Raw genomic sequence first — 72,089 nt, 5'->3', positions numbered from 1 at the left:
CCGCCGCACGCCTCCTCGCCTCTTGCGCCGGCCGGTGCCGCCCCGCCGCGGCCGCCCGCCGCCTTGCCTCCGCCGCGCCGCCGTCCGGCGACCCCGCCTCCGCCCGCGGCCTCCACTCCGGCGACCCGCGCCGTCCTCTCCTCCATCGCCGCCGCCGGCTCCAGATCCGGTCGGCGCCTCTTCCCCCGGCCTTCTCCGGCCACCGCCGCACCCTCTCCGGCGAGCAGCTCGGCGCCCGAGCTCGGGCCAGATCGGGATCCTGGGTAGTTGACTTTTTCCCGAACCCCCCCCCCCCCCCCCCGAATCTCCAAGTCATTTTCTGATATGTTATATGCCCATGTTCAACAGTGCATAACTCCTTGCATGTAGCTCCGTTTCACGCGTGTAATATGTCAAATTGTTTGTCTCATGATGCTCTACATTTTGTTCAATTGCACCATGTTCATTAGAGGTCATCTTGATGCCCAAATCTCTGTTGCAAGGGGGCTAGTTGCTGTTATCTGCTGGTTCTTAACAGAACTTGGAGATTTGTCATTTTTCTATCATTTAATCTGTGCATCTTATGGGCATGAGCTCTACATGTGTTTTGTTGCATGCCATGCCATCTTTCCAAGGGTGTATGCCATGTATTTTTGTGATCTCTGTGGTGACTAGCACAAGCATGCAAACTAGGCCCCGTAATGTTTCTGATTTCAGGGACTTGGTGATTTCTCCAAGTCTTTGTCTGCTGTTATTTTGTTGCCACGTAAACTTGATGCTACAGAGAGATCCATGGATATTTTGGAGATGTTCAGTAAGGATGTTTTGTAGCTATTGTTGTAATTGATCCATTCCTGCCCTTGTTTGCAATTATGGAGTGCCATAGCATGACTCAATCTTGCTCTACTTTTGCTATAAAATATTTCTGGCAGATTCTTAACATGATATGCAATTTTGCCAAGCTTATTGTAGTTGATCCATACATGCTATGCATTTGTTCTTGCCATGGATAGCTTCATAAACATGCCATCTTGCTGTAGGTATGCTTCTTTTGTCATTTATTGCTTTGTGCTGAGTGCATCAAGCTCACCAACATGCCTTCATATTATTATTTCTGCCATGCTCTGTTTTCTGCTAAGTCTGAAACCTGATAACGAAACTTGCTATGTTTACATGCTTGCCATCATATCTTCTGGTACTTTTTGGCTTATGGTCAGTAAGGGACTTTTGTCATGTGCATTTAGTATAACACTTCCATGAATTGTTTTGCTATTTTAAGTTCCTGTAGCATGTTGATTTCGTGCTCTGAACATTGCTACCTGATGCTGTTTTCTGCCATGTCCAGTTTTTCACCAAGTCTGTGAACCTGTTATCTTTTGCACTTTTGCCATGCTTGTTTGAGCTTGATATGTTATGAACTAGCCATAGCTCAGTGTTCATCTTTTGTCAAGCATCTCCTCTAGATTACTACCATGTGCTTTGTTGCTATGTTGGGGTGCCGTAGCATTGTTATTTGTTGCATTTTAAGTGCTATCTTGCTGTTTATCGCAGATTCGTGTCATTCTTGTTTTGCTTGCCATTTGCAAACCGTGCATCCGTTTCCGGTGATCTTTATATCGATTTCGACCGAAATCATCTCATCTTTCCAGTGGCATGCTTGGTTTGCCAAGTTACTGCCTTGTTCATCATTTTCCTTCCGGGGCACGCATATGCATCGCATATCATATCTTGCATATCATACATGTTTTGCATCATGTTGCTTGTGCTTTTCTCGTGATTGATTGTGGTTCCGTTGCTTGTGTTCTTGTCTTGGGTAGAGCCGGGAGACGAGTTCGTGAATGAGGAACCTGTTGAGTACGCTTACGAGGATCAAGCTCTCGACAACTCTGAGAACCTTGCAGGCAAGATGACCACCCCTCGAAATCACTTCTATCTTTGCTTTGCTAGTTGTTCGCTCTATTGCCATGATGCGCTACCTATCACTTGCTATATCATGTCTCCCCTATTGCCATGTCAGCCTCTAACCATCCTTTCCTAGCAAACCGTTGTTTGGCTATGTGACCGCTTTTGCTCAGCCCTTCTTATAGCGTTGCTAGTTGCAGGTGAAGTTGAAGTTTGTTCCATGTCGGAACATGGATATGTTGGGATATCACAATATCTCTTATTTAATTAATGCATCTATATATTTTGGTAAAGGGTGGAAGGCTCGGCCTTATGCCTAGTGTTTTGTTCCACTCTTGCCGCCCTAGTTTCTGTCATACCGGTATTATGTTCCTTGAGTTTGCGTTCCTTACGCGGTTGGGTGATTTATGGGACCCCCTTGACAGTTCGCCTTGAATAAAACTCCTCCAGCAAGGCCCAACCTTGGTTTTACCATTTGCCACCTAAGCCTTTTTCCCCCGGGTTTTCTAGAGCCAGAGGGTCATCTTTATTTTAAACCCCCGGGCCAGTGTTCCTCTGAGTGCTGGTCTAAACTAGAGCCCTTTGCAGCGCCACCTTGGGGAAACTCGAGGATTGGTTTTAGTTGTACGGACTGCTCATCCGGTGTGCCCTGAGAACGAGATATGTGCAGCTTCTATCGGGATTTGTCGGCACATTCGGGCGGCTTTGCTGGTTTGTTTTACCATTGTCGAAATGTCTTGTAAACCGGGATTCCGAGACTGATCGGGTCTTTCCGGGAGAAGGTTTATCCTTCGTTGACCGTGAGAGCTTATGATGGGCTAAGTTCGGACACCCCTGCAGGGTATTATCTTTCGAAAGCCGTGCCCGCGGTTATGAGGCAGATGGGAATTTGTTAATGTCCAGTTGTAGAGAACTTGTCACTTGACCCAGTTAAAATACATCAATTGCGTGTGTAGCCGTGATGGTCACTTCTCGGCGGAGTCCGGGAAGTGAACACGGTCTGAGTTATGTATGACGTAAGTAGGAGTTCAGGATCACTTCTTGGTCATTGCTAGATGGCGACCGTTCCGTTGCTTCTCTTCTCGCTCTCTTTTGCGTATGTTAGCCACCATATATGCTTATTGCCACTGCAGCTCCACCTCATTACACCATCCTTTCCTATAAGCTTAAATAGTCTTGATCTCGCGGGTGTGAGATTGCTGAGTCCTCGTGACTCACATATTATACCAAAACAGTTGCAGGTGCCGACGATGCCAGTGCAGATGATGGGGTCGATCTCAAGTGGGAGTTCGACGAGGAACGTGGTCGTTACTATGTGTCTTTTCCTGATGATCAGTAGTGGAGCCCAGTTGGGACGATCGGGGATCTAGCATTTGGGGTTATCTTATTTTCATTTGGATCTTGACTGTAGTCCGTCTATGTGTGTATTTTGGATGATGTATGGATTATATTTATGTATTGTGTGAAGTGGCGATTGTAAGCCAACTCTTTATCCCATTCTTGTTCATTACATGGGATTGTGTGAAGCTGACCCTTCTTGCGACAAAACCACTATGCGGTTATGCCTCTAAGTCGTGCCTCGACACGTGGGAGATATAGCCGCATCGTGGGCGTTACAAGATGGTAATCAGAGCCATCCCCGACTTAGGAGCCCCCTGCTTGATCGAATCGCTGGCGTTGTTGAGTCTAGAACAAAAATGTTTTGAGTCTTAGGATTATATATATCGGAGAGTAGGATTCTTTTTACTCCTCAGTCCCTTCGTCGCTCTGGTGAGGTCTCCTGACGTAGAAGTTTTGACTATTCTCTCCTCAAATTTCACTAAAAAAATTTAGGATCACGTGGGTATCTTGGAATCGTTCCGATGGTTTTGTGACGAGAACATTGTTCTTGGTGCCTCCTGACATTTAGGGGTTGTGGCAGTGTCCCGGGGAGTTGAGCTCCGAGGTGTTGTCGTCACAATTTTAACGTTGCAATTCTGGAATACCTGAGTTTCGCCGACATCGAAATCTCTTTAATGCAGTTGTTGGTGAGATCACCTCGACGCCACCCAGTACTGGGGCGGGAGTTCGGGAGTATTGCCATAACTCGTATAACGGATGTTTTTTGAAGGTTGAGGTAAATGATTTCCGAAGGTTTCTTGGTTATGTGTTGACGGATGGATACAGCTGGATCTAGGGATTGTTAGTTTGGGTGATATATTTTGTGTCCCCTGTATCCCCAACACCAGATTGCATAACCAGAAAGTTTCGGGAGTTGATATGTGGGAATTCAAGTAGCCTTAGGATATCTTTCCGACAGACGCATGATATGAGATTGGGGTTCGACGTCTAGTGGTCCGCCTGTACACGGTTGGTTTTACAGTGGTCTCGTAGTGTCTTAAAGAGTCCTTGGCTATGCCGACTCGGGGACGCTTCGTATGTCATGTGCACAGCCTTGTACATGATGGTGCTGTACGATTGAGCCCGCTTGGGGATGCCCCGGAAGGCATCCCCTCTTTTGTATTCGTTTATCGGTAACTTTACTTGAGGTTATATTTTTATTCACCACATGATATGTGTTTTGCTTGGAGCGTCTTGTATGATTTGAGTCTTTGCTTTTTAGTTTGCAACAATCATCCTTTCTGTACACACCTATTGGAGAGACACACATGAATCGGAATTTATTAGAATACTCTATGTGCTTCACTTATATCTTTTGAGCTAGATAATTTTTCTCTAGTGCTTCGCTTATATCTTTTTAGAGCACGGTGGTGGTTTATTTTATAGAAATTATTGATATCTCATGCTTCACTTATATTATTTTGAGATTCCTATAAAACAGCATGGTAATTTGCTTTGGCTATAAAATTAGTCCTAATATGATGAACATCCAAGATGGGTATAATAAAAACTATCATATAAAGTACATCGAATACTATGAGAAGTTTGATACTTGATAATTGTTTTGAGATATGAAGATTGTGATATTAGAGTCATGCTAGTTGATTAGTTGTGAATTTGAGAAATACTTGTTCTAAAGTTTGTGATTCCCGTAGCATGCACGTATGGTGAACCGTTATGTGATGAAGTCGGAGCATGATTTATTTATTGATTGTCTTCCTTATGAGTGGCGGTCGGGGACGAGCGATGGTCTTTTGCTACCAATCTATCCCCCTAGGAGCATGCGCGTAGTACTTTGTTTCGATAACTAATAGATTTTTGCAATAAGTATGTGAGTTCTTTATGACTAATGTTGAGTCCATGGATTATACGCACTCTCACCCTTCCACCATTGCTAGCCTCTCTAATACCGCGCACCTTTTGCCGGTATTATACACCCATCATATATCTTCCTCAAAACAGCCACCATACCTACCTATTATGGCATTTCCATAGCCATTCCGAGATATATTGCCATGCAACTTTCCACCGTCCCGTTTATTATGACACGTTTCATCATTGTCATATTGCTTAGCATGATCATGTAGTTGACATCGTATTTGTGGCAAAGCCACCTTTGTAATTCTTTCATACATGTCACTCTTGATTCATTGCATATCCCGGTACACCGCCGGAGGCATTCACATAGAGTCATATTTTGTTCTAAGTATTGAGTTGTAATTTTTGAGTTGTAAGTAAATAAAAGTATGATGATCATCATTATTAGAGCATCGTCCCAAGTGAGGAAAGGATGATGGAGACTGTGATTCCCCCAAAAGTCGGGATGAGACTCCGGATGAAAAAGAAAAAAAAGAGGCCATAAAAAAGAGAAAAAGGCCCAAATAAAAATTGAGAGAAAAGGAGAGAAGGGACAATGTTACTATCCTTTTACCACACCTGTGCTTCAAAGTAGCACCATGATCTTCATGATAGAGAGTCTCCTATGTTGTCACTTTCATATACTAGTGGGAATTTTACATTATAGAACTTGGCTTGTATATTCCAATGATGGGCTTCCTCAAAATGCCCTAGGTCTTCATGAGCAAGCAAGTTGGATGCACACCCACTAAGTTTCTTTTGTTGAGCTTTCATACACTTATAGCTCTAGTGCATCCGTTGCATGGCAATCCCTACTCACTCACATTGATATCTATTGATGGGCATCTCCATAGCCCGTTGATACGCCTAGTTGATGTGAGACTATCTTCTCCTTTTTGTCTTCTCCACAAACACCCTTCTATTCCACATATAGTGCTATGTCCATGGCTCACGCTCATGTATTGCGTGAAGATAGAAAAGGTTTGAGAACATCAAAAGTATGAAACAATTGCTTGGCTTGTCATCGGGGTTGTGCATGATTTAAATATTTTGTGTAATGAAGATAGAGCATAGCCAGACTATATGATTTTGTAGGGATAACTTTCTTTGGCCATGTTATTTTGAGAAGACATGATTGCTTTATTAGTATGCTTGAAGTATTATTATTTTTATGTCAATATTAAACTTTTGTCTTGAATCTTTCGTATCTGAACATTCATGCCACAATAAAGAAAATTACATTGAGAATTATGCTAGGTAGCATTCCACATCAAAAAATTTGTTTTTATCATTTACCTACTCGAGGACGAGCAAGAATTAAGCTTGGGGATGCTTGATACGTCTCCAACGTATCTATAATTTTTTATTATTCCATACTATTATATTATCTGTTTTGGATGTTTAATGGGCTTTATTATGCACTTTTATATCATTTTTGGGACTAACCTACTAACCGGAGGCCCAGTGCAAATTGCTGTTTTTTGCCTATTTAAGTGTTTCACAGAAAAGGAATATCAAACGGAATGAAACCTTCTGGAGAGTTATTTTTGGAACGAACGCAATCCAGAAGACTTGGAGTGGACGTCAAGGAAGCAACGAGGTGGCCACGAGGTAGGGAGGCGTGCCCAGGGGGTAGGCGCGCTCCCCACCCTCATGGGCCCCTCGTGGCTCCACCGACCTACTTCTTTCGCCTATATATACTCAGATACCCTGAAAACATCCGAGAGCACCACGAAACCCTATTTCCACCACCGCAACCTTCTGTGCCCGTGAGATCCATCTTGGGGCCTTTTCCGGCGCTCCGCCGGAGGGGGAATCGATCATGGAGGGCTGCTACATCAACACCCTAGCCTCCCCGATGATGTGTGAGTAGTTTACCACAGACCTTCGGGTCCATAGTTATTAGCTAGATGGCATCCTCTCTATCTTTGGATCTCAATACAAAGTTCTCCTTGATTCTCTTGGAGATCTATTCGATGTAATTCTTTTTGCGGTGTGTTTGTCGAGATCCGATGAATTGTGGGTTTATGATCAAGATTATCTATGAACAATATTTGGTTCTTCTCTAAATTCTTATATGTATGATTTGATATATTTGCAAGTCTCTTCGAATTATCAGTTTGGTTTGGCCTACTGGTATTGATCTTTCTTACAATGGGCGAAGTGCTTAGCTTTGGGTTCAATCTTGCGGTGTCCTTTCCCAGTGACAGCAGGGGCAGCAAGGCACGTATTGTATTGTTGCCATCGAGGATAAAAAGATGGGGTTTATATCATATTGCTTGAGTTTATCCCTCTACATCATGTCATCTTGCCTAATGCGTTACTCTGTTCTTATGAACTTAATACTCTAGATGCATGCTGGATAGCGGTCGATGTGTGGAGTAATAGTAGTAGATGCAGAATCATTTCGGTCTACTTGTCGCGGACGTGATGCCTATATTGTTGGGGAACGTAGCAGAACTTCAAAATTTTCTACGCATCACCAAGATCAATCTATGGAGTAATCTAGCAACGAGGGAAGGGGAGTGCATCTACATACCCTTGTAGATCGCGAGCGGAAGCGTTCAAGAGAACGGGGTTGATGGAGTCGTACTCGTCGTGATCCAAATCACCGATGATCCTAGCGCCGAACGGACGGCACCTCCGCGTTCAACACACGTACGGAGCAGCGACGTCTCCTCCTTCTTGATCCAGCAAGGGGGGAGGAGAGGTTGATGGAGATCCAGCAGCACGACGGCGTGGTGGTGGAAGTAGCGGGATTCCAACAGGGCTTCGCCAAGCGCTGCGGGAGGAGGGAGGTGTGTCACGGGAGGGAGAGGGAGGCGCCAGGGCTTAGGTGTTGCTGCCCTCCCTTCCCCCCACTATATATAGGGCCAAGGGAGAGGGGGGGCGCAGCCTTGGCCCTTCCTCCAAGGAAGGGTGCGGCCAGGGAGGAGTCCTTCCCCCCCCAAGGCACCTCGGAGGTGCCTTCCCCCTTTAGGACTCTCCTTTTTTTTCTTATCTCTTGGCGCATGGGCCTCTTGGGGCTGGTTCCCTTGGCCCATATAGGCCAAGGCGCACCCCCTACAGCCCATGTGGCCCCCCGGGGCTGGTGGACCCCCTTGGTGGACCCCCGGACCCCTTTCGGCACTCCCGGTACAATACCGATAAAGTGCGAAACTTTTCCGGCGACCAAAATAAGACTTCCCATATATAAATCTTTACCTCCGGACCATTCCGGAACTCCTCGTGACGTCCGAGATCTCATCCGGGACTCCGAACAACTTTCGGGTTACCACATACTAATATCTCTATAACCCTAGCGTCACCGAACCTTAAGTGTGTAGACCCTACGGGTTCGGGAGACACGCAGACATGACCGAGACGACTCTCCGGTCAATAACCAACAGCGGGATCTGGATACCCATGTTGGCTCCCACATGCTCCTCGATGATTTCATCGGATGAACCACGATTTCGGGGATTCATGCAATCCCGTATACAATTCCCTTTGTCTATCGGTATGTTACTTGCCCGAGATTCGATCGTTGGTATCCCTATACCTTGTTCAATCTCGTTACCGGCAAGTCTCTTTACTCGTTCCGTAACTCACATCATCCCGTGATCAACTCCTTGGTCACATTGTGCACATTATGATGATGTCCTACCGAGTGGGCCCAGAGATACCTCTCCGTTTACACGGAGTGACAAATCCCAGTCTCGATTCGTGCCAACCCAACAGACACTTTCGGAGATACCTGTAGTGTACCTTTATAGCCACCCAGTTACGTTGTGACGTTTGGTACACCCAAAGCATTCCTACGGTATCCGGGAGTTGCACAATCTCATGGTCTAAGGAACTGATACTTGACATTAGAAAAGCTCTGAACAAACGAACTACACGATCTTGTGCTAGGCTTAGGATTGGGTCTTGTCCATCACATCATTCTCCTAATGATGTGATCCCGTTATCAACGACATCCAATGTCCATGGTCAGGAAACCGTAACCATCTATTGATCAACGAGCTAGTCAACTAGAGGCTTACTAGGGACATGGTGTTGTCTATGTATCCACACATGTATCTGAGTTTCCTATCAATACAATTCTAGCATGGATAATAAACGATTAACATGAACAAGGAAATATAATAATAACCTATTTATTATTGCCTCTAGGGCATATTTCCAACAGTCTCCCACTTGCACTAGAATCAATAATCTAGTCCACATCACCATGTGATTAACACTCACAGGTCACATCACCATGTGACCAACATCAAAGAGTTTACTAGAGTCAACAATCTAGTTCACATCACTATGTGATTAACACTCAATGAGTTCTGGTTTGATCATGTTATGCTTGTGAGAGAGGTTATTAGTCAACGGGTCTGAACCTTTCAGATCCGTGTGTGCTTTACGAATATCTATGTCATCTTGTGGATGCTACCACGCGCTACTTGGAGCCATTTCGAATAGCTGCTCTACTATACGAATCCGGTCTACTACTCAGAGTCATACGGATTAGTGTCAAAGTTCGCACCGACGTAACCCTTTACGACGAACTCCTTTTCACCTCCATAATCGAGAAAATCCTTAGTCCACTAGATACTAAGGATAAGTTCGACCGCTGTCATGTGATCCATTCCCGGATCACTATTGTACCCCTTGACCAACTCATGGCAAGGCACACTTCATGTGCGGTACACAACATAGCATACTGTAGAGCCTACGTCTGAAGCATAGGGGACGACCTTCGTCCTTTCTCTCTCTTCTACTGTGGTCAGGTCTTGAGTCTTACTCAATACTCACACCTTGTAACACAGCCAAGAACTCCTTCTTTGCTGATCTATTTTGAACTCTTTCAAAATCATGTCAAGGTGTGCATTCTTTGAATGTATCATCAGGCGTCTTGATCTATCTCTATAGATCTTGATGCCCAATACGTAAGCAGCTTTATCCAGGTCTTCCTTTGAAAAACTCCTTTCAAACAACCCTTTATGCTTTCCAGAAATATTACATCATTTCGGATCAACAATATGTCATTCACATATACTTATCAGAAATGTTGTAGCACTCCCACTCACTTTATTGTAAATACAAGTTTCTAACAAACTTTGTATAAACCCAAAAACTTTGATCACTCCATCAAAGCGTATATTCTGACTCCGAGATGCTTGCTCTAGTCCATGGAAGGATCGCTGGAGCTAGCATACCTATTAGCATCCTTAGGATCGACAAAACCTTTCTGATTGTATCACATACAACCTTTCCTTACGAAAACTGGTAAGGAAACTTGTTTTGACATCCATCTGCCAAATTTCATAAATGCAGCTAATGCTAACGTGATTCCGACGGACTTAAGCATCGCTACAGATGAGAAAATCTCATCGTAGTCAACTCCTTGAACTTGTGGAAATACTCTTTGCCACAAGTCGAGCTTCATGGACGGTAACATTACCGTACACGTCCGTCTTCTTCTCAAAGATCCATTTATCTCGGATTTCATGGCTTCTAACCATTTGTCAGAATATGGGCCCACCATCGCTTCTCCATAGCTCGTAGGTTCAGTATTGTCCAACAACATGATATCCCAGACAGGATCACGTACCACTCTGAAGTAGCACGCATCCTCGTCGTCCTACGAGGTTTGGTGGTGACTTGATCCGAAGTTTCATGATCACTATCATAAGCTTCCACTTCAATTGGTATAGGTGCCACAGGAACAACTTCCTGTGCCCTGCTACACACTAGTTGAAGTGACGGTTCAATAACCTTATCAATTCTCCACCATCCTCCCACTCAATTCTTTCGAGAGAAACTTTTCCTCGAGAAAGGACTCGTTTCTAGAAGCAATTACTTTTGCTTCCAGATCTGAAATAGGAGGTATGCCCAACTGTTTTGGGTTTTCTATGAAGATGCATTTTCCGCTTTGGGTTCGAGCTTATCAGCTTGAAACTTTTTCACATAAGCATCGCAGCCCCAAACTTTTAAGAAACGACAACTTAGGTTTCTCTAAACGGTGTCGTCTCAACGGAATTGCGTGGTGCCCCTTTTAAAGTGAATGCGGTTGTCTCTAATGCCTAACCCATAAACGATAGTGGTAATTCGATAAGAGACATCATGGTATGCACCATACCAATGGGGTGCAGTTATGATGTTCGGACACACCATCACACTATGGTGTTCCAGGCGGTATTAATTGTGAAACACTTTCCACAATGTCTTAATTGTGTGCCAAACTCGTAACTCAGATACTCATCTCTATGATCATATCACAGACATTTTATCCTCTTGTCACGACGATCTTCAACTTCGCTCTGAAATTACTTGAACCTTTCAATAATTCAGACTTGTGTTTTATCAAGTAAATACACTCAGCATCTACTCAAATCATCTGTGAAGTAAGAACATAACGATATCCACTGCATGCCTCAGCACTCATTGGACTGCACACATCAAATGTATTACTTCCAACAAGTTGCTCTCTTGTTCCATCTTACTGAAACGAGGCCTTTCAGTCATCTTGCCCATGTGGTATGATTTGCATGTCTCAAGTGATTCAAAATCAAGTGAGTCCAAACGATCCATCTGCATGGAGTTTCTTCATGCATATATACCAATAGACATGGTTCGCATGTCTCAATCTTTTCAAAAACGAGTGAGTCCAAAGATCCATCTACATGGAGCTTCTTCATGCATTCTATACCAATATGACTCAAGTGGCAGTGCCACAAGTATGTGGTACTATCATTACTATCTTATATCTTTTGGCACGAACATGTGTATCACTGCGATCGAGATTCATTTTAGGTGCAAGACCATTGAAGGTATTATTCAAATAAACAGAGTAACCATTATTCTCCTTAAATGAATAACCGTATTGCGATAAACATAATCCAATCATGCTCAACGCAAACACCAAATCTCGATGGTAGAGGGAGCATGCGATGCTTGATCACATCAACCTTGGAAACACTTCCAACACATATCGTCATCTCACCTTTAGCTAGTCTCCGTTTATTCCGCACCTTTTATTTCGAGTTACTAACACTTAGCAACCGAACCGGTATCTAATACCCTGGTGCTGCTAGGAGTACTAGTAAAGTACACATTCATATAATGTATATCCAATATACTTCTATCAACCTTGCCTGCCTTCTCATCTACCAAGTATCTAGGGTAGTACTACTTCAGTGACCGTTCCCCTCATTACAGAAGCACTTAGTCTCGGGTTTGGGTTCAACCTTGGGATTCTTCACTAGAGCAGGAAATGACTTGCTGTTTCATGAAGTATCCCTTTTTGCCCTTGCCCTTCTAGAAACTAGTGGTTTTACTAACCATCAACAATTGATGCTCCTTCTTGATTTCTACTTTCGCGGTGTCAAACATCGTGAATAGCTCAAGGATCATCATAACTATCCCTGATATGTTATAGTTCATCACGAAGCTCTACTAGCTTGGTGGCGGTGACTATGGAGAACCATCACTATCTCATCTGGGAGATTAACTCCCACTCGATTCAAGCGATTGTGGTACTCAGACAATCTGAGCACATGCTCAACCATTGAGCTTTTCTCCCTTAGTTTGCAGGCTTAAGAAACTTGTCAGAGGTCTCATACCTCTTGACGTGGGCACTAGTCTGAAATCCCAATTTCAGTCTTCGGAACATCTCATATGTTCTGCGACGTTTCGAAACCGTCTTTGGTGCCACAATTCTAAACCGTTAGCATTACGCACTGAACTATCACGTAGTCATCAAAACGTGTATGTCAGATGTTTTGCAACATCTACAGACGACGCTGAGGTTCAGCACACCGAGCGGTGCATTAAGGACATAAGCCTTCTGTGCAGCAATGAGGACAATCCTCAGTTTACGGACCCAGTCCGCATATTTGCTACTACCAATTTTCAACTAAATTTTCTCTAGGAACATATCTTAAACAGTAGAACTAAAGCGTATGACATAATTTGCAAAGACCTTTTGACTATGTTCATGATAATGAAGTTCATCTAATTAATGAACTCCCACTCAGATAGACATCCCTCTAGTCATCTAAGTGATACATGATCCGAGTCAAACTAGGCCGTGTCCGATCATCACGTGAGACGGACTAGTCATCATCGGTGAACATCTCCATGTTGATCGTATCTCCTATACGACTCATGTTCGACCTTTCGGTCTCTTGTGTTCCGAGGCCATGTCTGTACATGCTAGGCTCGTCAAGTCAACCTAAGTGTTTCGCATGTGTTCCGAGGCCATGTCTGTACATGCTAGGCTCGTCAACACCCGTTGTATTCGAACGTTAGAATCTATCACACCCGATCATCACGTGGTGCTTCGAAACAACGAACCTTCGCAACGGTGCACAGTTAGGGGGAACACGTCTCTTGAAATTTTAGTGAGGGATCATCTTACTTACTATCATCGTTCTAAGCAAATAAGATGCATAACATGATAAACATCACATGCAATCAAATAGTGACATGATATGGCCAATATCATTTTTGCTCCTTTGATCTCCATCTTCGGGGCACCATGATCATCTTTGTCACCGGCATGACACCATGATCTCCATCATCATGATCTCCATCATCATGATCTCCATCATTGTGTCTTCATGAAGTTGTCACGCCAACGATTACTTCTACTTCTATGGCTAACGCGCTTAGCAATAAAGTAAAGTAATTTACATGGCGTTATTCAATGACACGCAGGTCATACAAAAAATAAAGACAACTCCTATGGCTCTTGCCGGTTGTCATTCTCATCGACATGCAAGTCGTGATTCCTATTACAAGAATATGATCAATCTCATACATCACATATATCATTCATCACATCTTCTGGCCATATCACGTCACATAGCACATGCTGCAAAAACAAGTTAGACGTCCTCTAATTGTTGTTGCAAGTTTTTACGTGGCTTGTATAGGTTTCTAGCAAGAACGTTTCTTACCTACGTAAAACCACAACGTGATATGCCAATTTCTATTTACCCTTCATAAGGACCCTTTTCATCGAATCCGTTCCGACTAAAGTGGGAGAGACAGACACCCGCTAGCCACCTTATGCAACTAGTGCATGTCAGTCGGTGGAACCTGTCTCACGTAAGCGTACGTGTAAGGTCGGTCCGGGCCGCTTCATCCCACAATGCCGCCGAAACAAGATAAGACTAGTAGCGGCAAGAAGAATTGGCAACATCGACGCCCACAACCACTTTGTGTTCTACTCGTGCATAGAAACTACGCATAGACCTAGCTCATGATGTCACTGTTGGGGAACGTAGCAGAAATTCAAAATTTTCTACGCATCACCAAGATCAATCTATGGAGTAATCTAGCAACGAGGGAAGGGGAGTGCATCTACATACCCTTGTAGATCGCGAGCGGAAGCGTTCAAGAGAACGGGGTTGATGGAGTCGTACTCGTCGTGATCCAAATCACCGATGATCCTAGCGCCGAACGGACGGCACCTCCGCGTTCAACACACGTACGGAGCAGCAACGTCTCCTCCTTCTTGATCCAGCAAGGGGGGAGGAGAGGTTGATGGAGATCCAGCAGCACGACGGCGTGGTGGTGGAAGTTGCGGGATTCCAACAGGGCTTCGCCAAGCGCTGCGGGAGGAGGGAGGTGTGTCACGGGAGGGAGAGGGAGGCGCCAGGGCTTAGGTGTTGCTGCCCTCCCTTCCCCCCACTATATATAGGGCCAAGGGAGAGGGGGGCGCAGCCTTGGCCCTTCCTCCAAGGAAAGGTGCGGCCAGGGAGGAGTCCTTCCCCCCCAAGGCACCTCGGAGGTGCCTTCCCCCTTTAGGACTCTCCTTTTTTTTCTTATCTCTTGGCACATGGGCCTCTTGGGGCTGGTGCCCTTGGCCCATATAGGCCAAGGCGCACCCCCTACAGCCCATGTGGCCCCCCGGGGCTGGTGGACCCCCTTGGTGGACCCCCGGACCCCTTTCGGCACTCCTGGTACAATACCGATAAAGTGTGAAACTTTTCCGGCGACCAAAATAAGACTTCCCATATATAAATCTTTACCTACGGACCATTCCAGAACTCCTCGTGACGTCCGGGATCTCATCCGGGACTCCGAACAACTTTCGGGTTACCGCATACTAATATCTCTATAACCCTAGCGTCACCGAACCTTAAGTGTGTAGACCCTACGGGTTCGGGAGACACACAGACATGACCGAGACGACTCTCCGGTCAATAACCAACAGCGGGATCTGGATACCCATGTTGGCTCCCACATGCTACTTGATGATTTCATCGGATGAACCACGATGTCGGGGATTCAATCAATCCCGTATACAATTCCGTTTGTCTATCGGTATGTTACTTGCCCGAGATTCGATCGTTGGTATCCCTATACCTTGTTCAATCTCGTTACCGGCAAGTCTCTTTACTCGTTCCGTAACTCAAATCATCCCGTGATCAACTCCTTGGTCACATTGTGCACATTATGATGATGTCCTACCGAGTGGGCCTAGAGATACCTCTCCGTTTACACGGAGTGACAAATCCCAGTCTCGATTCGTGCCAACCCAACAGACACTTTCGGAGATACCTGTAGTGTACCTTTATAGCCACCCAGTTACGTTGTGACGTTTGGTACACCCAAAGCATTCCTACGGTATCCGGGAGTTGCACAATCTCATGGTCTAAGGAACTGATACTTGACATTAGAAAAGCTCTGAACAAACGAACTACACGATCTTGTGCTAGGCTTAGGATTGGGTCTTGTCCATCACATCATTCTCCTAATGATGTGATCCCGTTATCAACGACATCCAATGTCCATGGTCAGGAAACCGTAACCATCTATTGATCAACGAGCTAGTCAACTAGAGGCTTACTAGGGACATGGTGTTATCTATGTATCCACACATGTATCTGAGTTTCCTATCAATACAATTCTAGCATGGATAATAAACGATTATCATGAACAAGGAAATATAATAATAACCTATTTATTATTGCCTCTAGGGCATATTTCCAACATATATACATGATCATGCCTAGATATTCTCATAACTATGCGCTTTTCTATCAATTGCTCGACAGTAATTTGTTCACCCACCGTAGATTATGCTATCTTGAGAGAAGCCACTAGTGAAACCTATGGCCCCGGGGTCTATTTTCTATCATATAAGTTTCCGATCTATTTTATTTTGCAATCTTTACTTTCCAATCTATATCATAAAAAGACCAAAAATATTTATCTTATTATCTCTATCAGATCTCACTTTTGCAAGTGGCCGTGAAGGGATTGACAACCCCTTTATCGCGTTGGTTGCAAGGTTCTTATTTGTTTGTGCAGGTACAAGGCGACTTGCGTGTAACCTCCTACTGGATTGATACCTTGGTTCTCAAAAACCGAGGGAAATACTTACGCTACTTTGCTGCATCACCCTATCATCTTCAAGGGAAAACCAACACATGCTCAAGAGGTAGCACATCACATACACATGAGCCATACTATTCACATCAAAGCCTGCAAAATAAAGTTATGCATAAAATTGCATTCTACCAGTTTGAGTGATCGTGTACGAAATACAAGCGCTATGCACACAGCGGTCCCATCTGTACTCCGATCACGCCGAATTTTCCGATCTGACTGATCTGATTGATCATCGCGAATCCGATTCAGATTTTTGCTTCACTGTTAACCCCGATGGCGGACACCGACCGGTAGGGGTAGGTTGTGTCACGACCTCGTCGATTCCGATCACCAGAAACACATAGCCACATCGATCCCCATCTGCAGGTGATCTCATCAACCGTGCACATAGCCGATTTCATAAACGAAAACAAATCTCATCTGCCGCCTCCACATATCTAATATGCATACGATCTGAATCCAAATAACTGTTAGGTTCTACGGTAGGGTGCGTCGACTACAAATTAAATTTTTCCAACATGCAAAACAACCAAGAACATGCTACGGGAGATGGATCACAGATTGTTACCACTAGACGCACAGTGCCGTGCAGCGGAAGAAGAGTTGAGGCAGCGCGTCCAAAGTCGTCTCCTCCTCGTCCGATCTACCTCGAACAGTCGGTCGTCAGATCCCACATACAAGTTCACCGGAGCGGCGCAGGTGCACCGCCTCTAACGATATACGCGCGTGCAGGAGGAACACCATGCGGTGGACTGCTAGGTCCGATCACACAGTCGACGACGAGTGGAGGTGGCTATTCACAACACATGCAAACCCTAATGACAGCGCCGAAGCGATCAACCAAATGAGTGTGCCGCACCTCCACTATATATAGGCGTCCATCGCGGGCTCAACACTTGGGCCTCTCACCAACCCAACTGTGGTTGCGTCTCATAGCTGGGTGTCCGACTCAGACCTTATCTAAACTTGGATCCGACTATGTCGAATCCGATCAGATCCTTTCGAGTCCATATTATACAGCTAGCATCCAATGCTCCATGGCTAGTGAGTTCGAGCCATCTACCGTGTCATATGCTAGTCTAGTCGGCTGCGCGTCCACACAACCCTTTCGACTAGGGACCTTTTAGGACAGTCATCATACAATGTATAGTCCCACAAAAAAATCACGTACTTGCTGATACACATCATTGATAACGTCCAAGGACTATCTTTATTCATAAACACATGGAAAATAGCATCATACATGATTGCCTCTAGGACATATCTCCAACACTATGCTAGCATTCACACTGCATAAATTATTTCTTTTATCATTTACCTTTTCGAGGAGGAGCAGGAACTAAGCTTGGGGATGGTGATACGTCTCCAATGTATCTATAATTTATGAAGTATTCATGCCATGTTTACAATAATTTTATATGGTTTTGGTATGATTTGAATGGAACTAACCCGGACTGACGTTGTTTTCAGCAGAACTACCGTGGTGTTTTTTGTGCAGAAATAAAAGTTCTCGGAATTGGACGAAACTTTTTCGAGATTTTTTATGGAACAAATGAAGAAGAAAATAACCACTGGAGGGGGGCCCTGCTGCCCACTAGGCACCAGGGCATGCCACCCCCCTCTAACGCGCCCTGGTGAGTAGTGGGCCCCTCGTGGCCCATCTCAGCATGGAACCAACGCCAAAAAATCATATAAATAGAGAAACCCTCAGAAATAACCCTAGATCAGAAGTTTCGCCGCCGCAAGCCTCTATAGCCATGAAAAACCAATCTGGACCCCGTTCCGGCACCCTAAGTGCAACCACGACATTGGGGACACCTCCCACATGTTCCTGCAATGCCCTCTTGATGACCCACAAGTATAGGGGATCTATCGTAGTCCTTTCGATAAGTAAGAGTGTCGAACCCAACAAGGAGCAGAAGGAAATGATAAGCGGTTTTCAGCAAGGTATTATCTGCAAGCACTGAAATAATAGGTAACAGATAGTTTTGTGATAGGATAATTTGGAACGAGCAACAAGTAACAAAAGTAAATAAAGTGCAGCAAGGTGGCCCAATCCTTTTTGTAGCAAAGGACAAGCCTGGACAAACTTTTATATAGAGAAAAGCACTCCCGAGGACACATGGGAATTATCGTCAAGCTAGTTTTCATCACGTTCATATGATTCGCGTTCGGTACTTTGATAATTTGATATGTGGGTGGACCGGTGCTTGGGTGCTGTTCTTACTTGAACAAGCATCCCACTTATGATTAACCTCTATTGCAAGCATCCGCAACTACAACAAAAGTATTAAGGTAAACCTAACCATAGCATGAAACATATGGATCCAAATCAGCCCCTTACGAAGCAACGCATAAACTAGGGTTTAAGCTTCTGTCACTCTAGCAACCCATCATCTACTTATTACTTCCCAATGCCTTCCTCTAGGCCCAAATAATGGTGAAGTGTCATGTAGTCGACGTTCACATAACACCACTAGAGGATAGATAGCATACATCTCATCAAAATATCGAACGAATACCAAATTCACATGACTACTAATAGCAAGACTTCTCCCATGTCCTCAGGAACAAACGTAACTACTCACAAAGCATATTCATGTTCATAATCAGAGGGGTATTAATATGCATAAAGGATCTGAACATATGATCTTCCACCAAATAAACCAACTAGCATCAACTACAAGGAGTAATCAACACTACTAGCAACCTACAGGTACCAATCCCGGACTTGGAGACAAGAATTGGATACAAGAGATGAACTAGGGTTTTGAGAGGAGATGGTGCTGATGAAGATGTTGTTGGAGATTGCCCTCTCCCGATGAGAGGAGCGTTGGTGATGACGATGGCGATGATTTCCCCCTCCCGAAGGGAAGTGTCCCCGGCAGAACAGCTCTGCCGGAGCCCTAGATTGGTACCGCCAAGGTTCCGCCTCGTGGCGGCGGAGTCTTGTCCCGAAAGCTTGCTTATGATTTTTTTTCCTGGACGAAAGACTTCATATAGCAGAAGATGTCCACCGGAGGACCAACAGGGGGCCCATGAGGCAGGGGGCGCGCCCTGGGGGGTAGGGCGCGCCCCCCACCCTCGTGGATAGGTGGTGGCCCCCTGACGTATTTCTTCCGCTCAGTATTTTTTATTATTTCCGAAAATAACTTTCGTGGATTTTCAGGACTTTTGGAGTTGTGCAGAATAGGTCTCTAATATTTGCTCCTTTTCCAGCCCAGAATTCCAGTTGCTGGCATTCTCCCTCCTTATGTAAACCTTGTAAAATAAGAGAGAATAGACATAAGTATTGTGACATAACATGTAATAACAGCCCATAATGCAATAAATATCGATATAAAAGCATGATGCAAAATGGACGTATCACCTCTCGCTAAACGTGTCTAGCAATCACTCATGGTCTCCAAGCCTGACTGCAGCGACGCATTGTGGGAATGCACACCTACCGGACTACCCCAATCTATGGACCTTCATTCTATTACTTCTTCTTTGGAAGATTTGACACGCTAGGAATGGTCAAACGTTTCGCTCTATTGATACTCACTTGGCTACTAATCTCCGATTTATGATCTCTGATTTGCATTTGTAGTCCATGTCTCATCGACTGTGTAAGGCTATTGACAAGGAAGAGCTTCCTTGTGGCATGCCTATGTAATTCTATTATAGCTATAATCGGCTTTGGCTACATTACGCTTTGAGAAATATATTTAGGTGAGGAAACTCCCCTGTAGAATTGTATTGAATAATTGTTGATACAATATTGTGCCGGTACAAGAAGTATATATAAGAGCCAAGCCGCACCTGACCTAACCTTATTACAATCCGAGTAGGAGTCTAAATCCTATTACAAGTTGTATTCTAACATCCCCCCGCAGTGTCAACGGTAGGCTCGATGACGTTGAGACTGAAACGAATGTCTTGAAACGGAGTAGTCGCCAGGCCTTTAGTAAAGATATCGGCGAACTGAGCAGAAGTAGGCACGTGAAGAACGCGAACTTGACCGAGAGCCACCTTCTCTCGAACAAAATGAATGTCGATCTCAATATGCTTGGTGCGACGGTGTTGAACCGGATTCCCTGACATGTAGACAGCTGAAATATTATCACAGTACACAACGGTAGCTTGCTCAATAGGACGGTGCAGCTCCGATAGCAACTGGCGCAACCAAACCGTTTCAGCAACCGCATGAGCCACAGCACGGTACTCAGCTTCAGCAGACAAGCGGGAGACCGTAACCTGCCTTTTCGAAGACCAAGAAACCAAATTGTTACCAAGAAAAACACAAAATCCGGATGTGGACCTACGAGTATCTGGACAACCAGCCCAGTCTGCATCAGAGTAAGCTGTCAAGGAGGCGGGAGAGGAGTTGTTGATATGAAGACCTAAGTCTAGTGTGCCTTTGAGATACCGAAGAATACGTTTGATATGATTGTAGTGTGGAATACAAGGATCGTGCATGTATAAACAAGCTTCTTGGACAGCAAAAGAAATTTTAGGACAAGTGAGAGTGAGATACTGAAGTGCACCGGTAAGACTACGATAAAGAGAAGGATCAGAGAAAGGATCACCGTCGGTAGAGAGTTTGGAACATGTATCAACAGGGGTACGGGAAGTTTGACAATCAAGCATACCAGCACGAGAAAGAAGATCTAGAGTGTACTGACGTTGAGACAAGAAAAGACCAGAGGAGTCACGGATAACAACAATACCTAAGAAGTGGTGAAGAAGACCTAAATCTGTCATAGAGAATTTGTGGCGAAGAAGAGAGATAATATGATCTAAAAATTGTTGTGAGGAAGCTATGAGGATAATATCATCAACACATAAAAGAAGGTAAGCAGTGTTGGTGTTGTGATGAAAGGTGAAGAGTGAAGTGTCAGAACGGGAAGGGATAAAACCGATGGTTTGAGCATAAGTAGAAAAGTGTTGGAACCAGGCACGTGGTGCTTGTTTAAGACAATAAAGAGATTTGTTAAGAAGACAAACATGATTAGGATAGGAGGAATGTTCGAAGCCAAGAGGTTGTTGACAATAGACTGTTTCTTGAAGAGAGCCATGAAAAAAAGCATTTTGACATCTAGTTGATGAATTGGCCAGGAAGAAGAGACGACGATGCTAAGGACAGTGCGAATAGTGCTGGGCTTGACAACTGGAGAGAAAGTCTCATCATAATCGATGCCGTGTTGCTGAGAGTAACCACGGCATACCCATCGAACCTTATAACATGCAAGACTCCCATCAGAATTAAATTTATGGCAAAAACCCCATTTGCCCGAAATGATATTTGCATTGGAAGGACGAGGAACTAACTGCCACGTGTTATTCTACAGAAGGGCATCATATTCATCTTTCATAGCTGCGGCCCAATTAGGATCTAAGGAGAGTTGATTTGTAAGATTTGGGTAGAGAGGAAGGAGATGTAGATGCATGAAGATTGAGACGATCTTTTGCAGGTAAATGAAACCCGGACTTGGCACGTGTGCGCATGGTATGATCGTTAGTAGGAGCTGGAACGGGAATAGCATGACCAGGAGGAGTGGGGGAAGATGTCGTGGACGCGTCTGGCGCAGCGGAGGAAGCAGACGCGGGAGATGGCGGTGAAGACTGCGGCGACACGAGGTCTGCCGCATCAGAGTGTAATGTGTTTTCCTCTGCCGGGACAGAGGTGATGACAGAAGTGGTGGCGGCAGGATCCGCTACTGCGGTTGGTTTCGCTGGATAGGTCGGCGGGTGAAAGAAGGGAAGATGATTGCGACGAGAGGGACTAGTGGACGGCGTGGGTGAGTTGCGATTTGTTGACGCTCGGAAAAGGGAAAAATGTTTTCAGCAAATGTTACATGACGAGACACATGAACACGACCACTAACAAGATCTAGACAACGATAACCCTTGTGCTCGTCAGAAAACCCTAGATGGACAGACGGGATAGAGCGCGGGGAAAGTTTGTTAGGAGAAGTGGAGTACAAGTTTGGGAAACAAAGGCAACCGAAGACGCGAATGTCAGAGTAATTTGGATGAGAGAGAAATAAAGAGAAGTAAGGAGTAGTTTGCGGGTTAACTTTAGATGGACGAATATTGAGCAAATATGTGGCCATGTGGAGGGCCTCGGCCCAGAACATCAGAGACAGAGAAGAGTGAACAAGCAAAGTGCGAATGATGTCATTAAGAGTACGAAGAGAACGCTCGGCTTTGCCGTTTTGAGAGAAGGTATATGGACAGGAGAAACGCAAGAAACTTCCATATTGTAGAAAGAAATTTCGATTTTTAAAGTTGTCAAATTCACGGCCATTATCACATTGTATGAATCTTATAGGGAGGAAAAAGTGGACCGAGACATAGCGCTGAAAGTTAAGGAATATATTATGAACGTCGGATTTGTTGCGTAAAGGAAAAGTCCAAACATAATGAGTAAAATCATCAAGAATCACGAGATAATACTTAAAACCAAATACACTTTCTATTGGTGATGTCCAGAGATCACAATGAAGTAATTCAAAAGGAAAAGTACTAGAGGATTGAGAGGAACTAAAGGGAAGGCGAACATGTTTGCCCAATTGACATGATTGACACATAGAAGAATTATGAGTGTCTCTATGACGAGGTATTGAAAATTCACTAAGAAGTGTGGATAACACATTTTTATTGGGATGGCCGAGACATTGGTGCCACAGATCAACAAAGGCCGCCATAGATGTTGGAGGAGCAGCGGCCGGAACACCATGGAGAGAATATAAATCACCGGTGCTATTGAATCGAGCGATCTCGGCCTTGGTCCGGTAGTCTTTCACAGACAAACCAAAGGGGTCAAACTCGGTAGAAACAAGATTATCAGTGGTGATTTGGCGAACAGAAATCAGATTTTTAATAAGAGCAGGAACTACAAGAACATCACAAAGAAGCAAAGCTTAGTTGGGGATTGGATTTGAGCCTGACCGACACAGTAAATAGGAATAGAAGATCCATCACCGAGAGTAATAGAGGGAAAAGACGAAGGTGTGCAAGAAGAAAGCAAATTACTCGATGCAGACATATGACGAGAAGCACCAGAAGCGAAAATCCAATCCGTACCCGAGTTCCCTTGAGCAGCAAAGTTGTTCATGGCTTGTAGAAAAACAGCTGGGTCCCAGCTCAGAGTCGAAGTAGAGCCCGGTGTAGTCATGGGCGCTTGCAGGTGTGGTGGCGTCGGTAGTAGGGCTGGCATCGGTGTAAAGAGAGAGACACCATCATTGTACTACTGCATGTAGGGGGACGATGGAGCTCCATAGGATGCATAAGGACTGGTGTTGTAGATCGGTGGCGCGTAGACGGGAGCAGCGTGGTACGCGGCCGTCGGCTGTCGGGGCGCGAGGACGGGCGCACCGGTGTGAGGGCGAGCACCAGGCTACCAGCCACCGATATAGGTAGGCGGGGCACCATATGGCGTAGGGGCGAACCAGGGCATAGGCTGTTGGGGATCATTGCAGAATTTTAAAATTTTCTACGCATCACCAAGATCCATCTATGGAGTTTACTAGCAACGAGGGGAAAGGAGTGCATCTACATACCCTTGTAGATCGCGAGCGGAAGCGTTCAAGTGAACAGGGTTGATGGAGTCGTACTCGTCGTGATCCAAATCACCGATGACCGAGTGCCGAACGGACGGCACCTCCGCGTTCAACACACGTACGGAGCAGCGACATCTCCTCCTTCTTGATCTAGCAAGGGGGAATGAGAGGTTGATGGAGATCCAGCAGCACGACGGCGTGGTGGTGGAAGTAGCGGGGATCCCGGCAGGGCTTCGCCAAGCGCAAGCGGGAGAGAGAGGTGTCACGGGAGGGAGAGGGAGGGGCCAGGAGCTATCGTACCGCAGCCCTCCCTCCCCCCTTTATATAGGCCCCCTGGGGGGGCTCCGGCCCCTGGGATCCAATCTACAGGGGGGGCGGCGGCCAAGGGGGGGAAACTCCCCCCCCCCCCCAAGTCAGGTGGGGCGCCCCCCACCCCCAGGGTTTCCAACCCTAGGCGCAGGGGGAGGCCCATGGGGGGCGCACCAGCCCACCAGGGGCTGGTTCCCCTCCCACTTCAGCCCATGGGGCCCTCCAGGATAGGTGGCCCCACCCGGTGGACCCCCGGGACCCTTCCGGTGGTCCCGGTACAATACCGATAACCCCCGAAACTTTCCCGGTGGCCGAAACTGGACTTCCTATATATAATTCTTCACCTCTGGACCATTCCGGAACTCCTCGTGACGTCCGGGATCTCATCCGGGACGCCGAACAACTTTAGGGTTTCCGCATACTAATATCTCTACAACCCTAGCGTCACCGAACCTTAAGTGTGTAGACCCTACGGGTTCGGGAGACATGCAGACATAACCGAGACGCCTCTCCGGTCAATAACCAACAACGGGATCTGGATACCCATGTTGGCTCCCACATGTTCCACGATGATCTCATCGGATGAACCACAATGTCGAGGATTCAATCAATCCCGTATACAATTCCCTTTGTCAATCGGTACGTTACTTGCCCGAGATTCGATCGCCGGTATCCCAATACCTTGTTCAATCTCGTTACCGGCAAGTCACTTTACTCGTACCGTAATGCATGATCCCGTGACTAACTCCTTAGTCACATTGAGCTCATTATGATGATGCATTACCGAGTGGGCCCAGAGATACCTCTCCGTCATACGGAGTAACAAATCCCAGTCTCGATCCGTGCCAACCCAACAGACACTTTCGGAGATACCCGTAGTGCACCTTTATAGTCACCCAGTTACGTTGTGACGTTTGGCACACCCAAAGCACTCCTACGGCATACGGGAGTTGCACGATCTCATGGTCTAAGGAAATGATACTTGACATTGAAAAAGCTCTAGCAAACGAACTACACGATCTTTGTGCTATGCTTAGGATTGGGTCTTGTCCATCACATCATTCTCCTAATGATGTGATCCCGTTATCAATGACATCCAATGTCCATAGTCAGGAAACCATGACTATCCGTTGATCAACGAGGTAGTCAACTAGAGGCTCACTAGGGACATGTTGTGGTCTATGTATTCACACATGTCTTACGATTTCCGGATAACACAATTATAGCATGAATAATAGGCAATTATCATGAACAAGGAAATGTAATAATAACCATTTTATTATTGCCTCTAGGGCATATTTCCAACAGTCTCCCACTTGCACTAGAGTCAATAATCTAGTTACATTGTGATGAATCGAACACCCATAGAGTTCTGGTGTTGATCATGTTTTGCTCTAGGGAGAGGTTTAGTCAACGGATCTGCTACATTCAGGTCCGTATGTACTTTACAAATATCTATATCTCCATTCTAAACACTTTCACAAATGGAGTTGAAGCGACGCTTGATATGCCTGGTCTTCCTGTGAAACCTGGGCTCCTTGGCAAGGGCAATAGCTCCAGTGTTGTCACAGAAGAGAGTCATCGGGCCCGACGCATTGGGAATCACCCCTAGGTCGGTAATGAACTCCTTCATCCAGATTGCTTCTTGCGCTGCCTCTGAGGCTTCCATGTACTCCGCTTCACATGTAGATCCCGCCACGGCGCTTTGCCTGCAACTGCACCAGCTTACTGCCCCTCCATTCAAAATATACACGTATCCGGTTTGTGACTTCGAGTCATCCAGATCTGTGTCGAAGCTAGCGTCGACGTAACCCTTTACGACGAGCTCTTCGTCACCTCCATAAACGAGAAACATATCCTTAGTCCTCTTGAGGTACTTCAGGATATTCTTGACCGCTGTCCAGTGTTCCATGCCGGGATTACTTTGGTACCTTCCTACCAAACTTACGGCAAGGTTTACATCAGGTCTGGTACACAGCATGGCATACTTAATAGACCCTATGGCCGAGGCATAGGGGATGACACTCATCCTTTCTCTATCTTCTGCCGTGGTCGGGCATTGAGCCGTGCTCAATTGCACACCTTGCAATACAGGCAAGAACCCCTTCTTGGACTGATCCATATTGAACTTCTTCAATATCTTGTCAAGGTACGTACTCTGTGAAAGACCAATGAGGCGTCTTGATCTATCTCTATAGATCTTGATGCCTAATATATAAGCAGCTTCTCCAAGGTCCTTCATTGAAAAACACTTATTCAAGTAGGCCTTTATACTTTCCAAGAATTCTATATCATTTCCCATCAATAGTATGTCATCCACATATAATAAGAGAAATGCTACAGAACTCCCACTCACTTTCTTGTAAACACAGGCTTCTCCATAAGTCTGTGTAAACCCAAACGCTTTGATCATCTCATCAAAACGAATGTTCCAACTCCGAGATGCTTGCACCAGCCCATAGATGGAGCGCTGGAGCTTGCATACCTTGTTAGCATTCTTAGGATCGACAAAACCTTCCGGCTGCATCATATACAATTCTTCCTTAAGAAAGCCGTTAAGGAATGCCGTTTTGACGTCCATTTGCCATATCTCATAATCATAGAATGCGGCAATTGCTAACATGATTCGGACGGACTTCAGCTTCGCTACGGGTGAGAAAGTCTCATCGTAGTCAACCCCTTGAACTTGTCGATAACCCTTAGCGACAAGTCGAGCCTTATAGATGGTCACATTACCATCCGCGTCTGTCTTCTTCTTAAAGATCCATTTATTTTCTATGGCTCGCCGATCATCGGGCAAGTCAGTCAAAGTCCATACTTCGTTTTCATACATGGATCCTATCTCGGATTTCATGGCTTCTAGCAATTTGTCGAAATCCGGGCCCGCCATCGCTTCTTCATAGTTCGAAGGTTCACCGTTGTCTAACAACATGATTTCCAGGACAGGGTTGTCGTACCACTCTGGTGCGGAACGTGTCCTTGTGGACCTTCGAAGTTCAGCAGTAACTTGATCCGAAGCTTCATGATCATCATCATTAACTTCCTCCCCAGTCGGTGTAAGCACCACAGGAACATCTTCCCGCGCTGCGCTACTTTCCGGTTCGGAAGGGGCGACTATCACCTCATCAAGTTCCACTTTCCTCCCACTTAATTCTTTCGAGAGAAACTCTTTCTCCAGAAAGGACCCGTTCTTGGCAACAAAGATCTTGCCTTCGGATCTGAGGTAGAAGGTATACCCAATGGTTTCCTTAGGGTATCCTATGAAGACGCATTTCTCCGACTTGGGTTCGAGCTTTTCAGGTTGAAGTTTCTTGACATAAGCATCGCATCCCCAAACTTTTAGAAACGACAGCTTAGGTTTCTTTCCAAACCATAATTCATACGGTGTCGTCTCAACGGATTTCGACGGAGCCCTATTTAAAGTGAATGCGGCAGTCTCCAAAGCATAGCCCCAAAATGAGAGCGGTAGATCGGTAAGAGACATCATAGATCGCACCATATCCAATAGAGTGCGATTACGACGTTCGGACACACCATTTCGCTGAGGTGTTCCAGGCGGCGTGAGTTGTGAAACGATTCCACATTTCCTTAAGTGCGTACCAAATTCGTGACTTAAATATTCTCCTCCACGATCTGATCGTAGGAACTTTATTTTCCTGTCACGTTGATTCTCAACCTCACTCTGAAATCCCTTGAACTTTTCAAAGGTCTCAGACTTGTGTTTCATTAGGTAGACATACCCATATCTACTCAAGTCATCAGTGAGAGTGAGAACATAATGATAGCCTCCGCGAGCCTCAACACTCATTGGACCGCACACATCAGTATGTATGATTTCTAATAAGTTGGTTGCTCGCTCCATTGTTCCGGAGAACGGAGTCTTGGTCATCTTACCCATGAGGCATGGTTCGCACGTGTCAAATGATTCGTAATCAAGAGACTCCAAAAGTCCATCTGCATGGAGCTTCTTCATGCGCTTGACACCAATGTGACCAAGGCGGCAGTGCCACAAGTATGTGGGATTATCATTATCAACTTTACATCTTTTGGTATTCACACTATGAATATGTGTAACATCACGTTCGAGATTCATTAAGAATAAACCATTGACCAGCGGGGCACGACCATAAAACATATCTCTCATATAAATAGAACAACCATTATTCTCGGATTAAAATGAGTAGCCATCTCGCATTAAACGAGATCCAGATACAATGTTCATGCTCAAAGCTGGCACTAAATAACAATTATTGAGGTTTAAAAAAATAATCCCGTAGGTAAATGCAGAGGTAGCATGCCGACAGCGATCACATCGACCTTGGAACCATTCCCGACGCGCATCGTCACCTCGTCCTTCGACAGTCTCCGCTTATTCCACAGCTCCTGTTTTGAGTTACAAATATGAGCAACCACACCGGTATCAAATACCCAGGAGCTACTACGAGTACTGGTAAGGTACACATCAATTACATGTATATCACATATACCTTTGGTGTTGCCGGCCTTCTTGTCCGCTAAGTATTTGGGGAAGTTCCGCTTCAAGTGACCACTTCCCTTGCAATAAAAGCACTCAGTCTCAGGCTTGGGTCCATTCCTTGGCTTCTTCCCGGCAACTGGCTTACCGGGCGCGGCAACTCCCTTGCCGTCCTTCTTGAAGTTCTTCTTACCCTTGCCCTTCTTGAACTTAGTGGTTTTATTCACCATCAACACTTGATGTTCCTTTTTGATTTCCACCTCCGCTGAATTCAGCATTGAATATACCTCAGGAATGGTCTTTTCCATCCCCTGCATATTGAAGTTCATCACAAAGCTCTTGTAGCTCGGTGGAACCGACTGAAGGATTCTGTCAATGACCGCGTCATCCGGGAGATTAACTCCCAGCTGAGACAAGCGGTTGTGTAACCCAGACATTCTGAGTATGTGCTCACTAACAGAACTATTTTCGTCCATTTTACAACTGAAGAACATGTCGGAGACTTCATATCTCTCGACCCGGGCATGAGCTTGGAAAACCATTTTCAGCTCTTCGAACATCTCATATGCTTCGTGTTTCTCAAAACGCTTTTGGAGCCCCGGTTCTAAGCTGTAAAGCATGCTGCACTGAACGAGGGAGTAATCATCAACACGTGATTGCCAAGCGTTCATAACGTCTTGGTTCTCTGGGATGGGTGCTTCACCTAGCGGTGCTTCTAGGACATAATCTTTCTTGGCAGCTATGAGGATGATCCTCAGGTTCCGGACCCAGTCCGTATAGTTGCTGCCATCATCTTTCAGCTTGGTTTTCTCTAGGAACGCGTTGAAGTTGAGGGCAAGATGGGCCATTTGATCTACAAGACATATTGTAAAGATTTTAGACTAAGTTCATGATAATTAAGTTCATCTAATCAAATTATTCAATGAACTCCCACTCAGATAGACATCCCTCTAGTCATCTAAGTGAAACATGATCCGAGTCAACTAGGCCGTGTCCGATCATCACGTGAGACGGACTAGTCAAGATCGGTGAACATCTCCATGTTGATCGTATCTTCTATACGACTCATGCTCGACCTTTCGGTCTTCCGTGTTCCGAGGACATGTCTGTACATGCTAGGCTCGTCAAGTCAACCTAAGTGTATTGCGTGTGTTCCGAGGCCATGTCTGTACATGCTAGGCTCGTCAACACCCGTTGTATGCGAACGTTAGAATCTATCACACCCGATCATCACGTGGTGCTTCGAAACAACGAACCTTCACAACGGTGCACAGTTAGGAGGAACACTTTCTTGAAATTATTATAAGGGATCATCTTACTTACTACCGTCGTTCTAAGCAAATAAGATGTAAAACATGATAAACATCACATGCAATCAAATAGTGACATGATATGGCCAATATCATTTTGCTCCTTTGATCTCCATCTTCGGGGCGCCATGATCATCTTCGTCACCGGCATGACACCATGATCTCCATCATCGTGTCTTCATGAAGTTGTCACGCCAACGATTACTTCTACTTCTATGGCTAACGTGTTTAGCAATAAAGTAAAGTAATTTACATGGCGTTATTCAATGACACGCAGGTCATACAAAAAATAAAGACAACTCCTATGGCTCCTGCCGGTTGTCATACTCATCGACATGCAAGTCGTGATTCCTATTACAAGAACATGATCAATCTCATACATCACATATATCTCATTCATCACATCCTTTTGGCCATATCACATCACAAGGCACATGCTGCAAAAACAAGTTAGACGTCCTCTAATTGTTGTTGCATGTTTTTACATGGCTTCTATAGGTTTCTACCAAGAACGTTTCTTACCTACGTAAAACCACAACGTGATATGCCAATTTCTATTTACTCTTCATAAGGACCCTTTTCATCGAATCCGTTCCGACTAAAGTGGGAGAGACAGACACCCGCTAGCCACCTTATGCAACTAGTGCTTGTTAGTCGGTGGAACCTGTCTCACGTAAGCGTACGTGTAAGGTCGGTCCGGGCCGCTTCATCCCACAATACCGCCGAAACAAGATAAGACTAGTAATGGCAAGAAAAATTGACAACATCTACGCCCACAACTGCTTTGTGTTCTACTCGAGCATAGTAACTACGCATAGGCCTGGCTCATGATGCCACTGTTGGGGATCGTTGCAGAATTTTAAAATTTTCTACGCATCACCAAGATCCATCTATGGAGTTTACTAGCAACGAGGGGAAAGGAGTGCATCTACATACCCTTGTAGATCGCGAGCGGAAGCGTTCAAGTGAACAGGGTTGATGGAGTCGTACTCGTCGTGATCCAAATCACCGATGACCGAGTGCCGAATGGACGGCACCTCCGCGTTCAACACACATACGGAGCAGCGACGTCTCCTCCTTCTTGATCCAGCAAGGGGGAAGGAGAGGTTGATGGAGATCCAGCAGCACGACGGCGTGGTGGTGGAAGTAGCGGGGATCCCGGCAGGGCTTCGCCAAGCGCAAGCGGGAGAGAGAGGTGTCACGGGAGGGAGAGGGAGGCGCCAGTAGCTATCGTACCGCAGCCCTCCCTCCCCCCCTTTATATAGGCCCCCTGGGGGGCGCCGGCCCCTGGGATCCCATCTACAGGGGGGCGGCGGCCAAGGGGGGAAACTTCCCCCCCCCCCAAGTCAGGTGGGGCGCCCCCCACCCTTAGGGTTTCCAACCCTAGGCGCAGGGGGAGGCCCATGGGGGGCGCACCAGCCCACCAGGGGCTGGTTCCCCTCCCACTTCAGCCCATGGGGCCCTCAGGGATAGGTGGCCCCACCCGGTGGACCCCCGGGAGCCTTCCGGTGGTCCCGGTACAATACCGATAACCCCCGAAACTTTCCCGGTGGCCGAAACTGGACTTCCTATATATAATTCTTCGCCTCCGGACCATTCCGGAACTCCTTGTGACGTCCGGGATCTCATCCGGGACTCCGAAAAACTTTCGGGTTTCCGCATACTAATATCTCTACAACCCTAGCGTCACCGAACCTTAAGTGTGTAGACCCTACGGGTTCGGGAGACATGCAGACATAACCGAGACGCCTCTCCGGTCAATAACCAACAACGGGATCTGGATACCCATGTTGGCTCCCACATGTTCCACGATGATCTCATCGGATGAACCACAATGTCGAGGATTCAATCAATCCCGTATACAATTCCCTTTGTCAATCGGTACGTTACTTGGCCGAGATTCGATCGTCGGTATCCCAATACCTTGTTCAATCTCGTTACCGGCAAGTCACTTTACTCATACCGTAATGCATGATCCCGTGACTAACTCCTTAGTCACATTGAGCTCATTATGATGATGCATTACCGAGTGGGCCCAGAGATACCTCTCCGTCATACGGAGTGACAAATCCCAGTCTCGATCCGTGCCAACCCAACAGACACTTTCGGAGATACCCGTAGTGCACCTTTATAGTCACCCAGTTACGTTGTGACGTTTGGCACACCCAAAGCACTCCTACGGCATCCGGGAGTTGCACGATCTCATGGTCTAAGGAAATGATACTTGACATTGAAAAAGCTCTAGCAAACGAACTACACGATCTTTGTGTTATGCTTAGGATTGGGTCTTGTCCATCACATCATTCTCCTAATGATGTGATCCCGTTATCAATGACATCCAATGTCCATAGTCAGGAAACCATGACTATCCGTTGATCAACGAGCTAGTCAACTAGAGGCTCACTAGGGACATGTTGTGGTCTATGTATTCACACATGTATTACGATTTCCGGATAACACAATTATAGCATGAATAATAGACAATTATCATGAACAAGGAAATATAATAATAACCATTTTATTATTGCCTCTAGGGCATATTTCCAACATAGGCCACGCCTGGACTAGCCCTGTCCATGGATCAGGAGATGGGCGCCATCCGGGCAGCGTTGGTGGTGCAGTTGATGAAGCCCGGGGCGGTGGTGGTGTAGTTGGTGGAGTCGGGGCGGAGCAGGAGCGGGCGCCGTACGGAACTGCGGCGGCCTAGGGTTTTTGCCCCGGTAGTTAGTACTTGGACGCCAGCCGGATGGTTGAGGAGGTGTTGTTGGTGGAGGTGGCGGTGGCGGTGTCGACGCAGGCGGGCGAGGAGAAGCAGTGAAGACCTGAGGACGGGAGTCCTTCATAGTTAGGGCACGATCGACCCATTGGAGTATCGAGCGAACCTTGGCGAAGGAGGGACGCGGACGTATCATAGGGATGAAGGAGGCCTGCTTCTCGAACCGGTCGCTGAGGCCGACGAGGAGGACGTTGATGAGCTGGCAATCATCGATCGGATCACCAAGTTCGCGGAGTTCATCCGCGATCGCCTTGAGGCGTTGGCAGTAGACGCCGACTGGTGAATCACCTTGCACCGTATTTCGAAGCTCGGTGTGGAGATTGTTGGCGCGAGCGTCAATGTTGTCCTGGAAGAGCTGACGAAGGGCCGCCCATAGATCGGCAGCGGAGGCACCGTCACAGTGGACGAGATTGAAGATCTCTGTGGAGACTCGCATGTAGATCCATTGAATAATGGCGAGATCATCCTTGACCCATTGCGGATCATGAAGTAGAGGTAGAGAGTCGTTGGCAACGTGAGAGCGGAGATTGCATCGCCCAAGGTGGACGTCGAAGAGGTGACGCCAATGGTAGTAGTTGTGAGCAGCAAGGTCTAGGGTTACGGGGATGTAGGGGCTAATATCAGAGATGGTGTCGGTGAAGGAGATGGAAGGGGGTATTGGTGGGAGTAAAGCTAGAGTAGAGGTAGAGGCGGAGGAGGCCGTGGCCGCAGCGACCTTGGCGGCGACAATGGCGGCGCGCCGCTCGAAGTAGCCGGGCGGCGGCGGCGGTGGCGGGGCTGGCGGGTTAGCCATACCCTAGGATCGAAAGTCTGATACTATGTAGAATTGTATTGAATAATTGTTGATATAATATTTTGCCGGTACAAGAAGTATATATAAGAGCCAAGCTGCACCTGGCCTAGCCTTATTAAAATTCGAGTAGGAGTCTTAATCCTATTACAAGTTGTATTGTAACATCCCCACCCCCTGATTAATCAAAATAATAATTTACTTTAATTGCTGCTTTTTATCCTGTCTTGACTATGTGTGGTGTGGTATCTAGTTGTGTGTGTGGAGTTCTACAAAGGTCGTTGATTTATCTATTGAGGCAAGCTTTTTTTTGGGGTAAATGCATCATCTTTGCAGGCAGGTAGCGCATCGAGCAGAGAATTGCATGAATCCTACCAAGTGTCAAAGGGGGTAATGATTCAGGATGGCAATGGCATGCACCAGATGCGCGAGAGAAACACACACAACACGCGCTAGAGCCCTGTATGTGCTCGACTTCCACCAAACAACCTGTTTTTTGAAACATTCTAAAAAGGAAAAAAAATTGAGACGGATAAGAAAAAAAGTTGGCTCGACGTCCACCGGCCAACCTGATGTGATCATAATTCGATCCAATCCCATCAATCACGTCGCACCGTGGAATCACCTCACCCGATTAATCTTATTGGGAAAACATGATACTTCATCATGGGAGGTACCAATTGGTTAAAGTTTAGAAAGTATATTCATGCAATGCTTCAACTGATTAACTGTAAGCACAAGTGCACAAGTTACTTAATCACCCGTACACAAACAATTAGCAGCATGGATCGTTCGATCGAGCTGGAGCCGACGATCGACAAAAAGGTATAGAAAGAAAAGAATCACAGGAAACTTGTGATGATATATAAAATAAATAAATAAATGATGCAACAGTGATCATCACTAGTTACTACTAGTAGCAAAAGAATTGATCAAACAAATTTAGGGCCGGCCTCAGGTGAAGCTGAGGCTGGATCGGGACCGGAGTAGGTAGTTGCATGAAATTGATATACGAAGCCGTACGTAGATGGATCGGCTCCTGGAACGGACGGCTGAGGTGAAATGAACTGATTCAGAAGACCTTGGCGACGTCCTTCATGAGCCCCGGGTTGGCGTTGCAGAAGGAGATGAACTCGCTGAAGTCGATGAAGCCGTCACCGTCGGTGTCGATCTCTGCCATCATGCGCTGCACCTCGTCCGCGGAGGTCGACCCCAGCGTCCGCAGCGCGTCCGTCAGCTCAGTCAGCGAGATCTTCCCGTCGCCGTTCGTGTCGAACCTCTTGAAGATCCTCTCCATGTCGTCCGCCATTATCGGCCCCTTGTAGTTCCTCTACCTCGAATCACTCTTCGATCGGTGGACGGGCGGGCAATGGCAGCTATGCTCGCGTGTCTTGGTTAGTCAGTTCCGGCTATTCGTGCTCGCACCTATACATATATGCAATTCTAGGACGGGCAGGGCGCCATTGTTGTAGCTGAGTTTGTGGAGGCCATTGTTGCATGCGAGAATGCCAACCGCCCGTCTCCTCGTGAAGCGCCCGTTCATTTCGCGCAGGCGATGGAACCGTTCGCTTCAACCACCCATTCCACCGTCTGTCTTTTTCCTTTTTTGAGAGGTTCCACCGTCTGTCTCTTATGGACCATACGTCGTCAACTACGCCCAGAATAAGAATGGCCATCATGCGAAACGGCCGAATGAATTTATGGCCAATTTTATTACCTTTACCTTCAAAACTAGAGGCCCATTTGTAGCACGGCCGCCTACTTCACAACCTCGGCTTTTTTACTGGGTTTTTACTGGTTTTCTGGCTTTTTGGTTTTTTCATTTTGTTTTTCTCTGCTTTTAGAAAAATAATTTTCTGTTCCTTGTTATTTTCTTCCTAATTTTTTCCTTTTCAAGTTTCTTTTTATTTTCAAATAATATTGGGAAATTTTAAATATTGTTCAAAATTTCAAAAAATATCCTTTTTTTGAATTTCAAAAATGCTCGTGTTTCAAAATTTTGTTCATAAAATCAATAATTAAAAATGTGCATGTTTTCAAAAAAGGTTCCTATTTGATTTGTTCATAAATTCAAAACAAACACTTTTTAAAAACATAACTTTCAGAAATGTTTATGTTTTCCAAAATTGTTGTTAATAATTTCAAAAAATCTTCGAATTTTGCAAAAATGTTCAGGAATTTCGAAAAAAAAATCCCCGTTTTCACATTTTATTCACAGATTTAAAATATGTCTACATTTCTATAAAATGTTTGGGGATTTTAAAAAATGTTCACGGTTTTAAAAATGAAATTTGAAAATTATATTCTCGAAATCATCGAATATTCAAACATTGTATGACTTTTTTAAAAATTGTTTACAATTCCAAATACATGTTAAAAATCTTCAGAAAGTGTTCGAATCTGCCGTTGAAGTTAGTTCTTACATTTTCGCACCGTACACTTGTCACTTGTACTCGTCAGCTCAACTGGCTATAAACGATAATTAATTAGCGAGTGATCAGTAGTTCGATCCCTTGTGAGGTCACCCTTGGCCCTATTTGGCACCTTAAGCGTCACTTAGAGTGCATTTGGCTATGTGACGCATAACCCACCACGGCACTGCTATTTAGATGCGCCGACCCACATAGGGGATTTTTCACCGGTTATCTTTTTTATGTGATTTTATTTTTTTTGTTTCTAGTGCCCTTTCATTGTTTTTCCTTTTTTATCAAATTCGTGAACTTTTCCCAATTTTGTGAAAATCAAATTTGAAAAGTATAACCAATTGGTTTTGAACTTTTCATTTCAAATTCAAGAACTTTTCCCTGTTTTTGTGAACTTTTTTCAAATAGTTTATGAAAAAAATTCCAAATTCATGATTTTTTTTCATTTTTGCAAACTTTTTCCACATTATGAACTTTCCAATCCTTGAACTTTTTTCAAATTCATGATCTTTTCTCAATTTTTACGAATATCGTTCCATCTTATATGGACTTTTTCAAATTTATTTAACTTTTAACAAATTGTATGAAAATTTTCAAATGTCTTGAACTTTTTTTCAAAATTTTGTGAACTTTTTATTTTTTTGAAAAGGTCAACAGTCAAATCTCTGTGGCCAACAATCGCTGGTTGACTGGTCAACGGTCACCTTATAGCGAGATAGAAGCTCCCCCTCGCCTGAAGGGTTTTCGTGTAGCAACACTGCACGCCACCCCAATACGAAATTATAATTGAATGTTTTCTAAAATTGTTTCGCTATGCGGTGTCTGCTCTGCCGGTGCCCGCGCCGGCCCGCATATCAGATGCGGTTTATCTGAATTTGACACATATTCAGAATTACTAATTTGCAATATAAGAAAAATGTCAATATTACAATACAACAATCATCCAAATTACAATAATTATTCAAATCACCGAAGCAAACTAAATAATTCAATACAAAACTTGTCCCGAATACAAATCACACATGAATTAAATGAAAATGAATGGAAAAAGTGGAATGTGTTACTGCCCAGCCCTTTGCCAATGGTCCCGAATGAGATCCTCCTGAAGCTGAAAGTGGGTGTTTGCATGAATTAAAACTTGTCCCGAATGAGATCCTCGTGAAGCTGAAAGTGGGTGTTTGCATTTTCAATCTCCTTGTAGGTCTGAAGAAAAGCTCTAATGCGGTTAGGGTGTCTAACTGGTTTGACACGGCTACCCACATTGTTGTAGAAGAACTCCAGGTTCATGCCTCTCTCATCTTCAAGAATCATATTGTGAAGAATAACACAGCATGTCATGATGTTTTTCAAGGATCGCTTGTCCCAAAAACGAGCAGGACCACGAACAACGGCAAACCTAGATTGCAAAACCCCGAATGCTCTTTCAATGTCTTTTCGGGCTGCCTCTTGTACCCTTGCGAATTCACATTGTTTCCTAGTTTGGGGGGTCTTTGATGCTCTTGACAATTGTGCATCAAGAAGGGTATATACCGTCTGCAAGATAGTACCCCTTTATGTATTCATGCCCATTGATAGTGTAGTTGCAAGCAGGAGCATCACCACTAGCAAGCCTGGCAAACAAATGAGACCGTTGCAACACATTGATATCATTGAAAGTACCCCGGTATACCAAAAAAGCAATGCCAAATCCATAAATCCTCGGATGTTATGGCCTCTAGCAAAATTGTTGCATCACGAGACTTGCCACAATACATTCCCTGCCATGCCTTCGGGCAATTTTTCCAAGTCCAATGCATACAATCTATGCTTCCTAGCGTGCCAGGCCAACCTCTTCTCTCATTAGATGCCATCAATTTTTGTGTGTCTTCCTCGTTGGGTGCCCGAAGATATTCAGGACCAAAGACACGGATGATCACTTTGGCAAACCTACGCACTGACTCAAATGTAGTATCTTCACCAATGCGAAGGTACTCATCGGCATAGTCAGCCGGAATGCCGTATGCAATTACCGGCATAGTTGCCGAGATATTTTGATATGAACTAAATCCCTTCAAGCCCGCGGCATTACTTTTTTGAGTAAAATACTGACAATTGGCCTCACAAGCTTGAACAATTTTTACAAAGAGGGATCGGCGCATTTGGTACCTTCTCCGGAAGAGGTGCGGTGGATATGTTGGATTCTCCGTGAAGTAGTCTTGCATCAACATCTCGTTCCCGAGATGGCGATTTCGAGGAATGCAAAGACGGCCGACGGTCAATCCTCGCCGCCTCTTGCGGTTCTCATCTTCATGCTCCTTCATAGCGAGGGCCATCACCAACATCTGGTGGCGGTAATTGACAAGCAGCGTCTCAACATCCGAGTCATCCAAATCGGACGAATCCTCGAGCAAAAACCTCTCGCACGGGCTCAATTCCATCTAAATTCACAAATATGCACGCCGCGTTAACCAACTATGTGAAGGAAATATGCCCTAGAGGCAATAATAAAGTTGTTATTTGTATTTCCATGATAAATGTTTATTATTCATGCTAGAATTGTATTAACCAGAAACTTAGTACATGTGTGAATACATAGACAAACAGAATGTCCCTAGTATGCCTCTACTAGACTAGCTCGTTAATCAAACATGGTTAAGTTTCCTAGCCATAGACATGTGTTGTCATTTGATGAACGGGATCACATCATTATAGAATGATGTGATGGACAAAACCCATCCGTTAGCTTAGCATAATGATCGTTTAGTTTTATTGTTGTTGCTTTCTTCATGACTTATACATGTTCCTCTGACCATGAGATTATGCAACTCCCGAATACCGGAGGAACACCTTGTGTGCTATCAAACGTCACAACGTAACTGGGTGATTATAAAGATGCTCTACAGGTGTCTCCGAAGGTGTTTGTTGGGTTGGCATAGGTCGAGATTAGGATTTGTCACTCCGATTGTCGAAGAGGTATCTCTTGGCCCTCTCGATATTGCACATCACTATAAGCCTTGCAAGCAATGTGACTAATGAGTTAGTCACGGGATGATACATTACAGAACGAGTAAAGAGACTTGCCGGTAACGAGATTGAACTAGGTATGGTGATACTGACGATCAAATCTCGGGCAAGTAACATACCGATGACAAAGGGAACAACGTATGTTGTTATGCGGTTGACCGATAAAGATCTTCGTAGAATATGTAGGAACCAATATGAGCATGTAGGTTCCGCTATTTTGGTTATTGACCGGAGATGTGTCTCGGTCATGTCTACATAGTTCTCGAACCCGCAGGGTCCGCACGCTTAACGTTCGATGACAATTTATATTATGAGTTTATGTGATTTGATGACCGAAGGTTGTTCGGAGTCCCGGATGAGATCATGAACGTGACGAGGAGTCTCGAAATGGTCGAGACATAAATATTCATATATTGGAAGGTTATATTCGGACAACGGAATGGTTCGGGTCGTTTCGGATAAGTTTCGGAGTACCGGGGGTTACCGGACCCCCCCCCCCCGGGGGGGAGCTATTGGGGCTTATGGGCCTTAGTGGAGAAGAGAGAGGGCCGGCCAGGAGGTGGCGTGCGCCCCCCTTGCCCCAATCCGAATTGGACAAGGGGAGGGGGCGGCGCCCCCCTCCTTCCTTCTCTCCTCCTCCTCCTTCTCCCCCTTCTCCCACTTGGAATAGGAAAGGGGGGGGCGAATCCTACTATGTTTGGAGTCCTAGTAGGACTCCCCCCATGGCGCGCCTCCCCCCTTGGCCGGCCTCCCCCTCCCCCTCCTTTATATACGTGGGGAGGGCGCACCCTAGAACACACAAGTTGATCTTTTAGCCATGTGTGGTGCCCCCCTCCACGGCTACACACCTCGGTCATATCGTCGTAGTGCTTAGGCGAAGCCCCGCGCCGGTAACTTCATCATCACCGTCACCACGCCGTCGTGCGGGAACTCTCCCTTGGCCTCAACTGGATCAAGAGTTCGAGGGACGTCACCGAGCTGAACGTGTGCTGATCGCGGAGGTGCCGTACATTCGGTACATGGATCGGTTGGATCGCGAAGACGTTCGACTACATCAACCGCGTTACTAAACGCTTTCGCTTTCGGTCTACGAGGGTACATGGACATACTCTCCCCGCTCGTTGCTATGCTTCTCCTAGATAGATCTTGCGTGATCTTCTACAATGGTTGTTCTATTTATATGAGTAATATCTTTTATGGTCATGCACCCTTGATGAGTGGTCTATTTTTATTGAATCTCGATAGTAGTGATACACATATTCATAGTATTAAAGCCAAAAGATATAAGTTTAATAATGATAGTGCAACTTATTTGTGGCACTGCCGTTTAGGTCATATTGGTGTAAAGCGCATGAAGAAACTCCATGCTGATGGGCTTTTGGAATCACTTGATTATGAATCACTTGATGCTTGCGAACCATGCCTCATGGGCAAGATGACTAAGACTCCGTTCTCTGGAACAACGGAGTGAGCAACAGACTTGTTGGAAATAATACATACGGATGTATGCGGTCCGATGAGTGTTGAGGCTCGCGGCGGGTATCATTATTTTCTAACCTTCACACATGATTTGAGCAGATATGGGTATATCTACTTGATGAAACATAAGTCTGAAACATTTGAAAAGTTCAAAGAATTTCAGAGTGAAGTGGAAAACCATCGTAACAAGAAAATAAAGTTTCTATGATCTGATCGTGGAGGTGAATATTTGAGTTACGAGTTTGGTCTTCATTTGAAACAATGCGGAATAGTTTTGCCACTCACGCCACCCGGAACACCACAGCGTAACGGTGTGTCCGAACGTCGTAACCGCACTTTATTAGATATGGTGCGATCTATGATGTCTCTTACTGATTTACCGCTATCGTTTTGGGGTTATGCTTTAGAGACGGCTGCATTCACGTTAAATAGGGCACCATCTAAAACCGTTGAGACGACGCCATATGAACTGTGGTTTGGCAAGAAACCCAAGTTGTCGTTTCTTAAAGTTTGGGGCTGCGATGCTTATGTGAAAAAGCTTCAACCTGATAAGCTCGAACCCAAATCGGAGAAATGTGTCTTCATAGGATACCCAAAGGAGACTGTTGGGTATACCTTCTATCACAGATCCGAAGGCAAGATATTCGTTGCTAAGAATGGATCCTTTCTAGAGAAGGAGTTTCTCTCGAAAGAAGTGAGTGGGAGGAAAGTAGAACTTGATGAGGTAATTGTACCTGCTCCCTTATTGGAAAGTAGTTCATCACAGAAATCAATTCCAGTGATTCCTACACCAATTAGTGAGGAAGCTAATGATGATGATCATGAAGCTTATGATAAAGTTACTACCGGACCTCATAGGTCAACCAGAGTAAGATCCGCACCAGAGTGGTACGGTAATCCTATTCCGGACGTCATGTTACTTGACCATGACGAACCTACGAACTATGAGGAAGCGATGATGAGGCTAGATTCCACGAAATGGCTTGAGGCCATGAAATCTGAGATGGGATCCATGTATGAGAACAATGTGTGGACTTTGGTTGACTTGCCCGATGATCGGCAAGCCATAGAAAATAAATGGATCTTCAAGAAGAAGACCGACGCTGACGGTAATGTTACTGTCTACAAAGCTCGACTTGTTGCAAAAGGTTTTCGACAAGTTCAAGGAGTTGACTACGATGAGACTTTCTCACCCATAGCAATGCTTAAGTCTGTTCGAATCATGTTAGCAATTGCCGCATTTTATGATTATGAAATCTGGCAAATGGACGTCAAAACTGCATTCCTGAATGGATTTCTAGAAGAAGAGTTGTATATGATGCAACCAGAAGGTTTTGTCGATCCAAAGGGTGCTAACAAAGTGTGCAAGCTCCAGTGATCCATTTATGGACTGGGGCAAGCCTCTCGGAGTTGGAATAAATGTTTTGATAGTGTGATCAAAGCATATGGTTTTATACAGACTTTTGGAGAAGCCTGTATTTACAAGAAAGTTAGTGGGAGCTCTGTAGCATTTCTAATATTATATGTGGATGACATATTGCTGATTGGAAATGATATAGAATTTCTGGATAGCATAAAAGGATACTTGAATAAGAGTTTTTCTATGAAAGACCTCGGTGAAGCTGCTTACATATTGGGCATCAAGATCTATAGAGATAGATCAAGACGGTTAATTGGACTTTCATAAAGCACATACCTTGATAAGATTTTGAAGAAGTTCAAAATGGATCAGTCAAAGAAAGGGTTCTTGCCTGTGTTACAAGGTGTGAAGTTCAGTGAGACTCAATACCCGACCACTGCAGAAGATAGAGAGAAAATGAAAGTCATTCCCTATGCCTCAACCATAGGTTCTATCATGTATGCAATGCTGTACCAGACCTGGTGTGTGCCTTGCTATAAGTATAGTAGGGAGGTACCAAATTAATCCAGGAGTGGATCACTGGACAGCGGTCAAGAACATCCTGAAATACCTGAAAATGACTAAGGATACGTTTCTCGTTTATGGAGGTGACAAAGAGCTCGTCTTAAATGGTTACGTCCATGCAAGCTTTGACACTGATCCGGATGACTCTAAGTCACAAACCGGATACGTATTTATATTGAATGGTGGAGCTGTCAGTTGGTGCAGTTTCAAACAGAGCGTTGTGGCGGGATCTACATGTGAAGCGGAGTACATAGCTGCTTCGGAAGCAGCGAATGAAGGAGTTCATATCCGATCTAGGTGTCATACATAGTGCATCAGGTCCAATGGAAATCTTTTGTGACAATACTGATGGAATTGCCTTGGCAAAGGAATCCAGATTTCACAAGAAAACCAAGCACATCAAGAGACGCTTCAATTCCATCCGTCATCAAGTGTCGGAAGGGGACATGGAGATTTGCAAGATAGCTACAGATTTGAATGTTGCAGACCCGTTGACTAAGCCTCTCTCACGAGCAAAACATGATCAGCACCAAGACTCCATGGGTGTTAGAATCATTACTATGTAATCTAGATTATTGACTCTAGTGCAAGTGGGAGATTGAAGGAAATATGCCCTAGAGGCAATAATAAAGTTGTTACTTATATTTCCTTATATCATGATAAATTTTTATTATTCATGCTAGAATTGTATTAACCGGAAACTTAGTACATGTGTGAGTACATAGACAAACAGAATGTCCCTAGTATGCCCCTACTAGACTAGCTCGTTAATCAATGATGGTTAAGTTTCCTAGCCATAGACATGTGTTGTCATTTTATGAACGGGATCACATTAGAGAATGATGTGATGGACAAGACCCATCCGTTAGCTTAGCATAATGATCGTTTAGCTTTATTGCTATTGCTTTCTTCATGACTTATACATGTTCCTCTGACTATGAGATTATGCAACTCCCGAATACCGTAGGAACACCTTGTGTGCTATCAAACGTCAACGTAACTGGGTGATTATAAAGATGATCTACAGGTGTCTCCGAAGGTGTTTGTTGGGTTGGCATAGATCGAGATTAGGATTTGTCACTCTGATTGTCGGAGAGGTATCTTTGGGCCCTCTCGGTAATGCACATCACTATAAGCCTTGCAAGCAATGTGACTAATGAGTTAGTCACGGGATGATACATTACAGAACGAGTAAAGAGACTTGCCGGTAACGAGATTGATCTAGGTATGGTGATACCGACGATCGAATCTCGGGCAAGTAACATACCGATGACAAAGGGAACAACGTATGTTGTTATGCGGTTTGACCGATAAAGATCTTCGTAGAATATGTAGGAACCAATATGAGCATCCAGGTTCCGCTATTGGTTATTGACCGGAGATGTGTCTCAATCATGTCTACATAGTTCTCGAACCCGTAGGGTCCGCACGCTTAACGTTCGATGACAATTTGTATTATCAGCTTATGTGATTTGATGACCGGACGTTGTTCGGAGTCGCGGATGAGATCACGAACATGACGAGAAGTCTCTAAATGGTTGAGACATAAAGATTCATATATTGGAAGGTTATATTCGGACACCGGAATGGTTCAGGTCGTTTCGGATAAGTTTCGGAGTACCGGGGGTTACTGGACCCCCCCGGGAAGCTATTGGGCCTCATGGGCCTTAGTGGAGAAGAGAGAGGGCCGACCAGGAGGTGGCGCTTGTCCCCCTTGCCCCAATCCGAATTGGACAAGGGGAGGGGCGGCGCCCCTCCTTCGTTCTCTCCTCCTCCTCCTTCCCCCTTCTCCCAATTGGAATAGGAAAGGGGGGGCGAATCCTACTAGGTTTGGAGTCCTAGTAGGACTCCCCCATGGCGCGCCTCCCCCTTGGACGGCCTCCTCCCCCCTCCTTTATATACGTGGGGAGGGGCGCACCCTAGAACACACAAGTTGATCTTTTAGCCCTGTGCGGTGCCCCCCTCCACAGTTACACACCTCGGTCATATCGTCGTAGTGCTTAGGCGAAGCCCTGCGCTGGTAACTTCATCATCACCATCACCACGCCGTCGTGCTGACGGAACTCTCCCTTGACCTCAACTGGATCAAGAGTTCGAGGGACGTCACCGAGCTGAACGTGTGCTGATCGCGGAGGTGTCGTATGTTCGGTACTTGGATCAGTTGGATCATGAAGACGTTCGACTACATCAACCGCGTTACTAAACGCTTCCGCTTTCGGTCTACGAGGGTACGTGGACACACTCTCCTCACTCGTTGCTATGCTTCTCCTAGATAGATCTTGCATGATCGTATGTAAATTTTTTGAAATACTACGTGCCCCAACTGATGTTGGGTGGAACCCTAGATGGCCGATCTTTCACGAAAGGAGCGGATCCCAAAGAGGAACACGAAGAACACGAGGGGGAACACGAGGGAAAACACGAGAGAATCACTCAAACCAACAAGATATAGTCACACATGTGCTAGATCCTCGAAACATGAGAGGAGATACAAGATCCACGATCAACAAAGGACGATACAAAGGGTAACCGGTTCTTCTCCGTGAGGAGGTCTTGATAGGGGTCTTCTCCATGAGGAGGTCTTGAATCCAAGGGGGATCTTCTCCGTAGAGGGGCCGCGGTCTCTGTCGTGGAGTAGATCCGATATGGATGAGCAAAGCTCTATCTCTAAATGAGCTAATCCTTTGCTGACCCTAACTAGGAGGAGGTGGGGGAGTATATATAGTGTTAGCCCACGAAGGGGTAAGTGAGAGGGGGATACATGGGCCGTTGGCCCGATCTCTGCGCACAGGAAGGTGCCGGATGTCCGAGCTGGGGGCCGGATGTCTGGCGGCTCACGAAGAGCCGGATGTCCGAGCTGGCGGGGTTCAGCTTCGGGTGTGTTCTGTGATGGGCGCCGGATTTCCGGGGGTCGGGCCGGATGTCCGGGCTGGGGCCGGATGTCCGGGCCTGTAGCAGCTGGCTCGTCTTCCTTCTTCTTCCTTTGCTTCCGCGCACACTTGGCCTTGGTCCTTGGGTTCTCCATGGTCTCCTCGGGTGTACCTAAGTATGAACAAGGTCCGCGCTTGAAGTAGCATCCATGTCTTGCACGCGCAAAGGGAAGATTCGGAAAGGAGCGAGTTCACCTTAGGTCCAATGGCGTAGGCTCGAGTGTACATGGGGATGATCGTCGGATGCTCCGCATCACCAACACTATGCATACCTCTCGGCACAAGCAAGTACAAGTACTCACCGGCTGCTCGGGGGCGGTGGCTCTGCGGCGGTGGATCCCGAGGCGGCGACGGTGACTAGGGGCAGCTCGGGGCGGTGGATCCCGGGCGGCGACGGCGACTAGGGGTGGCTCGGATCGGCGGATCCGGGGAGCCGGTGAAGTGGCTCGGTGGAAGAGGGTAGGGGCGCCCCGCGGCGCGATTTCACCCGCAGATTTGGCCGGAATCGCCGGTGGCAGACGGGCGGAACCAATGGGAGGCGGCGGTGGAAGGGGGTGGTGGGGAAAGGGCGCGGGCTGAAATGTCCCTCCCGCCAACCGCTTTCCCGGGATACGGGGCACCGTCGGGACGAGGCGGAAACCTGTGTTTTCGCGGGTTGGAGATGGGATTTTACCGCAGTCCTCAAAAAATTTACGGGTCTGACGCGTTTGCGCGGTCTAGTCGGGCAGCATTTTCCGCGCTGACCCGTATTTTAACGGTTATTTTGCGGTTCGCAGTATTATACGGGGTCTGCTAGAGATGCTCTTAGAGACATAATGCACAAGTGTGTAAATTTTCAAGACAAAATACGTTAAAATGAGTGCTACAGAAAAACAAATATGAGGCTTTTTAGTAGATGCACTATTCGTAATCAAAGTCCATGAATTTTTTTTTTTGCACAGATCGCATTTCAAGGAATTTCATCATAAAATTTTACATATACACATGACATTCTTGTTTACTTGTACAATTTTATTTTCAGATTTTTCTGAAATGAAAAGTTTGAATTTGGATTTTTTTTCAAAAAAAGTCGGCCAAGCTTCAAACGCCCCACTCCGGCTCCTGGCTCTATGTTGTCTTGTTCTACTTAAGTAAGAGTAGAATATAGAGGGAAGTCTTAGACCTTACGCGCGGTGGTCCGTCGGCCAGAAATCGATTGTTGTAATAACTTTGACAAGTAAATTTTTTACAAATGCTCGCTCAGATCAACAACAAAAGAATAAATGAAAACTAAAAATCTATTGTGTGCTCGCACATGATGCGTCATAAGAAATAATATTTTTTGTGAATCAGAAATTCCATTTTATATAGAATTTGGAACCAAAAGTATCTTCATTTTACGTGCTATAAAAACCATTATTTTATTCCTACTAGCTAGTGCAGTCTTAATGTTTTTTTAATAACAATCCGAGTTAGTGTTGAGTAATTCCTTTACTGGACTTAAAGACTACTAGCAAGCTGCGGATATCTTATGCCGGCGTACATGTGCTCAACAAGCAAAACTGTTGTTGATTTGTCTGAAACATTAAGCACATTCATTCTGAACTATATTTTCTTTTATCCAGATTTTTAAATTTAAAAATATTTGAATTTAGACAAATTTTTTGTTGATTTGTCTGAAAGAATTTACATACATTCATTCTGAACTCTATTTTCTTTTACTGATATTTTTAATTTAAAATTATTTGTATTCAGAAAAAAAATTGTTGATTTGTCTTAAATAAGTTACATACTCCCTCCGGTCCTTTTTACTCTGTATATAAGTTTTCTTCAAAGTCAAATTTCTACTTTGAAGAAATTTATAGAAAAAGGTATCAACATTCACAATGTCAAATCAATATTGTTATATTCATTATGAAATGTAGTTATATATATTAGAGATTGTAGAAGTTGATATTTTAATTATAAATTTGTTCAAACTTTGTAAAGTTTGACTTGACACAAATCTAATACGCGGAGTAAAAAGGACCTGAGGGAGTACATTCTTTCTGAACTATATATTCTTTTATCTAATTTGTAAACTTAAAATTCTTGGAATTCAAACAAAATTTCATTGACTTATCCAAAAAAATATGTTCACTCATTATGAACTATATTTCTTTTATCTATATTTTCAAATTTAAAATTATTCAAATTCAAAATAATATTTTGTTGATTTGCCCAAAAGAATTTACATGCATCCATTCTGAAATCTATTTTCTTTTATCAAGATTCGTAAATTTAAAATTATTTGAATTCAAACAAATATTCTGCTGAATTTTTGAAACATTTATGTATTTATTCTGAACTTTATTTTCTTATCTAGATTTTTAAATTTACTAATATTCGAATTCAAACAAATATGTTTTTGATTTGTCCAAAAAAAAATTCATTCTGGACTGGAATATATTTTATTTTATCGATATTTTTAAATGTTTGAATTCAAACAAAGGTGATTTGTACACAAACAGACGTCTAGCTGGGTGGTTTGCACACATCAAAGATATCACAAAGGTTGCCGGTTTGAATCACCACAGTGCGCATTATTTTAATTCTCACAATCTTTCTCACGCTGACAGCGGGCCCAGGCCACGCTGGCATGCCATGTAGGCAGCCTGATACGTGAATTGCGACCGTATTTGCACGTCCGCGCAAGTTTGAGAACTGAAATCACATATTTTACAAGTTTATGCTGTAAATTGACCATCGTGCGTGCGCAAGTTGTAAGGTAAACGATTGTAGTCGGTCGACCGGCTGGCGTTTCAGCCGGTCGTTGGCTGCTCGTTAGATCCAGGTGCGTCGTATGTTCGGCAATAGGCTAGCCTGGACGCATTTTTATTTCTGCCCATGTATAAGCCCACGTGTTCTTTCTTTGACCACACACGTCCTTATCCTTTTCTTTTTATTCCACTCAACAAAATCACCATCCCTCGTCTTCCACTCCACACGGGTGGAGTGCTCCTCCCGTTGAAACTCCATGAATCCACCTCGCATCCTCTCCCTCCTACCGATTCATTGATGTGATGATTTCCTTCTTTAATCTCTAAAAACGCGGTCGTGGCCAGCAAAGCTACGTCATTGGTCGGAGATGCATCTTGAAGGAAATATGTCCTAGAGGTAATAATAAAATTGTTATTTTATATTTCCTTATTCGTGATAAATATTTATTATTCATGCTAGAGTTTTATTGATTGAAAACCTAAATACATGTGTGAATACATAGGCAAACACTGTGTCCCTAGTGAGCCTCTACTTGACTAGCTCGTTGATCAAAGATGGTTAAGGTTTCCTAACCATGGACATGAGTTGTCATTTGATAACGGGATCACATCATTAGGAGAATGATGTGATGGACAAGACCCATCTGTTAGCTTAGCATAATGATCGTTCATTTTTATTGCTATTGCTTTCTTCATGTCAAATACATATTCCTTCGACTATGAGATTATGCAACTCCCGGATATTGGAGGAATGGCTTGTGTGCTATCAAACGTCACAACGTAACTGGGTGATTATAAAGATGCTCTACAGGTATCTCCGAACGTCTTTGTTGAGTTGGCATATATCGAGATTAGGATTTGTCACTCCGAGTATCGGAGAGGTATCTCTGGGCCCTCTCGGGAATACACATCATAAGCTTGCAAGCAAACGACTAAGGAGTTGTTCACGAGGTGATGTATTACAGAACGAGTAAAGAGACTTGCCGGTAACGAGATTGAACTAGGTATCCAGATACCGACGATCGAATCTCGGGCAAGTAACATACCGATAGACAAAGGGAATAACGTATGTTGTCATAACGGTTCGACCTATAAAGATCTTCGTAGAATATGTAGGAGCCAATATGAGCATCCAGGTTCCGCTGTTGGTTATTGACCGGAGAGGTGTCTCGGTCATGAATACATAATTCCCGAACCCGCAGGGTCGCACGCTTAACGTTCGTTGACGCTAGAGTAGTATTGGGATATTTGATGAGTGGTAACCAAATATTGTTCGGAGTCCCGGATGTCGCGAGGAGTCTTGGAATGGTCGAGAGGTAAAGATTTATATATGGGAAGTCATATTTTGGGTTCCGGAAAAAGATGTAGTTTTTTCGGTATTGTACCGGGAAGCTTCTGAAGGATTCCGGAGGGGTTCGGAAGTCCACAAGTGGTTCCACCATGACCCAAGGGCTAGTATAGGCTGCGGGGAGGCGCCCTGGCCTTATTGGGCTAGGCGCACCAAGTCCTCAAAAGCCCATGTGTCTAGGGAAGGCAAAAAAAGGAAGGAGTCCTAGTAGGAAAAGGATTGGACTTGGAGTCCAAGTCCTCTCCCCCTTAACTGCGCCCTAGGGCTTGGAGGGGCTATTTACCACACCCCTCCAACTATATATAGAGGGGAGGGGGTGTCCCAAGACGACACACCAAGCCCTTGGCGCCCCTCTCTCTCTCCCGTTACTCCGTAGTTCCACCGCCTCGTCCCGGCGACGCTTAGCGAAGCGCTGTCGGTGTTCCACCACCACCATCACCTCCATGTCGTCGTATTGGTTGTGATCCCAGATACTTCTCCTCTCCCACTTGCTGGATCAAGAAGAGGAGACGTCATCGAGCCGCACGTGCTAAACTCGGAGGTGTCGTCCGGTCGGCACAAGACCGGTTGGATCATGATCGGATCGCGAAGAGTATGACTACATCAACCGCGTGATAAACGCTTCCACTTAACGGTCTATCAGGGTACGTAGACACACTCTCCCCTCTCGTTGCTATGCATCTCCTAGATAGATCTTGCGTGAGCGTAGGAATTTTTTTGAAATTGCATGCTATGTTTCCCAACAGTGGTATCCGAGCCAGGTCTATGCGTAGATGATATGCACGAGTAGAACACAAAGAGTTGTGGGTGGTGATTGACATACTACTTACCACCAATGTCTTATTTCTTTTCGGCGGTATTGTTGGATGAAGCGGCCCGGACGAACCTTACATGACCACGTTCATGAGACCGGTTCCACCGACAGACATGCAACTAGTTTTGCATAAAGGTGGCTGGCGGGTGTCTGTTTCTCCTACTTTAGTTGAATCGAATTTGACTGCGGCCGGTCCTTGTTGATGGTTAAAATAGCAAACTTGATAAATCACCGTTGTGGTTTTGATGCATAGGTAAGAACGATTCTTGCTAGAAGCGCGTAGCAGCCACGTAAAACTTGCAACAACAAAGTAGAGGATGTCTAACTTGTTTTTGCAGGGCATGTTGTGATGTGATATGGTCAAGACATGATGTGATATACATTGTTGTATGAGATGATCATGTTTTGTAAAGTTATCGGCAACTGGCAGGAGCCTTATGGTTGTCGCTTTATTGTATGAAATGCAAACGCCATGTAATTGCTTTACTTTATCTCTATGCATCAGCGATAGTTGTAGAAGCAATACTTGGCGAGACGACCACGACGCAACGATGGAGATCAAGGTGTCAAGCCGGTGACTATGGAGATCATGACGGTGCTTTGGAGACGGAGATCAAAGGCACAAGATGATGATGGCCATATCATATCACTTATATTGATTGCATGTGATGTTTATCCTTTATGCATCTTATTTTGCTTAGTTCGAAGGTAGCGAAAGATGATCTCTCACTAAATTTCAAGGTATAAGTGTTCTCCCTGAGTATGCACCTTTGCGATAGTTCGTCGTGCCGAGACACCACGTGATGATCGGGTGTGATAAGCTCTACGTTCAAATACAAAGGGTGCAAGCCAGTTTTGCACACGCAGAATACTCGGGTTAAACTTGACGAGCCTAGCATATGCAGATATGGCCTCGGAACACTGGAGACCGAAAGGTCGAGCGTGAATCATATAGTAGATATGATCAACATAGTGATGTTCACCATTGAAAACTACTCCATCTCACGTGATGATCGGACATGGTTTAGTTGATTTGGATCACGTGATCATTTAGATGACAAGAGGGATGTCTATCTAAGTGGGAGTTCTTAAGTAATATGATTAATCGAACTTTAATTTATCATGAACTTAGTCCTGATAGTATTTGCATATCTATGTTGTAGATCAATAGCTCGCGTTTAGCTCCCCTGTTTTATTTTTGGTATGTTCCTAGAGAAAACTAAGTTGAAAGATGTTAGTAGCAATGATGCGGATTGGATCCGTGATATGAGGATTATCCTCATTGTTGCACAGAAGAATTATGTCCTTGATGCACTGCTAGGTGACAGACTGATTGCAGGAGCGGATACAGACGTTATGAACGTTTGGCGAGCTCGATATGATGACTACTTGATAGTTTAGTGCACCATGCTTTACGGCTTAGAATCGGGGCTTCAAAGACATTTTGAACTCCACGGAGCATATGAGATGTTCCAAGAGTTGAAATTAGTATTTCAGACTCATGCCCATGTCGAAAGGTATGAGACCTTTGACAAGTACTTTGCCTATAAGATGGAGGATAATAGCTCAGCTAGTGAGCATGTGCTCAGAATGTCTGAGTACTACAATTACTTGAATCAAGTGGGAGTTAATCTTCCAGATAAGATAGTGATTGACAGAGTTCTCTAGTCACTATCACCAAGTTACTAGAACTTTGTGATGAACTATAATATGCAAGGGATAATAGAAACAATTCCCAAGCTCTTCGTGATGCTGAAATCGACGAAGGTAGAAATCAAGAAAAGCATCCAGTGTTGATGGTTGACAAGACCACTAGTTTTAAGAAAAGGGCAAAGGGAAGAAGGGGAACTTCAAGAAGAATGGTAAGCAAGTTGCTGCTCAAGTGAAGAAGCCCAAGTCTAGACCTAAGCCTGAGACTAAGTGCTTCTACTGCAAAGGGACTGGTCACTAGAAGCAAAACTGCCCCAAGTATTTCACGGATAAGAAGGATGGCAAAGTGAACAAAGGTAAATTTGAGATACCTGATATTGATGTGTACTTTACTAGTGTTTATAGCAACCCCTCATTATTTGATACTAGTTCAGTTGCTAAGATTAGTAACTCGAAACAGGAATTGCAGAATGAACAGAGACTAGTTAAGGGTGAAGTGACGATGTGTGTTGGAAGTAGTTCCAAGATTGATATGATCATCATTGCACACTCCCTATACTTTTAGGATTAGTGCTGAACCTAAATAAATGTTATTTGGTGTTTGCGTTGAGCATGAATATGATTTGATTATGTTTATTGCACTACGGTTATTCATTTAAAGTCATAGAATAATTGTTCTTCTGTTTACATGAATAAAACCTTCGATGGTCATACACCCAATGAAAATAGTTTGTTGGATCTCGATCGTAGTGATACACATATTCATAATATTGAACCAAAAGATACAAAGTTAATAATGATAGTGCAACTTATTTGTGGCACTGCCGTTTTGGTCATATTGGTGTAAAGCGCATGAAGAAACTCCATGCTGATGGGCTTTTGGAATCACTTGATTATGAATCATTTGATGCTTGCGAACCATGCCTCGCGGCGGGTATCATTATTTTCTAAACTTCACAGATGATTTGAGCAGATATGGGTATATCTACTTGATGAAACACAAGTCTGAAACATTTGAAAAGTTCAAAGAATTTCATAGTGAAGTGGAGAATCATCGTAACAAGAAAATAAAGTTTTCTGCGATTTGATCGTAGAGACGAATATTTGAGTTATGAGTTTGGCCTTCAATTAAAACAATGTGGAATAGTTTCACAAAATCATGCCACCCAGAACACCACAGTGTAATGGTGTGTCTGAACGTCATAACCGTACTTTATTGGATATAGTGCAATCTATGATGTCTCTTACCGATTTACCACTATCGTTTTTGGGGTTATGCATTAGAGACAGCTACATTCACGTTAAATAGGGCACCATCTAAATCCGTTGAGATGACACCGTATGAACTATGGTTTGGCAAGAAACCTAAGCTGCCGTTTCTTAAAGTTTGAGGTTGCAATGCTTATGTGAAAAAGTTTCAATCTGATAAGCTCAAACCCCAATCGGAGAAGTACGTCTTCATAGGATACCCAAAAAGAAATTTTGGGTACACCTTCTACCACAGATCCGAAGGCAAGATCTTTGTTGCTAAGAATGGATCCTTTCTAGAGAAGGAGTTTCTCTCGAAAGAAGTGAGTGGGAGGAAAGTAGAACTTGATAAGGTAATAGTACCTTCTCCCGAATTGGAAAATAGTTCATCACAAAAATCAGTTCCAGTGATGCCTACACCAATTAGTGAGGAAGATTATGATGATGATCATGAAACTTCAGATCAAGTTACTACCGAACCTCGTAGGTCAACCAAAGTACGGTCTGCACCAGAGTGGTACGGTAATCCTGTTCTGGAGGTCATGTTACTTGACCATGACGAACCTATGAACTATGAAGAAGCAATGATGAAGCCAGATTCCGCGAAATGGCTTGAGGCCATGAGATCTGAGATGGGATCCATGTATGAGAACAAAGTGTGGACTTTGGTTGACTTGCTCGATGATCGGCAAGCCATAGAAAATAAATGGATCTTCAAGAGGAAGACGGATGCTGATAGTAGTGTTACTATCTACAAAGCTAGACTTGTCAAAAAAGGTTTTTGACAAAGTTCAAGGTGTTGACTACGATGAGATTTTCTCACTCGTAGCAATGCTTAAGTCTGTCCGAATCATGTTAGCAATTGCCACATTTTATGAAATCTGGCAAATGGATGTCAAAACTACATTCCTTAATGGATTTCTTAAAGAAGAGTTGTATATGATGCAACCAAAAGGTTTTGTTGATCCTAAAAGTGCTAACAAAATGTGCAAGCTCCAGCGATCCATCTATGGACTGGTGCAAGCATCTTGGAGTTGGAATATACGCTTTGATGAGTTGATCAAAGCATATAGTTTTATACAGACTTGTGATAAAGCCTGTATTTACAAGAAAGTGAGTGGGAGCACTACAGCCTTTTTGATAAGTATATGTGAATGACATATTGTTGATCGGAAATGATGTAGAATTTTCTGGAAAGCATAAAGGAGTGTTTGAAAGGATTTTTTCAATGAAAGACCTCGATGAAGCTGCTTACATATTGAGCATCAAGATCTATAGATATAGGTCAAGATGCTTGGTAAGTTTTTTCAATGAGTACATACCTTAACAAATTGTTGAAGTAGTTCAAAATGGAACAGTCAAAGAAGGAGTTCTTGCTTGTGTTGTAAGGTGTGAAGTTGAGTAAGACTCAAAGCCCGACCACGGCAGAAGATAGGAAGAGAATGAAAGTCATTCCCTATGCCTCAGCCATAGGTTCTATAAAAGTATGCCATGCTGTGTACCAGACCTATTGTATACCCTGCACTGTGTTTGGCAAGGGAGTACAATAGTGATCTAGGAGTAGATCACTGGATAGCGGTCAAAATTATCCTTAGTGGAATAAGGATATGTTTCTCGATTATGGAGGTGACAAAAGGTTCGTCGTAAAGGGTTACGTCGGCGCAAGTTTTGACACTGATCCAGATGACTCTAAGTCTCAATCTGGATACATATTGAAAATGGGAGCAATTAGCTAGAGTAGCTCTGTGTAGCGCATTGTTGACATAGAAATTTGCAAAATGCATACGGATCTGAATATGGCAGACCCGTTAACTAAACTTCTCTCACAAGCAAAACATGATCACACCTTAGTACTCTTTGGGTGTTAATCACATGGCAATGTGAACTAAGATTACTGGTTCTAGTAAACCCTTTGAGTGTTGGTCACATGGCGATGTGAACTATGGGTGTTAATCACATGGTGATGTGAACTATTGGTGTTAAATCACATGGCGATGTGAACTAGATTATTGACTCTAGTGAAAGTGGGAGACTGAAGGAAATATGCCCTAGAGGCAATAATAAAGTTATTATTTATTTCCTTATTTCATGATAAATGTTTATTATTCATGCTAGAATTGTATTAACCGGAAACTTAGTACATGTGTGAATACATAGACAAAACAAAGTGTCCCTAGTAGGCCTCTACTTGACTAGCTCGTTTATCAAAGATAGTTATGTTTCCTAACCATAGACATGTGTTGTCATTTGCTGAACGGGGTCACATCATTAGGAGAATGATGTGATGGACAAGAACCATTCGTTACCTTAGCATTATGATCGTTGCAGTTTCATTGCTACTGCTTTCTTCATGACTTATACATGTTCCTCATTCTATGAGATTATGCAACTTCTGAATACCAGAGGAACACCTTGTGTGCTATCAAACATCACAATGTAATTGGGTGATTATAAAGATGCTCTACAGGTGTCTCCGATGGTGTTTGTTGAGTTGGCATAGATCGAGATTAGGATTTTTCACTCCATGTATCAGAGAGGTATCTCTGGGCCCTCTCGGTAATGCACATCACTATAAGCCTTGCAAGCATTGTGACTAATGAGTTAGTTGCGGGATGATGCATTACGGAACGAGTAAAGAGACTTGCCGGTAATGAGATTGAACTAGGTATTGAGATACCGACGATCGAATCTCGGGCAAGTAACATACCGATGACAAAGGGAACAACGTATGTTGTTTTGCGGTTTGACCGATAAAGATCTTCGTAGAATATGTAGGAACCAATATGAGCATCCAGGTTTCGCTATTGGTTATTGACCGGAGATGAGTCTCGGTCATGTCTACATAGTTCTCGAACCCATAGGGTCCGCACGCTTCACGTTCTGTGACGATTTGTATTATGAGTTATGTGATTTGGTGATCGAAGTTTGTTCGGAGTCCCGGATGAGATCGGGGACATGACGAGGAGTCTCGAAATGGCCGAGACATAAATATCGATATATTGGAAGGCCATATTCGGACATCGGAAAGGTTCCGAGTGATTCGGGTATTTTTCGTACCGGAGAGTCACGGGAATTCGTATTGGGCCATAATGGGCCATATGGGAAAGGAGAGAAAGGCCTCAAGGGTGGCCGCTCCCCTTCCCCATGGACTGGTCCGAATTGGACTAGGGAAAGGGGGCGCCCCCTTCCTTCCTACTCCTTCTCCCTTCCCTTTTTCGTATTCCATGTGGGAGGTGGAATCCTACTAGGACTAGGGAGTCCTAGTAGGACTCCACACTTTGGGCACGTGATGTCTACTATGCAACCTTCTTCTTTTGACGTTGTTGGGCCTTCAAGTGCAGAGGTTTGTAGGACAGTAGCAGATTTCCCTCAAGTGGATGACCTAAGGTTTATCAATCCGGGGGAGGCGTAGGTTGAAGATGATCTCTCTCAAGCAACCCTGCAACCAAATAACAAAGAGTCTCTTGTGTCCCCAACACATCCAATACAATGGTAAATTGTATAGGTGCACTAGTTCGGCGAAGAGATGGTGATACAAGTGCAATATGGATGGTAGATATAGGTTTTTGTAATCTAAAAATATAAAAATAGCAAGGTAACTAATGATAAAAGTGAGCACAAACGGTATTGCAATGCGTTGAAACAGGGCCTAAGGTTCATACTTTCACTAGTGCAAGTTCTCTCAACAATAATAACATAATTGGATAATATAACTATCCCTCAACATGCAACAAAGAGTCACTCCAAAGTCAAAAATAGCGGAGAACAAACGATTGTGGGGTACGAAACCACCTCAAGTTATCCTTTCTGATCGATCTATTCAAGAGTCCGTAGTAAAATAACACGAAGCTATTCTTTCCGTTCGATCTATCATGGAGTTCGTACTAGAATAACACCTTAAGACACAAATCAACCAAAACTATAATGTCACCTAGATACTCCAATGTCACCTCAAGTATCCGTGGGTATGATTATACGATATGCATCACACAATCTCAGAATCATCTATTCAACCAACACAAAGAACTTCAAAGAGTGCCCCAAAGTTTCTACCGGAGAGTCAAGACGAAAACGTGTGCCAACCCCTATGCATAAGTTCACAATGTTACGGAACCCGCAAGTTGATCACCAAAACATACATCAAGTAGATCACGTGAATATCCCATTGTCACCACAGATAAGCACATGCAAGACATACATCAAGTGTTCTCAACTCCTTAAAGACTCAATCCGATAAGATAACTTCAAAGGGAAAACTCAATCCATTACAAGAGAGTAGAGGGGGAGAAACATCATAAGATCCAACTATAATAGCAAAGCTCGCGATACATCAAGATCATACCACCTCAAGAACACGAGAGAGAGAGAGAGAGAGAGAGATCAAACACATAGTTACTGGTACATACCCTCAGCCCCGAGGGTGAACTACTCCCTCCTCGTCATGGAGAGCACCGGGATGATGAAGATGGCCACCGGTGAGGGATCCCCCCTCCGGCAGGGTGCCGGAACAGGGTCCCGATTGGATTTTGGTGGCTACAGAGGCTTGCGGCGGCGGAACTCCCCATCTATTGTGCTCTCGGATGTTTTTAGGGTATATGGATATATATAGGCGAAAGAAGTCGGTCAGGGGAGCCACGAGGGGCCCACGAGGGTGGGGGCGCGCCCAGGGGGGTAGGGTGCGCCTCCCTGCCTCGTGGCTTCCTTGAAGCTTCCCTGGCGTCTACTCCAAGTCTCCTGGATTCCTTCCGTTCCAAAAATTACTCTCCCGAAGGTTTCATTCCGTTTGGACTCCATTTGATATTCCTTTTCTTCGAAACACTTAAATAGGCAAGAAAACAGCATTTCGGGCTGGGCCTCCGGTTAATAGGTTAGTCCCAAAAATAATATAAAAGTGTATAATAAAGCCCATAAACATCCAAAACTGATAATATAATAGCATGAATACTTCAGAAATTATAGATACGTTGGAGACGTATCAGCATACCCAAGCTTAATTCCTGCTCGTCCTCGAGTAGGTAAATGATAAAAGAAATAATTTATGAAGTGTGAATGCTAGCAAGTGCATACGTTTGATCAATGATAATTTCAATCACCTTTTCTAGCATCATTATATGTCATAACAGTAGCTCAACTCATAAAACTTTTCATGATCAAGTAAAAAGATATTCACATGTTAAAGCATAGACCATAAACTTTTCTTGAAAACTAACAAACTATGTTCTCAGTCATCAAACAATTGCAATTCATCTTATTTTCAGGAAGGGTCTATGTGAGAACTTTGATTTAGCAAATCCCACATACTCAACTATCATATAGTCTTCCATGATTGCTACCACTCAAAGCATTAGAACAAATAGTATTCATCAAACACAGAGAAAGATAGGGGCTTAATGTTTCACCTCCCAACCTTTTACCTCAAGGGTAATGTCAACAATAATAATTCATGCTCAAATATATTTGAATGGCCATATATGCTTAGATCTTTCTCCACCACATGATGCTTGCCAACTAAAAAGTAGGTTGGAATGAGAAGGAATACTACTGACTCTTGCATAAAAGTAAAAGATAGACCCTTCGCAGAGGGAAGCAGGGATTTGCAGAGGTGCCAGAGCTCGAAGCTTAAACAGAGATGAAAATAATTTTGAGAGGTATGCTTTCATTGTCACATAACGACCAAGAGTTCCCAATATCTTCCATACTAGATAAATTATAGGCGGTTCCCAAACAGAAAGGTAAAGATTTTACTCCCCCTCCACCAACAATCACACTCCATGGCTTGTCCGAAACAACGGGTGCTGTCCAACTATCAACAATCCTGGGGGAGTTTGTTTAAATTATTTGCGAATTTGTTTTTGATCTTTTGATCATAGGACTGGGCACCCCAGTTACCAGCCATTTTCTCGTGAATGATGAGCGGAGTCCACTCATCGTGAGAATAACCCACCTAGCATGGAAGATACTGACAGCCCCTAGTCACTACATGAGCGATTCAGGCATACAAAACAAATTATTATTTGAAGGTTTAGAGTCTGGCACATGCAAATTTACTTGGAACGGCAAGTAAATACCGCATATAGGTAGATATGGTGGACACTCATGGAAGAAAGTTGGTTCAAGGAATTTGGATGCACAAGCAGTATTCCCGCTTAGTACAGATATTTTGGCTAGCAAAGGATTCTAAATAGCAAGCACCACATGTTAGAGGATCCATAACAATATAACTTCTATACAAATATACCCAAGCATAACTCATTATGTTGTCTTCCTTGTCCAACTTCAACTAATTTGCTCAGGTTTGAAAATAATTAATGGGGCTCACAATCATAGAAGATGTCCAAGATAGTATATTTATATGTGAAATCTCTCTTCCTTCAATATTCTTTCATGAATTGTTCAAGTGACCAATACAATGTTTGCTAACCTTCAAAAAAAATATTACCACCTCTATTTCTCATATGTGAAGGCATTACTCCCCATGGGAATGGCATATGAAACATATATAATTTCAGATTTATGATATTCAAATCATTCAACCATTTACGCATAGGATATAAGTGAAGGACACGAGTAAATGACAAACTACTCCAAAAAGATATAAGTGAAGATCAATGAGTAGTTAAATAATCATATAGCTATGTGAAGACTCTCTCTCTCATTTAAGAATTTCAGATCTTGGTATTTTATTTATACAGCAAGCAAAACAAAAGAAAATAAAATGACGCTCCAAGCAAAACACATATCATGTGGTGAATAAAAATATAGTTTCAAGTAAAGTTACCGATGAACGAAGACGAAAGAGGAGATGCTATCCGGGGCATCCCCAAGCTTAGGCTCTTGGTTTTCCTTGAATATTGCCTTGGGGTGACTTGGGCATCCCCAAGCTTAGGCTCTTGCCACTCCTTATTCCATAGTCCATCAAATCTTTACCCAAAACTTGAAAACTTCACAACACAAAACTTAACAGAAAACTCGTAAGCTCCGTTAGTATAAGAAAATAAATCACCACTTAGGTACTGTTGTGAACTCATTATAAATTCATATTGGTGTAATATCGAATGTATTCCAACTTCTCTATGGTTCATACCGTCCGATACTGCTCATAGATTCATCAAAATAAGCAAACAACACATAGAAAACAGAATCTGTCAAAAACAGAACAGTCTGTAGTAATCTATATCAAACGTAAACTTCTGGAACTCAGAAAAATCTGCCAAAATAGGACGACCTAGATAATTTGATTATTGATCTACTTCAATTGGAATCAGTATTTGATCACTTTCTGGTGATTTTTAACAATTGTTTTCGTGAGCAGAAAGTTTCTGTCTTTTTCAGCAAATCAAATAATTATCATCCAAGAAGATCCTATAGGTCTTACTTGGCACAAACACTAATTAAAACATAAAACCACATCTAACCAGAGGCTAGATGATTTTATTTATTACGAAACAGGAACAAAAAGCAAGGAACAAAAATAAAATTGGGTTGCCTCCCAACAAGCGCTAACGTTTAACGCCCCCAGCTAGGCATGATGATTTCAATGATGCTCACCTAAAAGATAAGAATTGAAACATAAAGAGAGCATCATGAAGAATATGACTAGCACATTTAGGTCTAACTCACTTCCTATGCATAGGGATTTTGTGAGCAAACAACTTATGGGAACAATAATCAACTAGCATAGGAAGGCAAAACAAGCATAACTTTAAAACTTTAAGCACATAGAGAGGAAACTTGATATTATTGCAACTCCTACAAGCATATATTCTTCCCACATAATAATTTTCAGTAGCATCATGAATGAATTCAACAATATAACCAGCACCTAAAGCATTCTTTTCATGATCTACAAGCATAGAAAATTTACTACTCTCTACATAAGCAAAATTCTTCTCAATCGGAATAGTGGGAGTATCATAAGAAACTGGAATACTATAAATTGTTTCCACATTAAAAGAGTAATGTTCAGAAAAAGGGTAATCATAATCATGACAAGTTTTATAACTATAATCATCACTACTTTTTATAGCATAAGTGTCACCACAATAATCATCATAAATAGGAGGCATGCTATCATCATAATAAATTTGCTCATCAAAACTTGGGAGGCTAAAAATATCATCTTCATTAAACATAGCATCCCCAAGCTTGGGACAAACATTAATTGCAGCAAATATATTCTCAAACATGTCATTCTCATCAAACATAGCATCCCCAAGGTTGGGCCTTTTCATATCATAAGCATAATCACTCTCATCATTAATAGTATAGATAGCACCAAGCAATTATCATCATCACAATGAGTAATAGGAGCAACATCATTTGGGAGGGATACCTTTCTACCTTTGCTTCTTCGTCTTTTCTTTTTCTTCTTCACATCATGTGTGGGTTTAACCCTCTTCTTTGAGATCCTTATTAATGATATTGGTTGAATAGAAAGCTCCTCCTCGTCACCTGATTCATCATAAGAAATAATAGGAGGATATTGGGAAGTCTCTTCCCTTTCATTAGTATTCTCTTCATCTTCTATTTGTTTTCTTTTCTTTATGTAATTGGCAATATAAGGATTTTCAATGCAATTCACCGCACAATACATATAAATTTCCTCTAGATCAAAATCCAGAACTTTATCAAGGATATATTCTGGAAGATCTTTAGTTATACATTTCATTTCTTCATAACCCACAAGCAAACTAAGTTCATTATGATGCGCAAGGGAAATCAAGTCATCACAATTTTTGGACACGATACGATCATGAAGCAATTTGCATTGGATATTTAAATGATCACGTTCATTGCAAAGTTCACACGGATGGAAAAGAAATTTTAAATTTTCAGCACAATCATCTAGCCTTTCTTGCAACCATTTAGTTTCCAAATACTTATGCCTCTTGCAAAATCTATTTTCCATATTTGGTGTGTACTTGGAAACTCTATGTACTCCACAAAAGTTGACATGCTTATAAGAGACATTTTCATCATGACTAGTGCAATCATCATTAGTACTATGGATATTCAAAGAGTTCATACTAACAACATTGCAGTCATGTTCATCATTCAAATATTTAGTGCCAAACATTCTAATGCATTCGTCCTCTAGCAATTGAGCACAATTATCAAATCCTTATTCTCATGAAAGATATTAAAAAGATGAAGCATATGAGGCACCCTTAATTCCATTTTTTGTAGTTTTCTTTTATAGACTAAACTAGTGATAAAACAAGAAACTAAAAGATTCGATTGCAAGATCTAAAGATATACCTTCAAGAACTCACCTCCCCAGCAACGGCGCTAGAAAAGAGCTTGATGTCTACTACGCAACCTTCTTCTTGTAGACGTTGTTGGGCCTCCAAGTGCAGAGGTTTGTAGGACAGTAGCAAATTTCCCTCAAGTGGATGACCTAAGGTTTATCAATCCGTGGGAGGCGTAGGTTGAAGATGGTCTCTCTCAAGCAACCCTGCAACCAAATAACAAAGAGTCTCTTATGTCCCCAACACACCCAATACAATGATAAATTGTATAGGTGCACTAGTTCGGCGAAGAGATGGTGATACAAGTGCAATATGGATGGTAGATATAGGTTTTTGTAATCTGAAAATATAAAAACAGCAAGGTAACTAATGATAAAAGTGAGCACAAACGGTATTGCTATGCGTTGAAACAAGGCCTAAGGTTCATACTTTCACTAGTGAAAGTTCTCTCAACAATAATAACATAATTGGATCATATGACTATCCCTCAACATGCAACAAAGAGTCACTCCAAAGTCACTAATAGCGGAGAACAAACGAAGAGATTATTGTAGGGTATGAAACCACCTCAAGGTTATCCTTTCTGATCGATCTATTCAAGAGTCCGTAGTAAAATAACACGAAGCTATTCTTTCCGTTCGATCTATCATAGAGTTCGTACTAGAATAACACCTTAAGACACAAATCAACCAAAACCCTAATGTCACCTAGATACTCCAATGTCACCTCAAGTATCCGTGGGTATGATTATACGATATGCATCACACAATCTCAGAATCATCTATTCAACCAACACAAAGAACTTCAAAGAGTGCCCCAAAGTTTCTACCGGAGAGTCAAGACAAAAATGTGTGCCAACCCCTATGCATGAGTTCACAATGTTATGGAACCCGCAAGTTGATCACCGAAAAATACATCAAGTAGATCACGTGAATATCCCATTGTCACCACAGATAAGCACATGCAAGACAAACATCAAGTATTCTCAAATCCTTAAAGACTCAATCCGATAAGATAACTTCAAAGGGAAAACTCAATCCATTACAAGAGAGTAGAGGGGGAGAAACATCATAAGATCCAACTATAATAGCAAAGCTCGCGATACATCAAGATCGTACCACCTCAAGAACACGAGAGAGAGAGAGATCAAACACATAGTTACTGGTACATACCCTCAGCCCCGAGGGTGAACTACTCCCTCCTCGTCATGGAGAGCGCCGGGATGATGAAGATGGCCACCGGTGAGGGATCCCCCCTCCGGCAGGGTGCCGGAACAGGGCCCTGATTGGTTTTTGGTGGCTACAGAGGCTTGCGACGGCGGAACTCCCCATCTATTGTGCTCTCGGATGTTTTTAGGGTATATGGATATATATAGGCGAAAGAAGTCAGTCAGGGGAGCCACGAGGGGCCCACGAGGGTGGGGGGGCGCGCCCAGGGGGGTAGGGAGCGCCTCCCTGCCTCGTGGCTTCCTCGAAGCTTCCCTGACGTCTACTCCAAGTCTCCTGGATTGCTTCCGTTCCAAAAATAACTCTCCCGAAGGTTTCATTCCGTTTGGATTCCATTTGATATTCCTTTTCTTCGAAACACTGAAATAGGCAAGAAAACAACATTTTGGGCTGGGCCTCCGGTTAATATGTTAGTCCCAAAAATAATATAAAAGTGTATAATAAAGCCCATAAACATCCAAAACTGATAATATAATAGCATGAATACCTCATAAATTATAGATACCATGGAGACGTATCAGTGTGCCCTATGAGGGCCGGCCTCCTCCTCCCTCCATCCTTTATATACGTGGCCCGGGGGCACCCCATAGACACACAAGTTGATCACTGATCTCTTAGCCGTGTGCGGTGCCCCCCTCCACCATAAATCACCTCGGTCATATCGTTGCAGTGCTTAGGCGAAGCCCTGCGCCGGTAGCTTCATCATCACCGTCATCATGCCATCGTGCTGATAAAGCTCTTCCTCGACACTCTGCTGGATCGTGAGTTCGTGGGACGTCACCGAGCCGAACGTGTGCAGATCGCGGAGGTGCCATACTTTCGGTACTAGGATCGATCGAACGTGAAGACGTACGACTACATCAACCGCGTTGTCATAACGCTTCCGCTTACGGTCTACGAGGGTACATGGACAACACTCTCCCCTCTCGTTTCTATGCATCACCATGATCTTGCGTGTGCGTAGGAAATTTTTGAAATTACTACGTTCCCCAATATTGTTCACCATTGATGACTACCCCATCTCACGTGATGATCGGACATGGCTTAGTTGATTTGGATCACGTATCATTTAGATGACTTAAGGGATGTCTATCTGATACGTCTCTGTCGTATCTATAATTTTTTATTGTTCCATGCCAATATTCTACAACTTTCATATACCAGTGCCCAGTGTCAGTTCCTGTTTGTTGCATGTTTTTTTCCACAGAAAACCATTACCAAACAGAGTCCAAATGGAATAAAAACTAACGGAGATTTTTTTGGAATATTTATGAATTTTGGGAAGTGGAATCATCGCGAGAGGATGCCCGAGGGGGCGACGAGGCAGGGGGTGCGCCCCAGGGGGCAGACGCGCCCCTGACCCTCGTGGCCACCCCGTAAGGCGGTTGGAGCCCTTCTTTCGCTGCAAGAAAGCTAATATCCGGATAGAGATCGTGTCCAAAATTCAGCCCAATCGGAGTTACGGATCTCCGGGAATTTAAGAAACGGTGAAGGGCCAGAATCTAGAGCGCAGAAACAGAGAGAGACAGAGAGACATATCCAATCTCGGAGGGGGTCTCGCCCCTCCCATGCCATGGAGACCAAGGACTAGAGGGGAAACCCTCCTCCCATGTAGGGAGAAGGTCAAGGAAGAAGAAGAAGAAGGAGGGGGCTCTCTCTCCCTCGCTTCCGGTGGCGCCGGAGTGCCACCGGGGGCCATCATCATCACCGCAATCTTCACCAACAACTTCGCCGCTATCATCACCAACTCTTCCCCCTCTATGCAGCGGTGTAACCTCTCTTTTACCCGCTGTAATCTCTGCTTAAAGATGGTGCTCAACGCTATATATTATTTCCCAATGATGTATGGCTATCCTATGATGTTTGAGTAGATCCGTTTTGTCCTATGGGTTAATTGATGATCGTGATTGGTTTGAGTTGCATGTTTTATTATTGGTGCTGTCCTATGGTGCTCTCCATGTCGCGCAAGCGTGAGGGATCCCCACTGTAGGGTTTGCAATATGTTCATGATTTGCTTACGGTGGGTGGCATGAGTGACAGAAGCATATACCCGAGTAAGTAGGTTGTTTGCGTATGGGATAAAGAGGACTTGATGCTTTAATGCTCTGGTTGGGTTTTACCTTAATGATCTTTAGTAGTTGCGGATGCTTGCTAGAGTTCCAATCGTAAGTGCATATGATCCAAGTAGAGAAAGTATGTTAGCTTATGCCTCTCCCTCAAATAAAATTGCAATAATGATTACCGGTCTAGTTATCGATTGCCTAGGGACAAATAACTTTCTCGTAACAAAAAGCTCTCTACTAAAACTAATTTAGTTGTGTCTTTATCTAAACAGCCCCTACTTTTTATTTACGTGTTCTTTATTATCTTGCAAACCTATCCAAAAACACCTACAAAGTACTTCTAGTTTCATACTTGTTCTAGGTAAAGCGAACGTTAAGCGTGCGTAGAGTTGTATCGGTGGTCGATAGAACTTGAGGGAATATTTGTTCTACCTTTAGCTCCTCGTTGGGTTCGACACTCTTACTTATCGAAAGAGGCTACAATTGATCCCCTATACTTGTGGGTTATCAAGACCTTTTTCAGAGGCCGTTGACGGGGAGCAATAGCGTGGGGTGAATATTCTCGTGTGTGCTTGTTTGCTTTATCACTAAGTAATTTTCATTTGTTGTTCTTAGTTGTTCTGTATCTTTAGTTATGGATATGGAACACATAATACCAAAAAAATTAGGTGTACTTGCTGCTCATGGAGATGGGGAACCTCCTAAAACCCTCGATGCTCGTTATGTGACAGATATTATGTACTACTTTGATAATCCTGAGAAAACCCCATTCAATCTGGTAATGGGAGACACTTTGGATCAACGTGAATACTTTAGGGATTATCACTTGACTCAAAAAGGGAAACTATTATGGGATCAAATTTATATGTTGAAGTGGTATGCTCGGCAAGTATGCTTGAGTTATGATTATACTTGTTGCTCTAGGATGAAGGCTCCACACCTTCCCTTTTTATGCAAATTTAATGATAATAAAACCTTGGCTTCTTATGCTAATGGTATATATGATTACTATGATGTGGAACAAATAGAAGAATTTGTTGCTTTTATGGGTGCTTATGAAATTGAATCTTTGTTCAAAAAGTGTGAAAATCTTTATGATGCTGTTTATAGACCTGAAAATTTAGCTATCCTTAAATATTGCTATGATAATTATGAATTCAATTATGATATTGATGAATTTATTGAGAAAGTCTCCGCTGTCCAAGAAGAGACTAATATTTTGCAGGAGCCTATGGAAGAAGAAATTAATGACATTGTGAGCTCATTGGATGAAAAAGATGAGGAGGAGAGCGAAGAAATAAAGGAGGAAGAGCGGATTGATCACCCGTGCCCACCTTCTAATGAGAGTAACTCTTCAACTCATACATTGTTTAATTTCCCTTCGTGCTTACCGAAGGATGATTGCTATGATCCCGTTGATTCTTTTAAAATATCCCTTTTTGATGATGCTTGCTATGCTTGTGGCCAAGATGCCAATATGAATTATGCTTCTGGAGATGAACTTGCTATAGTTCCTTATGTTAAACATGAAATTGTTGCTATTGCACCCACGCATGATAATCCTATTATCTTTTTGAATTCTCCCGACTAGACTATATCGGAGAAGTTTGCCCTTATTAAGGATTATATTGATGGGTTGCTTTTTACTACTACACATGATGATTTTGATAGATATAATATGCATGTTCTTGCTGCTCCTACTTGCAATTATTATGAGAGAGGAACTACATCTCCACCTCTCTATGTTTCCAACACGATAAAATTGCAAGAAACTGTTTATGCTATGCATTGGCCTTTACCTTGTGTGCATGAATTGTTCTTTTATGACATGCCGATGCATAGGAAGAGAGTTAGACTTCGTTGTTGCATGATATATGTTACTTTGTGCTCACTACTAAATCACAAATCATTGCTAATTAAAATTGGCTTTGATATACCTTGGGATCCGGGTGGATCCATTACTTGAGCACTATATGCCCAGCTTAATGGCTTTAAAGAAAGCGCTGCCAGGGAGACAACCTGGATGTTTTAGAGAGTCATTTATTTCTGTGAGTGCTTTTATAAAGTTTAAAACAAAATAAAAATAAATAGGGGAACCCAAAAACTTTTCAAAAAGGAAAGTGAAAGTGAGAGAGACAAGCATTGTTGAAGTGGGAGAGCTCCTTGAACTTTGTTGATGCTCACGGAAACTTTGTGAATCTTAATTACAGAAACTTTTCAATAAAAATAATTATCCCCTTGTACAATTCCATTGTATTATAAAAATAATGTGCCAAGGTTTGCCTTTAGGATGTTTACAATGCTTGTTGGTTTGTGCGGTGCAGGACAGAAACTTTGGCTGTAGTGCGCGATTTTTAGTTTTTTACTGGAACATCAAATGGTTCTGAAACTTTTTGCAATGTCTTTCTATACAAATTGTTTATTTTACCTAATTTTTGAAGAATTTTTCAAGTATCATAAGTATGATTAATGTTCAGATTATTACAGACTGTTCTGTTTTAGACAGATTCTGTTTTTGATGCATAGTTTGCTTGTTTTGATGAAACTATCGATTTATATCAGTGGATTAAGCCATGAAAAAGTTATATTACAGTAGCTACAATGCAAAAACAAAATATGAATTGGTTTTCAACAGTACTTAGAGTAGTGATTTGCTTTATTATACTAACGGATCTTACCGAGTTTTCTGTTGAAGTTTTGTGTGGATGAAGTGTTCGATGATCGAGAAGGTCTCGATATGAGGAAAAGGAGGAGAGGCAAGAGCTCAAGCTTCGGGATGCCCAAGGCACCCCAAGTAAATATTCAAGGAGACTCAAGCGTCTAAGCTTGGGGATGCCCCGGAAGGCATCCCATCTTTCTTCAACAAGTATAGGTATGTTTTCGGATTCGTTTCGTTCATGCGATATGTGCAAATCTTGGAGCGTCTTTTGCATTTAGTTTTCTCTTTTCTTTTATGAACCATGCTAGTCTGAGATAGTCCTTGGTTGATTTATAGAATGCTCTTTGCACTTCACTTATATCTTTTGAGTATGGCTTTATAGAATGCTTCATGTGCTTCACTTATATCATTTGAAGTTTGGATTGCCTATTTCTCTTCACTTAGAAAACCGCCATTTGTAGAATGCTCTTTTGCTTCACTTATATTTGTTAGAGCGTGGGCATATCTTTTGTAGAAAGAATTAAACTCTCTTGCTTCACTTATATCTATTTAGAGAGATAACAGAATTGGTCATTCACATGGTTAGTCATAAAATCCTACATAAAACTTGTAGATCACTGAATGATGTGTTTGATTCCTTGCAATAGTTTTGCGATATAAAGGTGGTGATATTAGAGTCATGCTAGTGGGTAGTTGTGGATTGTAGAAATACTTGTGTTGAGGATTGTGATTCCCATAGCATGCACGTATGGTGAACCGTTATGTAACGAAGTTGGAGCATGAGGTATTTATTGATTGTCTTCCTTATGAGTGGCGGTCGGGGACGAGCGATGGTCTTTTCCTACCAATCTACCCCCCTAGGGGCATGCATAGTAGTACTTTGCTTCAAGGGCTAATAAACTTTTGCAATAAGTATATGAGTTCTTTATGACTAATGTGAGTCCATGGATTATACGCACTCTCACCCTTCCATCATTGCTAGCCTCTTCGGTACCGTGCATTGCCCTTTCTCACCTTGAGAGTTGTGCAAACTTCGCCGGTGCATCCAAACCCCGTGATAAGATACGCTCTATCACACATAAGCCTCATTATATCTTCCTCAAAACCGCCACCATACCTACCTATCATGGCATTTCCATAGCCATTCCGAGATATATTGCCATGCAACTTCCATCATCATCATATACATGACTTGAGCATTTATTGTCATATTGCTTTGCATGATCGTAAGATAGCTAGCATGATGTTTTCATGGCTTGTCCCTTTTTTGATGTCATTGCTATGCTAGATCATTGCACATCCCGGTACACCGCCGGAGGCATTCATATAGAGTCATATCTTTGTTCTAGTATCGAGTTGTAATATTGAGTTGTAAGTAAATAAAAGTGTGATGATCATCATTATTAGAGCATTGCCCCAGTGAGGAAAGGATGATGGAGACTATGATTCCCCCACAAGTCGGGATGAGACTCCAGACGAAAAAAAAGAGAAAGGCCAAAAAAAGAGAAGGCCAAAAAAACAAAAAAATGAGAGAAAAAGAGAGAAGGGGCAACGTTACTATCCTTTTACCACACTTGTGCTTCAGAGTGGCACCATGTTATTCATATAGAGAGTCTCTTGAGTTATCACTTTCATATACTAGTGGGAATTTTCATTATATAACTTGGCTTGTATATTCCAACGATGGGCTTCCTCAAATGCCCTAGGTCTTCATGAGAAAGCAAGTTGGATGCACACCCACTTAGTTTCAGTTTGAGTTTTCATATACTTATAGCTCTAGTGCATACGTTGCATGGCAATCCCTACTCCTCACATTGACATCAATTGATGGGCATCTCCATAGCCCGTTGATTAGCCGCGTCGATGTGAGACTTTCTCCTTTTTTGTCTTCTCCACACAACCTCCACCATCATATTCTATTCCACCTATAGTTCTATGTCCATGGCTCATGCTCATGTATTGCGTGAAAGTTGAAAAGGTTTGAGAACGTCAAAAGTATGAAACAATTGCTTGGCTTGTCATCGGGGTTGTGCATGATGTGAATATTTTGTGTGGTGAATATGGAGCATAGCCAGACTATATGATTTTGTAGGGATAACTTTCTTTGGCCATGTTATTTTGAAAAGACATGATTGCTTTATTAGTATGCTTGAAGTGTTATTGTCTTAATGTCAAATGATAGACTATTGCTTTGAATCACTCGTGTCTTAATATTCATGCCATGATTAGATTATGTGATCACGATTATGCTAGGTAGCATTCCACATAAAAAATATCTTTTTTATCATTTACCTACTCGAGGACGAGCAGGAATTAAGCTTGGGGATGCTGATACGTCTCCATCATATCTATAATTTTTGATTGTTCCATGCCAATATTCTACAACTTTCATATACTTTTGGCAACTTTTTATACTATTTTTGGGACTAACATATTGATCTAGTGCCCAGTGCCAGTTCCTATTTGTTGCATGTTTTTTGTTTCGTAGAAAACGCATACCAAACGGAGTCCAAACGGAATAAAAACTGACGGAGATTTTTTTGGAATATTTATGAATTTTGGGAAGTGGAATCATCGCGAGACGATGCCCTAGGGGGCCACGAGGCAGGGGGCGCCCCCCTGACTCTTGTGGCCACCCCGTAAGGCGGTTGGAGCCCTTCTTTCGCCACAAGAAAGCTAATATCCGGATAGAGATCGTGTCCAAAACTCAGCCCAATCGGAGTTACGGATCTCCAGGAATTTAAGAAACGGTGAAGGGCCAGAATCTAGAGCACAGAAACAGAGAGAGACAGAGAGACAGATCCAATCTCGGAGGGGGTCTCGCCCCTCCCATACCATGGAGACCAAGGACTAGAGGGGAAACCCTCCTCCCATCTAGGGAGAAGGTCAAGGAAGAAGAAGAATGAGGGGGCTCTCTCTCCCTCGCTTCCGGTGGCGCCGGAGTGCCACTGGGGGCCATCATCATTACCGCAATCTTCACCAACAACTTCACCGCCATCATCACCAACTCTTCCCCCCCTATATGCAGCGGTGTAACCCCTCTTTTACCCGCTGTAATCTCTACTTAAACGTGGTGCTCAACGCTATATATTATTTCCCAATGATGTATGGCTATCCTATGATGTTTGAGTAGATCCGTTTTGTCCTATGGGTTAATTGATGATCGTGATTGGTTTGAGTTGCATGTTTTATTATTGCTGCTGTCCTATGGTGCTCTCTGTGTCGCGCAAGCGTGAGGGATCCCCGCTGTAGGGTTTGCAATATGTTCATGATTTGCTTACGGTGGGTGGCATGAGTGACAGAAGCATATACCCGAGTAAGTAGGTTGTTTGCGTATGGGATAAAGAGGACTTGATGCTTTAATGCTCTGGTTGGGTTTTACCTTAATGATCTTTAGTAGTTGCGGATGCTTGCTAGAGTTCCAATCGTAAGTGCATATGATCCAAGTAGAGAAAGTATGTTAGCTTATGCCTCTCCCTCAAATAAAATTGCAATAATGATTACCGGTCTAGTTATCGATTGCCTAGGGACAAATAACTTTCTCGTAACAAAAAGCTCTCTACTAAAACTAATTTAGTTGTGTCTTTATCTAAACAGCCCCTACTTTTTATTTACGTGTTCTTTATTATCTCG

General features: G+C 43.6%; 1 protein-coding gene across 1 annotated transcript; it reads right to left on the bottom strand.

The window, feature by feature from the left end:
* Positions 1 to 34,383: 34,383 nt before the first annotated feature.
* Positions 34,384 to 35,222, bottom strand: LOC109753867 (polcalcin Phl p 7). Its single transcript, XM_020312787.3, has one exon. The coding sequence runs from the start codon at positions 35,010 to 35,012 to the stop codon at positions 34,776 to 34,778; it is 237 nt and encodes a 78-aa protein (XP_020168376.1). The 5' UTR covers positions 35,013 to 35,222; the 3' UTR covers positions 34,384 to 34,775.
* Between the last annotated feature and the right edge of the window lie 36,867 nt (positions 35,223 to 72,089).

This window comes from Aegilops tauschii, chromosome 7 (genome assembly GCF_002575655.3).
Source record: "Aegilops tauschii subsp. strangulata cultivar AL8/78 chromosome 7, Aet v6.0, whole genome shotgun sequence".
NCBI classification, from domain to species: Eukaryota; Viridiplantae; Streptophyta; class Magnoliopsida; order Poales; family Poaceae; genus Aegilops; species Aegilops tauschii.
This window is presented reverse-complemented; position numbering and strand designations above follow the sequence as displayed.

What these genes read in the sequence shown, in the direction of transcription:
- LOC109753867 (XM_020312787.3), bottom strand. Translation starts at nt 35,012, where the DNA reads ATGGCGGACGACATGGAGAGGATCTTCAAGAGGTTCGACACGAACGGC.